This window comes from Acipenser ruthenus, chromosome 32, assembly GCF_902713425.1.
Source record: "Acipenser ruthenus chromosome 32, fAciRut3.2 maternal haplotype, whole genome shotgun sequence".
In the NCBI taxonomy this organism is placed as follows: Eukaryota; Metazoa; Chordata; class Actinopteri; order Acipenseriformes; family Acipenseridae; genus Acipenser; species Acipenser ruthenus.
The window spans coordinates 4,547,273-4,616,649 of record NC_081220.1 but is presented as its reverse complement, the minus strand read 5'-3'; the positions used below and the strand labels follow the sequence as shown (position 1 = coordinate 4,616,649).

Here is a 69,377-nt window from a genome sequence, read left to right as displayed (position 1 = left end):
GGTTAATGGTTACTATGGAACACATATAGGAAACCATATGTGACCTATCCTAAAATGACCTCTCCTTAAGTTTAAATGTAAATCTAGCTTATAACTCCTTATATAGTGTATATAGGTTAATGGTTACTGTAAGAAAGTGAGGTCACGTGGCTGATGTTATGCAGGAAGCAGACAGAAGTAATAAAATGTAAATATTTATTGCTGAACTTCAATCAGAAAGTAAAAAAAACTTAAGCAAGAAATAAACAATACAAACAAAACAATATATTAAACTCAATCCAACTATTTATAAATATTTTTTTTGGTATTTAATCAATTTTTCAGAGCACACAGCTACTCTCCAGACCTCCCCAGTGTTACTTGCTCAGTATGACCCCATGTGTGTCAACTCCCCCTTGCATACAGGAGATGACCAGAGCCTTTTGGCATTGAGGAAGGGAAGTAATGCCAGTAGGCCATTTCCATTCTGCAGTATGCGCCACCTGGTGTCATTATTATTATTTATTTTCTTAGCAGACGCCTTTATCCAGAGAGACTTACAATTGTTACAAGATATCACATTATTTTTACATACAATTACCCATTTATACAGTTGGGTTTTTACTGGAGCAATCTAGGTAAAGTACCTTGCTCAAGAGTACAGCAGCAGTGTCTCCCACCTGGGATTGAACCCACGCCCCTCTGGTCAGGAGTCCTGAGCCCTAACCAATACTCCACACTGCTGCTCCTGATGCTAATCCTGTTCAGTGTGTGTGGCTGTCTCATAACTGTTCTACTGTTGCTTTGTTTATAGAATCAGAATAGTTTTAAACAGAACCCTCCGTAATACAGAAAACAAGTTCTGAAAATTCCTCCCATCAGTGTGCATCCGGTCCCCCAGCAGCTGTAGTGGTAATACAGCCCCCTGGTTCCATAGTGGTAATACAGCCCCTGGGGCCCCGTAGTGGTAATACAGCCCCCGGGACCCCGTAGTGGTAATAGAGTCCCCGTAGTGGTAATAGAGCCCCCGGGGCCTCGTAGTGGTAATAGAGCCCCTGGAGCCTCGTACTTTTCAAAGAGACTCTGGGCCTTCATTACTGACTATTGTGCTACATGTTAAATAAAGCTTTCAAAGCCTTGCAATTTATACACCCTGTGTAAGGGGTGGGACTTACAGCTAGAGAGGCTGGGCCAGCGGCCCCAGGGATGATCTTAGAAGGTATTTTAGTATGCTGCACTGGCACTAGCAGATCATGTGATCTGAGCAGGGGTTAAAATTGGAGAAACCCAGACAGCTTTTTTCATCAGAGCCTCGTTATAAACTCCTATCTCTATAACCACAGTAGGCTACTACCACTGATCTATAAACACTGGATCGCGCATGCCACTGGCAGGCTATGGCAAGAGTTGAAATCACTGGAAGTTTGCCGTGGCCATATTACCACACCCAACAAAACCTTTCCTGCTATAGTTTGTGTATTAAATTCTCTATTCATTTAAACAGTATGCCTCGCTGTTCAGCCTTTGCCTGCAGCAGGTTATCGACCAAGGGACCTTCCACCTGTAAATATTCATTTTAGGTTCATAAGGTATCAGTTAAAATAATTTTATTGATTTTAAAATTAGCCAAGTCACACCCTGGTCACTCATGCCTACCCGCTTATAATATTAGTATCACGAGTATAATTGACAAAAATATATATTTTTAAATGAGTAATCTGTTGAAATTAAAGCAAGAAACATCACAATGTGTTTTTTCAAGCAAGCAGATAAGAAAGACATCATTAATAATTAATTTATGTATTTTTTACTGTATGTAATATATCTATGTTGATACATTACTTTTAAAGTAATGTTTGTTATCATGTAGTTTTTGAAATGTTGATTAAGATATGTATATATTTAATATATTGCTTTCAAAGTAATGTTCCTGTTATTTCATGTAGTTTTTGAAATGTTGATTAAGATATGTATAGTATGTATTTGATATATTTTAAAGTAATGTGTGTTATTTATTTCATTTAGTTTTTGAAATGTTTACTTTTAAATGCAATATTTGTTTTCTAATTTTGTTATTGAATTTATTTTCTAAATCCTATTAATAAATTAATTGTTATTGAAAACTTTTCCTTTCAGTCATTTTTTATTTTACATAGTATTAGGTCTGTTTAAAAACTATGACGTAAATGCACACTTACCATGTTACTAGCGTAGTGTTTTAGAATCTGAGAAACTTGAAATTTTGACTGAGAGGGTAAATAAAAAGTGAGAAACTTGTAGTGTCATAAAATGACCCCCCCCCATACACACACACACACACTGACACACACACTGAGACACACACATACACACACACACTGACACACACACACTGACACACGCACACAGACACACACACACACTGATACACACACACACTGACACACACACATACACACATACACACACACAAACACACTGACACACGCACACACACTGAGACACACTGAGACACACACACACACACTGACACACACGCACGCACACACACACACACACACAGACACACACACACACACACTGACACACACACACGCATGCACACACTGACACACACACTGACACACACGCACACACACACTGACACACACACACACACGAACTCACGCACACACACACTGACACACACACACACACTGACACACACACACACACACGCACGCACACACACACACACTGAGACACACACACACACTGACACACACACACTCGCACACACACACACACAATTACACACACACACACAAACACACACACACTGACACAGACACACAGACACACACACACACACACACAGACACACACACACTGACACACACACGCACGCACACACACACACACTGACACACACACACACTGAGACACGCACACACACTGACACACACACACTGACTCACACACACTGACACACACACACACTGAGACACACACACACTGACACACACACACACACACACGCACACACTGACACACACACACACGCACACACACACACACATTGACACACATGCACACACACACACACACTGACACACAGACACACACACACTCATACACACACACACACACACTGACACACACACACACGCGCGCACACACACTGACACACACACTGACACACACGCACACACACACTGACACACACACACACACACACACGCACGCACACACACACACACTGAGACACACACACACACTCGCACACACACACACACACACACACTGACACAGACACACAGACACACACACACTCATACACACACACACTGACACACACACACGCACGCACACACACACACACATTGACACACACGCACACACACACACACACAGACACTCACACACACACACAAACACACACACACACACACACACTGACACAGACACACAGACACACACACACACTGACACACACACACACACACTGAGACACACACACACACACACTGACACACGCACACACACACTGAGACACACACACACACACTGACACACACATACACACGCACACGCACTCACACACACGCACACACACTCACACACACACACACGCGCACACACTGACACACACACACACACACCCTCACAGACACACACACATACACACACTCACACATACACACACACTCGACTTCCCAACATATTCTTTAATCAAAAAATATATAGAAAAAAGCTCAACATTGATAATATTTGTTTAAATTAGAAAAAATACATTTAAAAAATAAACAACCAAGTGGGGACTTAAACCACGTTTACGCTACAAAGTGGGGTCCTGCACAGCCTGCAGTAGGACTGTGTCTGAGCCGCAGCCACTCCGAGTCCTGCTGTTCACAACCATTACACAGACATGTTGCAGATTCATCTTCCTCTTTCTTACCATTCAGCATTTAATAGTTTAAGTTCTAATTCTTTACTCTTTACAGAATCTTTGCAAATGATTATGAGAATGTTTTAAAAAGGCAATATTTAGCTAAACTAATTATAACCATAAGATTATTTCAACTTAATTTTAATTAACTATTTTTTATCATACCTATCAATAAATATATCATTTTAATATCTAAATCATAATATTCACATGACAATTTTAAAATACATTAATTTATTTATATGTCACTATATACAAAAAAATCTAAATGGAGAAAGTAATTTCTATTTCAGTGTGTGAGCATCATTCTGTTCTATGTAAGTGGGGACTTGTGTCACTCAATACTATCTAAGTGGGGACTATAATGTGCAGTGTGGTGCGGGGTGGGGGGGAACCTGGTAAAGTTTTATATTGATAGAAAATTGAAAGCACAGTTAGCAGCCTAATTACTATTAACTATTTTATACCAGTTACCTACAATGTACTTGCATAGTGTACTTATATTGCACAAACACACACAGCCCTGTGTGAGCGTCGTTTCACACTATCCAAGTGGGGACTCCAAACTCTGTCAGTATTAATAATTATGAATCTATTATCCATTTTCATTCATATCTGTTATTGACAACGCTAAATTCTAATTATTTGCTCTAGATTACAGTATGCTTGTAAATGATTATGAGATTTAAATACTTTTAAGATAATTTGTGAATGGACATGGACAACATGCCCCACATGTTGACCTGTTCCTATCCAGTTTTAAATAACTTTAGCATAACAGAGGCAGAAGTGTTAAAGGGACTAGGCGCTCTTAAAATAAACAAATCCCCTAGGCCAGATGAGATCCTCCCAATAGTACTCAAAGAAATGAAAAAAGTTATTTACAAACCGCTAACCGAGATCATGAACAGTCTCTTGACACAGGGGTTGTACCGACAGACTGTAAAATTGCAAACGTAATACCAATCCACAAAAAGGAAGATAAAACCGAACCAGGTAACTACAGACCAATAAGCCTGACTTCTATTGTATGTAAAATTACCTATATGGTAACAATATCCTGGGAGACAGTCAGCATGGTTTTAGGAAAGGGAGATCGTATCTAACTAACCTGCTTGACTTTTTTGAGGATGCAACATCGACAGTGGATAATTGCAAAGCATACAACATGGTTTATTTAGATTTCCAGAAAGCTTTTAACAAAGTCCCACATAAAAGATTAATTCTCAAACTGAACGCAGTAGGGATTCAAGGAAATGCATGCACATGGATTAGGGAGTGGTTAACATGTAGAAAACAGAAAGTACTGATTAGAAGAGAAACCTCAAAATGGAGCGAGGTAACCAGTGGTGTACCACAGGGATCAGTATTAGGTCCTCTGCTATTCCTAATCTACATTAATGATTTAGATTCTGGTATAGTAAGCAAACTCATTAAATTTGCAGACGACACAAAAAGAGGAGGAGTGGCAAACACTGTTGCAGCAGCAAAGGTCATTCAAAATGATCTAGACAGCATTCAGAACTGGGCAGACACATGGCAAATGACATTTAATAGACACAAGTGTAAAGTATTGCATGCAAGCAATACAAATGTACATTATAAATATCATATGGGAGATATTGAAATTGAAGATGGGAACTATGAAAAAGACCTAGGAGTTTATGTTGACTCAGAAATGTCTTCATCTAGACAATGTGGGGAAGCTATAAAAAAGGCCAACAAGGTGCTTGGATATATTGTGAGAAGTGTTGACTTTAAATCAAGGGAAGTAATGTTAAAACTTTACAATGCATTAGTAAGACCTAGAATATTGTGTTCAGTTCTGGTCACCTCGTTACAAAAAGTATATTGCTGCTCTAGAAAGAGTGCAAGGAAGAGCAACCAGAATTATCCCGGGTTTAAAAGGCATGTCGTATGCAGACAGGATAAAAGAATTGAATCTATTTAGACTTGAACAAAGAAGACTACGTGGCGATCTGATTCAAACATTCAAAATCCTGAAAGGAATAGACAATGTCGACCCAGGGGACTTCTTTGACCTGAAAAAAGAAACAAGGACCAGGGGTCACAAATGGAGATTAGATAAAGGAGCATTCAGAACAGAAAATAGGAGGCACTGTTTTACACAGAGAATTGTGAGGGTCTGGAACCAACTCCCCAGAAATGTTGAAGCTGACACCCTGGGATCCTTCAAGAAGCTACTTGATAAGATTCTGGGATCAATAAGCTACTAACAACCAAACGAGCAAGATCGGCTGAATGGCCTCCTCTCGTTTGTAAACTTTCTTATGTTCTTATGTTCTCATGACTGCAGATTCCTCGGCTGAGACCTGGAGAGCTGAAAACCCAAGGTAAACCCTTCCATTGATTCATTAGTAGCCTATGCATACATACACAGCCATTTACTCTGCACAATTTCCTTCTGAAACGAGAACAAAACACCCACTGAAGTTAGTCAAATTTCCTAGTTTTATAACGTTAAATGATGTCTTTACTTTCTTTTTTTCATCATTTTACTTTTTTATGATATTGATATCTCTAATAATGTTGTATTTATTACGTGACGGGGGTTAAGTCTGTTACTGACCCGCTTGCTTATGCTATATATTTCAGTGTTAACACACATAGTGCTGTATTCTTTACTCGAATTTTTCATTCGCGCAGAAAAAAAAACACTTCTAATGAAGTCAGCAACCCAGAAATCAACACGGAAGTTTAATGTTCGTGTTTAAGTAGTTGTGGAAGGGTGTTGGGCAATTCACTGACACAAGGAGACAGTACTTTATTTGTAACGCCGCTCAGGCACACTGATTTATTTGGTACAGTAGATGGCGCTGTTGTCCGTGGACTGGATACTGACAACAGTAGCCAGAACCACGGTGTTTACCAATTCAGGTACAGGCACAAGTGCTCGTAAATAATAATGAAAACCAGACGAAAGAAAAAGGGAAAATAAAACACAGTAATAAAACTACAAACAAAAAGTGCTGCTTACGCAGTGCCCCCACTGCCGCTAAGCCGGTCAGAACGAGCCTCTGTCCTACGCTCCGTTACCCTCTATACACTGGGATGGCCGGAGTTCCCCGTACAACTAAGCACGTCCCCTCGGGTACGTGGTGATTTCTGTTATTTTGTTCCTCTTTAAATTCTTTTAAGGCCGGCTGTTTTTCTCAGCCAGTTTTGCCTCATTTTATTTTAAAACTGACGTATTTCGTCAGTGTCACTGGGTATTCCCCAAACACGGCCCCCCGAGCGCCCAACCAAACCAGATCTTATGGGCCGAGCAGTCTCCCAAGGCCCGCCCCTCAGCCACTCAGAGAGAGGGAAAGCACACACACCCTCTTCTCTCCGTGTCATCACCAAGACCCACGAGACTGCTGCCCTCTACCTGCAGTAATACAAATGTGCCAGACAGTCAGTCCAGATCTCCCCTGTTACAGTAGTATAACTTTGTTTCTTTATTCATTTTGTGATAAGTAATTCTCATAAATATTTTCCACTGAGGAAAAAAATGCTAATGACGATTTGGAGTAAATAGCTTTGAGAATTTTAACCAGGTTTGATGATTAATGACACTTAACTCCACGTGCTCACCACATCAATATATGATATTGTAATGTCTTTATATCAGAGCAGCAGAAAGCAGAGGAAACTGTGAGCCAGTACTGCAAGATCAATGAGCCTGCTTGTCGGCCTTGATTAACACATATATACATGTATTAAAGTGTTAACGTTGATATCTGTTAAGACACTGGACTGCCCAGTGTGTCTTTCAGCTGGGGATACGACGTAGCCTGTAGCTACTCTGTCCAATATTTAACCGTTAATAAACCGAACGAGTACTGATCATACTCCGATTCGTAAAAAACTTTAAATACATGAGTCTGTCAATTTCTTGAGTTCTATATTAGTCATCTGGATATACTGCGGGTCCAGAGCACGAACTATATCCCACTAGGAGTAATAACATCTCTTTCCTCCTAACGTCTCCCCAGAGATAAGAGTGTATGCTGAGCAGTTCATAAGAGTACGTAAAGAAATCTGACCACGCGGATTTCGTGACAAAGCAACTAATCTAGTGAAGTTCAAACCTATGTGTGTCATTAACTTGTAGTTTGATAAAAAAAAAAAAAAAAAGATTTTTACAAAACATGTAAAACTTTTGCATCAGCCCAATGAATTCAACATGTTAAAAACTTTTGCATCAGCCCAATGAATTCAACATGTTAAAAACTTTCATTGAAGAAAATAAACCAGGTTTACAACAGCCAGGTTAGTTGAGTGTTTGGTTTCCTAAAATCTTGGACTTTTTTGCACACAATTAAATTACTCGAAGGAGGAGCGCCATCTACTGGTACTGGAAATACATTTAAATCTGGATTATTAGTTTTGCTGCGAGCTAGTGGTATAGACGGTTACCACAGTTAGACAGTAATTATATACTCTAAAATTACAGTCAAATATTGCTATGCATTACAGTTGGTCTTCATAGAAATCCTGTTATGGGATGTGGTCACTATAGACAAGTCTTTCTTTACAACTGGTTTGACAATATTAAACTATTCACGGGGCGTGAGCTGGGGGGTGTAAGGATAGGGCAGAAGAAGCAGAAAGGAGCAGTTAGTAGGATAGACAGTGGTAACTGACTGAGGGCGATGATGCCGACACATCCCAGGGGCAAAGGACCCAGCGACCAAAAACACATATGAGGGTTATGACTCGGGAAGCCGCCCCTTGAGACGAAGTCGGTCCCAGAAGGCCAGGACACGAGAGGAGATGAGGGAGAGAGGTACCCAGCATCTGAGACTTCTGTAAAGGGGCGCTCGTTAAACCCCCAATTGGCCGAGACGTCATGCTGCCTGGGACCTGAAATAAGGACAAAGCATAGAGGTTAGTATGGGACTCGAGTACGAGGGCCACGTCCTGAAAGAAAGGCAGAATAGAACAGAGCCTCAAGTGAGGTAAGATAAGTGCAAGAGCTGCAACAGGACAGTGTGGCCGGGGGTCCGCTCTGACTCACATGAACTCCCCTGAAGGTAAGGGAGGTGGATGCCTAGCCCTGAGGTTGGGGAAGTGAGACTCACTTGCCCCCCAAAGGATGGACCCCCGGCACCTCACGAAAACTCCCACACCGTGAGACAAACAAAAGACAGCACATGCCAACGCATAACATAAACAAAAGACCAGAAGGACAAACGAGACAAACAGAGGGATGGTTAGTGATTATATTAGTAGGATGTGATTATGTGTATACCTGCCGCTCAGTGGATAGGAAAAAACCCCTTGAGGCCGATTAAGGGAAAACCTCTGGTGGCCCCGGCAGTCAGGTAACCCACACTCCAGGCATACTAGCAATTTTAAAATGGGCTGCAACTATATCGGAGGTAGATGAATGAACATAAGAATCCACTGCAGAAGAGGACCAGTGCACCATGGTCTAGATCAGGCTTTGACTGATGCTGGCCTTTGCGGTGGAGGTGGCTGCACCTATATGGAATGAATGGGGAGTATAAAGCTGAGGAGGGAGGCCTGCTCTGGAGAGAAGGGTGGAGAGGTGGGTTGAGCAAGAAGAATTGATGAATAGAGGGTCCGGGGGGGGGCAGGGTTTCCTGATGGAGAGATATCTTGACATTGCTGAGAAAGGGCAGATAGAAAATTCAATCCTTGAGAGCTGAATGAACTGACCACGCCAGAGTTGATCTGTCTTTGAGGTACACAGTCAAATTATAAAGTAGGAGTTGGAAATAGAAGTGTTGTTACATAAACGAATACCTGCTGTGGGGAAACTAGAAGCTGAAGGAACTGGAGGCAGATGGTCTCCATGAGTAGATTCTCGTAGGGGGAGAATCAACCTTTCCGAAGAGTAGAGATGAGTGAATGGAGAATGTCCGTTGATATAGGCAGGCGGGAAGGTGCAGCATGGTGGGAGCTTTTAAAGATTCCACGGAGAGGATGGCGGGAGAAGGCACGGACATGATGCGGTAGTGATATTGGATTCCTGAAATGTAAGATTTAATGGATGCTGGGGAGAGAGGGTGAGATTCCTTAGCATGGACAATGAAGGCCAGGATCCAGTCTTGATTGAAGGGAATAGGGTGGATATGATTATGAGTGCAGAAGGTTAAGAATGCTGACCAGGCTGTAGAATAAGAAGCACTTGAAGAAGGGGTGAGGGCTGCAGACATGTAGTGTGGAGAAGATTGAAGAAGGTTGCGGAGGGTAGGGTTCAGTCGAAAAGCAGCTGATGAAACTGTGGGGTCTGGAGGGGGTTTGGGGAAGCAGATGGGACCAGCTGACGGAACTTGGATACCATGATTGAGGCAGAAGGGGAGCTGGAACTGAAGGTTGAGGTGGCAGCTGGAACTGAACGAACATGTGTAAATTGACTGCTGGGGAAGCTCAGCACCCTTTGTGCTCCATTTTCTGGAAACGAGGGAAGAGATGAGATGTCAACCATTCTATGTGTTAGTTTATGGAATCGATCAGTGGTTTGCTACTGTCAAGTCTGCTTGGAATGGAAAAGTTGAACTCACATTCAGAGATTTGGGTTTCACAATTCCAATCATTCTCTTAGTTGGAACTCCTTAACTCATAATCAAGACAGATTTCCAGTCTCGTACTACATTTCTCACCATGAATGCTGTAAAATTTGAGAGGATGTGTGGACATATGAATAGATTGCTGAGAAAGTCAAGCACCCTGTATTTTGATTAGATGGGGATTATCGTTAGCCTTGATTGCAGAATGCTGCTACGATCTGCATATTGGAGGAAAGCTGGAGCATTGAAGCTCTGGACAAGTGCAATTACAGATTTAAACTGTAAACTAAAGCAACTTTTGCATGCTGTAATAGTGAGAGATCTGAAGAGGGAGCAGAGATATGCTGTAGTGAGGAGTAATTAACAGTAGAGGACGGGATCTGCTGAACAGTGCAGAGATCTAAGGAAGCAAACAAAGAAGTGCTGTCAATAGTGAGCAGTGGCCTGCTGTAGAGAACAGAGATCTGCTGCAGCAGTGATCTGTAATAGTGAATGATGGACTGCCATCGGTAGAGAGTGGTGGTCTGCTGCAGAGCAGAGATCTGCTGAAGCAGTGATCTGTAATAGTGAACGGTGGACTGCCATTTGTACATAAGAACATAAGAACATAAGAAAGATTACAAACAAGAGGAGGCCATTTGGCTCATCTTGCTCATTTGGTTGTTAGTAGCTTATTGATCCCAGAATCTCATGAAGCATCTTCTTGAAGGATCCCAGGGTGTCAGCTTCAACAACATTACTGGGGAGTTGGTTCCAGACCCTCACAATTCTCTGTGTAAAAAAGTGCCTCCTATTTTCTATTCTGAATGCTCCTTTATCTAATCTCCATTTGTGACCCCTGGTCCTTGTTTCTTTTTTCAGGTCAAAGAAGTCCCCTGGGTCGACATTGTCTATACCTTTCAGGATTTTGAATGTTTGAATTAGATCGCTGTGTAGTCTTCTTTGTTCAGGACTGAATAGATTAAATTATTTTAGCCTGTCTGCATACGACATGCCTTTTAAACCCGGGATAATTCTGGTTGCTCTTCTTTGCACTCTTTCTAGAGCAACAATATTATTTTTGTAACAAGGTGACCAGAACTGAACACAATATTCTAGGTGAGGTCTTACTAATGCATTGTAAAGTTTTAACATTACTTCCCTTGATTTAAATTCAACACTTCTCACAATATATCCGAGCATCTTGTTGGCCTTTTTTATACCTTCCCCACATTGTCTAGATAAAGACATTTCTGAGTCAACATAAACTCCTAGGTCTTTTTCATAGTTCCCTTCTTCAATTTCAGTATCTCCCATATGATATTTATAATGCACATTTTTATTTCCTGCATGCAATACTTTACACTTTTCTCTATTAAATGTCATTTGCCATGTGTCTGCCCAGTTCTGAATGCTGTCTAGATCATTTTGAATGACCTTTGCTGCTGTAATAGTGTTTGCCACTCCTCCTATTTTTGTGTTGTCTGCAAATTTAATGAGTTTGCTTACTATACCAGAATCTAAATCATTAATGTAGATTAGGAATAGTAGAGGACCTAATACTGATCCCTGTGGTACACCACTGGTTACCTCGCTCCATTTTGAGGTTTCTCCTCTAATCGGTACTTTCTGTTTTCTACATGTTAACCACTCCCTAATCCATGTGCATGCATTTCGTTGAATCCCTACTGCATTCAGTTTGAGAATTAATCTTTTATGGGGGACTTTGTCAAAAGCTTTCTGGAAATCTAAATAAACCATGTTGTATGCTTTGCAATTATCCATTTTCAATGTTGCATCCTCAAGAAAATCAAGCAGGTTAGTTAGACACGATCTCCCTTTCCTAAAACCATGCTTACTGTCTCCCAGGATATTGTTACCATATAGGTAATTTTCCATTTTTGAATCTTATTATAGTTTCCATAAGTTTACATATAATAGAAGTCAGGCTTATTGGTCTGTAGTTACCTGGTATGGTTTTGTCTCCCTTTTTGTGGATCGGTATTACGTTTGCTATTTTCCAGTCTGTCGGTACAACCCCTGTGTAAAGAGACACAGGGGTTGGAGTATGGTGGTCTGCTGTTGAGAACAGAGATCTGCTGAATGCTGTGGATATTGATCTTGAGTGTTAAGGTGGTTTAGATGAAGCTGGAGATGGGGCAGAAATGAAGAATGCATAGATCTGAGGCCACTGCAGAACCTGAGAGGATAAAGAATGCATTGTTCTGAGGCTGCTACAAATCTCTTGATTTGGTTGGGAGCAGTCTATGAATGTATTGTCTATTCCTAGATAGGAGGACACTTTGACTGAAATGTTGATAGTCGAAGGACATGGTTTCGGTATCTGACTGCCAGCTCATGTTGATGAAATGTTAACTTTGAAAGTTGAATAAAGTGAATAAAGTGTTTGGAGAAGCTGAGCCAGATGAGGAAGCACGAATCTGGGAACAGGAATATGTCACAGGAATGGATGCCTGATGCAGGGAAGCTGGAAGTTAATGTGACGGTAGATTCGGAGCATCTCAGAAAGCCGATAAGTGCGTGGCTTCATGACCAGGAACTCGAAGGGGCGGGGGTGTAGAGTTGAAATTGAAGAATGTCGGTTGATATGGGTAGATAAAGGTTGAGGCAGGAGGGGAACTCCCGAGAATCCATCAGAGCGACAACAAACTGCAGGAACGGATAGAAAAGCTGTAGTGTCCGAGCTTTGCAGCGAAAGCAAACCGGCTTAAAATATATATATATATATATATATATAGAACTTGTGGTATTATACTGTCATCTAGAGGTTATGATTGGAATTCAACCATGGCTTTAGTGAAGCAGGGTAGAATATATGAGGTTATTACGATTAAAATCCTTGTCTATGTAGAACAACATTTGTTTATTCCTTTAGATTTGAATAGTAAATATTCAAGATATATTTTAGGACAGTTAGTCATGTATATGAATAAGTTAAACACAGTATTGAGATGAAAGTGCAGCAACAGGAAGCCAAAACATTGCAGTACTGAGGCACAGAGCACGCAGTGCCTGATGAAGCTGCCTGGTCACCATGGCAACTTACCACTCCCCGCAGTCACTCAATTGAGGGCATTGCCGTGGTAACCATGGTCTGTGAGGCGCTGGTGGAAAAGTTGCAGTACAGCACTGTCGTTGGAGCATGTTGTGACCAGTCAAATCACGAGCCGCCACTGGTTGAAATGGAGTTTGCAATGGGCTGGATAAGTCTTTAAAATGTTGAACGTTGCTGATGGAGGTCCAGGGCAGGATCTTCTGATGGAATGGTAATTGTGCTGGCTCTGTGGAAGTGGGGGAGGGGCGTCTGATTGCAGGTGAGGAGTAAAGAGAGATTCAGCAGACAAAGCTTTGTGGTGGATTTAAAAGAGCTAAAGTAGGCAATCACTGACAATGGGGATGTCGATGTCTTGTCAAAGGAGCTTGAAAGCTTAGCGGAGGACCAGTCTTTCTGATAAAGTTTCAGACAAGTTGAGTAATGAAGCTGTGCTTTGGACGGCGCTGAAAAGAGAAGCTGAATGAAAAGAAGGATCACCTGAGCATGTAGGAAAAAATGATTGATAATATCTTGGCAGCGCTGTGCAGAGAAATGACCTGCAGTGAGCGAGGGAAACGAAGTTTAGAAATTAGCGGTGGAGCACAAAATGACAGCGTCTGAGCATTTGCTACAAACGAAACACTAGACAGCAAAGGTGCAAGTGATCAGTGCTTAAATAGAAAATAGATACTAATTAACAGGAAATTAGAAAATTAGATTCCCCCAGCTCCATGCCCCCTGAACCACACAAGCTAACATTAAAAAAAACATTGATATATATTACAAATAACAGTATTCTGCATTATAGAATACATATTTAAAAAAAAGAGATTCTTTTTTCTTCTGTATAGTACTGATTTTTGTTGTCACCTTCTATGAGTTGATGGGTTTTATGTATTTAGGTCTCACATTAAAAATGTTTGTTTTATGGCAACTTCTGTCATAATTATAAAAATAATGAATGACTAATTTTGAATGCATGTAATATCATTGCCTCTTATCCTTTCGTGTTTGATTTTCAGTCTTCCAAGTGGTGCATCCAGTAAATGTGCTCCGTGTGGAGTGCAGGATGCACCCTATAGCCTGGAGGCCACCGGTTTGAGGCCAGGCTATTCCACTGCCAACTATGCTTGGGAGCTCTCAGGGGGCAGCGCACAATTGGCTGCAGATAGCTGCGGATAATTGAAGTCACGGATGAATGGTTGCCGATAAATGAGGTTCTACAGGATGCACCCCAAGGCCCCATTATAAACTCCTATCTGCTATTAATCACAGTACTAGCAGTAGCAGATGACATGTTCTGAGCACAAGTTTTAATTGGAGGAGTCCAGAGAGTTTTTCTCATCAGAGGAGACAAGCCTCTGTTACAAACTCCTATCTGCTATAGACAATGGTCATGTTGTTATAGTGCAAATTTCCGCAGATCTGCACAGTTCTACGCAGATGTGTGTTCTTTGAGGGCTGTTGCTTGATGTCACTCGTTCCACCTGCTGAAATCTGTGCCGATCCTGCACAGCCCAGTGCAGCTCTGAAAAAGTTGCTGCAGGAGGCTGGCAGAGGCAGGCTGGCTGTGGCTGTGAACTAAAGAGATGATGCAGACCTGCCAATCCTAGCCCTACTGTCTTTATCGGGAAACGTACCCCTGCTTTACCTTACCCCACTATTCTTTATGCTTACCTGTTCGTCACCATGCTTTCACTGTGCTTTATTACCCTTTGCTATGTTATACTTTGGTCAACTTTTACATCGTACAAATGGCCCAGAGTGCTCCAGGAGTTTACAAACTTTTAGAGTGCCGTCTGACCTGAGAGCGCGTTTATGGACACAGCCTTTGTTGTCAAAGTGACCTCCTGTACATAATAAGTAGAGTGTTTCAAATTGTTTCCAATTGTCAGTAAAGAAGAAAAAACAACAGCACAGTTTGTGGAAACAATGTACTTTGTATTACGTTTTTTTTTTTTTCTAGTGGTACCAGGAAAAAATGTATGACTTTCTTGTGCTTCTGTTTAACCCAAACTGAATTATTATTATTATTATTATTATTATTATTTATTTCTTAGCACACGCCCTTATCCAGGGCGACTTACAATCGTAAGCAAAAACATTTCAAGCGTTACAATACAAGTAATACAATAAGAGCAAGAAATACAATAACTTTTGTTCAAGTAAAGTACAATGGTCACAGACTGTTTGTTTTTCTGCATAGATAGAAAAAGCAAAAAAAAACACACTTCACCTCCCAGTACATGCAGGCTGATAGTTTCTCTTGTGCTTTGGCCTGTACTCGCATGTATGTTTCTGCGTTTTGTAAAGTGAAATGGAAAATGTTGTTTGTTATGTCCGGAAGTTTACTGCCAGTAAAGACCTAGGCCTCGCGCTTCTAAATGCCACAACAGTATTTGTTGCAACAACTTCAAAAGGTCTCCCTTTGCTAGACCAGTCAATGTATTAGCACTCACGATTCTAGGAAACAGCATAAACCAACATCTAAAGTGCAGAGCAGCTAGTTATGCAACACAGCACAAACCTCAACACGACCCAATTAATAAGAATTTCAGGCAACATGTCTATTGAAGGGGAGGGATGCTCACCATGACGTCACAGCCAAAAAGTACCCAGCTATTCCTCCCCTTCCATATGTTTTATATTATTTTTTATTTCTTAGCAGACGCCCTTATCCAGGGTGACTTACAATTGTTAAAATATATCACATTCTTTTTTTGCAGTTACCTATTTATACAGTTGGGTTTTTACTGGAGCAATCGAGGTAAAGTACCTTGCTCAAGGGTATAGCAGCAGTGTCCCCCACCTGGGATTGAACCCACAACCCTCCAGTCACTACTCCCCCATATATAAAGTACAGTTCATAGCAGTCTCTGTCACAGCACCTGCAATTAGTCAATTCAGTATTTGGTAAGATAATTGTTTCATATGTTGTCTATACAGTTATCTAACCTTTATATATATTATTATTATTATTTATTAGCAGACGCCCTTATCCAGGGTGACTTACAATTGTTAAAAGATATCACATTATTTCACATTATACATTATTTCACATTACACAGATATCACATTATTTTTTACATATAATTACCCATTGATACAGTTGGGTTTTTACTGGAGCAATCTAGGTAAAGTACCTTGCTCAAGGGTGCAGCAGCAGTGTCCCCCACCTGAGATTGAACCCACTGGCCAAGAGTCCAGAGCCCTAACCACTACTCCACACTGCTATATATATATATTTTTTTTTTGGCAGGACCAATTTAACCTTTAAAAGGTACCGCGATCATTCTGTAATGTGCACCTGTAGGCTGTACACCGTCAATAAATACTGGCAATGTGTATCGATGTATTGTTTGTTTTGCATTTGCTTAATGGAAACAACATGTTAAAATATGTATCAATGTATTGATTGAATTAAATTGAATGTGTTTCTTCATAGAATGTTACATCTGAGCCCATCCTCGTTTACAACTTACCCTGGCCATGGGGTCAATTATAACATCAGACACCGTGCATATATACACACAGCAGCGTGCACATTTATTAGAACACCTCAATGTTGTAATTGATATCCTTTATATACCTACCTGGGTGTGAGAATTTCAATTCCAGCTCAGTAATCAGTTATACAATAAGAATAGGCACTCTGTGTGTGAAAATGTCCGACCGCTTTTTGCTTTAATTAGGCATCTTAAACATCTTCTAAAAAGTATGTGTTCCTTTTCCCTTACTATGTTAAATAGCATGTGGGGCTATTGAAGTCATCAATGGAATTAGAGAATCACTCATTTGCCTATTTTGACAATTTTCCAAGATTTTCAGTTACAGTGGTTTGATTTCATATGCACAACAAATCAAAACTACAGAAGCAATGGGGTGTTCTAATACATTTGCACACGACTATATATATATATATATATATATATATATATATATATATATATATATATATATATATATATATATATATATATATATACACACACATATACAATGGCTCTCAAAAGTATTCATCCCCCTTGGAGTTTTCCACATTTTTATATTTTTATTGTGTTACAACATGGAATCAAAATTGATTTAATTAGGAGTTTTTGCCACTGATCAACACAAAAAAGTCCATAATGTCAAAGTGAAAAATAAAATCTACAAAGTGTTCTAAATTAATTACAAACACAAAACAGAAAATAATTGACTGCATAAGTATTCACCTCCTTTGCTATGAGACACCTAAGGTGCAACCAATTGTCTTTAGAAGTCACATAATGTGCAAAGCTGGTAGAGACTCATGGTTGTAATTACTGCCAAAGGTGCCTGTTCCAAATATTGTCTCAAAAAGGAAAGATGCTGTGTACCAAAAGGAACAAATAAAAATGAAAAAGGTAAGTGCACAAAAAAAGTGATTAATTAATTCAAAACAAATAAGACTACAAGTAATTTTTCAGTTGGATGGAAAAAGCAGCGTGGTAAGCAAACTGTTACAAACAAATTGTCTTTCAAAAGCAAAGTTCCGGAGGATGATGGCTACAGGGTGGTTATTTGTGCTGAAATGTCTGACAGCAGGAGATGTAGCGGTGTGTTCATTCTTACAATCCGTAGATGTTACACGAAGCACGACACAGCCCTTCTTTATAATACGCGTTTGTTTACACTATAAAAACAGACTTCTAAAAAAAGAAATGTAAGCCAATTTGTATTTCATTTTACAAAAAAGAAACGGCTTTGACACCAAGGTGAATCAGGCGGAGTTTTAGAATAGAGACTGGAATTAATAAGCATTTTGTTTGAATATTAATATTGGTGTATGAATAGAGATTTGTGTTGCATGTATTTGTACACAAATAACTAGACTACGTATAAAAATGTAATCTTGTGGTAGTGAAGGACCTTGCAGCGGGAACTGTATACAATGTCTGCACTTCCTGGCTTGTCTGTTGCAGCCCCTCTTCTTGCCCTGTTCACTGATAGTGTCTGCAGTGCGGATCACACACACAACATCCTCGCCAGCCTTGCTGTGAACTTCCACCATGCTGCTCCGGCTCATTCTGCTATTCTACACGCTCCAAGGTAAGCGTGGCTTTACTGTTTATATTCTAACATCGCACAACAAATGTGTGTTTCACTTTTATATTACTCTTTTGTATATTATTATTACTTATAGTTTTTTTTTAGTTTCATTTAACCTACATGATTTATTTTTTTACGGCGCGGTACAATTTATACAGAATACGATTTCAATGTATTATTTAATCAAAAAGATTAAATACCTCTCTACAGTTTGAGGTATTATTATTATTATTATTATTATTATTATTATTATTATTATTATTATTATTATTATTATTACATTTAGATACTATATATATATATATATATATATATATATATATATATATATATATATATATATATATATATATATATATATATATATATATAATTATGACCGATTTACACTTTTTTGTATTTATTCATTAAAAAAAATGAAATTACAAAGTTTTAGGTCAAATTATTTTTTTCCTTTTACCAAGTAGATTCCTAAAATGTTTTGGTTGGCCATGTTATTGCTCTTTGGAAAACCAAAAGAAACTCCTTCAATAATAATAATAATAATAATAATAATAATAATAATAATAATAATAATAATAATAATAATAATAATAATAATTATTATTATTATTATTATTATTATTATTGGGGTGTTTAGAAATATAAACAGTAGGCTCTTCGTTTTTCTTTTTTTCTCGTTTCAGTTGCAGATGCAGGACTGTTCCAATACCCGCCCTTAGTCAGAGCCGAGGTCGGGAGCAGCATAAACTTGACCTGCGATATCGAGGACATGATTGGAAAGTGTTTCACTGTCATCTGGTTCAAACTGCGGTCCAAGAGCATCCCGACCCTGGAAACGTATCAAAGTATTAAACCCGGTGGCAGCTTTGCAGGCGACGAAATCGAGAAAACCTGTTCCCTGAACCTAAACAACGCGCAGGTGAACGATTCCGGGACTTACTATTGCGGTTTGATTAGCAGCTCAGCTATATACTTGGGCAATGGATCCACGTTAGTAGTACGAAGTAAGTAAAAAAGGTATTGAATAATTATGGTTTTTGAAATAATGTTTTATTGTGATGAAATGTTTTTGCTTTAAGGGCAGTGAGGTGATGTTGCAGCGGGTCGGAGGCTAACATGGAGAGTAAATATATCGTGAGTCTCCACTGTGTCAATATTGAACATTGGGCTGGTTTTGAGCTTGAAGTCGGTGTTTGGCTGTACAGCCTTCTTCAAGAACAGCATACATCTCTGTAGAATTCTCTGATAAAGTCCAGCTATGACTTCAACGTGTTATAGGTTATAACGTAATTGTATATAACGTAATTGTCCGGCATGTTGTTCTTAACGTTTTATATATTTAAGTCGCTCTTATTGTTTCCATTACAGAACGCTCCGATGACCGCGCTTATATTGAAATCCTCACCCCTTCAGAGTCAGACGGAGAAGTCAAGTCCAGCGGCGCCGCTACTTTAGTGTGTCTGGTGTTCGGGGTATCCGAGCAGGCTCGTGTCTACTGGCTCATCAAAGGAGATGTCAAACACGTACTGACTGACTCCGGGTCCGGAGATTCCACTGAGTACACTCCGGAATTTATCAAGAATCAGATCACCATCCCGGAGGAGATCTGGAGCAGCGGGGCCGTGTGCACGTGTGTAGTGGAAACAGAGAGCGGGCGCAATATGAGCAAAAGCGTGAGCAAGACCGGTAAGAGTTATAAACCTGAACATTTTTTTGTGATCAATTCTTTTATTCATCCTTGAAGTACAAGATTTAAATTGCAGTCAAATATGTCTTTTGCAGGCAATACATGTGTTTGTTTAAGATCAATTTACCTTTTAAAAAGTAATCTAATGTCCAGCAAACATCGCATCCACACTTCCGGGTTCTCAACGAGTCGAATAGCCAGTGTAACATGAGAATTATATCAACTCCCGAAGACGTGGAACTGTTTCCATCGTATCATGAAGATGGAATCTAATCATCTTTCTTTCTCTTGCTTTAAGAGCGGATTTGTGAATTGCTTAGACTCTGCTGCCAATGCTTCTCCTTCGTACATTCACAAACAGATCTAAGTCTTATTGACTCTGTGCTTGATCTCTGTATGCAGCTCACTAAGTTTGAACCGCACATGTTTGTATGGTGTTGTTTGTACTTTGCAATTGTCCTTTTGTTGTTTTCCGGGACCCTCTTGTAAATGAAGCCTCAGTCTCAATGGGTACATCTCCCGGTTAAATACATACATACTGTACATACGTAAATAAATACATTGAAATTAGATTAAGTCTTTTTAAAGGCACTTTTAAATATGCTTTGAAATGTCTACAGTGCAGGTTACTCAATATAATTAACACGCAGGACCATTTCTGATGTGTAACCAGCGCTGCTACTGGGTAATAAACTAAAACAAGTGCCCGTTCAAATAAAGCGCGACCAAAGAATCTTCTCTGAAAGAGGATCTTGAAAATGATCAGAATCCTGAAGGCGCCGCATCTTCTTGCGCCTCTTAATGCATCCCTCGTGTCAGCAGCACTATTGTACTGAAGCGGTATACAGTACCGGTGCGCGGTTCTCTTTTCACCTGTTTAACTGTGTTACAGGGAGCGGTGCGTGTCCACTCTTCCTCTATGGGTCGCTGGCGGGAGCTTCATTTCTTCTAATTACTTTGTTAGTTACACTGGTAATATGCTATCGAAGACAGAATAAACCAGGTAACCTTTTATTATTATTATTATTATTATTATTATTATTATTATTATTATTATTATTATTATTATTATTATTATTTAATTCTTAGCAGGCACCCTTACCCAGGGCGACTTACACTTGTATACAAAAAAAAAACATATGAAGAATTACAGTACAATTAATAGGTATTATTAACAAGCTATTCTAAATAGAACAACACTACAAAAGATTTTTAAATAAATTCATGTGTTTTTTTGTGCCATACAGATGCGTATTTGGCAAATGAACGGTAAGTATTTATTAAAATATTGCTTTATTAGTTATAAGTAGCCTACACCGAATAGTGTGAAGTAGCTCATTTATTTATTTATTGTAATCTTATATCATTAGAATTATAACCCATTTACCACGAAACAAAACGAAGTATTTGGTGTATATATATATATATATATATATATATATATATATATATATATATATATATATATATATATATATATATATATAATCGGACTGAATGCCAATCGATTGATAAATCTATATTTTACGCATGTATGTGTTTTATTTATCACAGGTTCCATGAATATTGAAGCCAGGGTTCATATTGTTCACATTCACTTTTCTGATAGACATTTAGGATAGTATTTATAATACATTACCATGTTGATTCTTGTTTTGAACCCACAGATCGATGTGTTCCGATTGTATGAATATCATGGAGAGGTGTTTGCTTGTTTACTCTAGTGTTTAACATAGATTTACGTTACAGGGAGGACGTCAAACAAACACCTGTCAGGTCTAAGAAACAAACCACAGGTACGTGATACGAGGTTTTACATACCCTGCTAATGAGCTTTTTTTCAAAATTGAAATGATGTTTAAAATGATATTTTTTCACAGGGCAATGTGAAAACACAGGTTCTGGTGGAAGGCATGCTAGACCGAAGATAAGATCAGCGGTACAGTATTATTATTATTATTATTATTATTATTATTATTATTATTATTATTATTATTATTATTGTTGTTGTTGTTGTTGCGTCATTTTCTCATTAGGTCTAAATACATATACACGTATACAAACACATGCATACATACATACACTTATAGGTATTAAAATGTAATTACATCTTAGCTAAGGGCCTTCTCACTTGGTTTACTTGTAAGCCCTTCTTCCAGCGCGTAATCAGCGCGTAAACCAAGTGAGAATAGGGCCCTAAAATACTTTTTTCCCCCTGTCAAATTCCAGTGAATTAATATGAATTAATGACAATATCACACGGCTTCTTTTGAACAGACCTATATTCCTTTCATTTGTCAATACTATATGAAAGTACAGCAACAAGTCGAAAAAAAAACAAAACTTTTTTTGGCAGGTGCAGGATGACGTGCAGTACGCCAGTTTGCAGTTCGAGGCGCGTGGGCGACGGAAATGAAGACCGGGGCTGGACAGATTATTAGAAACACCTGTGCCATGTAGCACACACTTCTGTGTAACTGCACTGTCCCTCGTAGCGCTGAATAATTCGACATGCAAATAGCAGCACCGCCTTGCATTATATACTTGAATATATCCAATAAATATTTTTAATAGCATAAAAATAATTAAATATACTGTGTGCAATCAGTCATTTAAAAATAATTGAAACACCCCATACAAATCATTATATCCTGATTAATTTCATTTAAAAATATTGTACAAATATTTACAATTATTTATTTGATAGAAGCTGCACGTTTGCTGTATCGCAGGGGTGACCAGCCCTGGTCCTGGAGAGCCACAATCCTGCAGGTTTTCTTGGTGTCTGTAAATCGTCAATGGCTAAAGACCAGGGGCTCGATGATATATATCAGTATGATTTCGTATCAGGCTAGTACACGCCGGGAGCAGTGGCGGAGGAATAGTTGGTACAGCCGGTCAAACTGCTCAGAAGACAGGAGTATGCAACTTTGGAAAAAAAAATAACAGTGATGACATCCTTCACATTAAGATTTGCAGATGTTACAACCTTCATTTTTGTGTCATTGTAGTTACCGGTGCCGGTCATTCACTTTGTATCCTCCCTCGTTCCAACAAAGCAATTCTCTTTTTTAAAAAATAGAAAATGGATGGGAAATTTCCTTTAACATGATTGGCCAATACGAGGGCTTAAATCTCTGGTAAACGAGTTGTTGAAGCTGACACCCTGGGATCCTTCAAGAAGCTGCTTGATGAGATTTTGGGATCAATAAGCTTCTAACAACCAAACGAGCAAGATGGGCTGAATGGCCTCCTCTCACTTGTAAACGTTCTTATGTTCTTCTTATGTTCTTATGAATGTCCTCTTTCAAACCATGTTTAATCACTGTTCTAAATCAATCCGCCCGAAAATACGTAAATACAGTATTCTGAATGTTGTCTGTCAATGTAGAATGCATCTTTTAATTATGGATGATAGGAAACCCATATTTTGCCTTGCTGTAATACTAATAATAGTCACTGTATTTGAATAATTGTACATTTAATAATAATAATAATAATAATAATAATAATAATAATAATAATAATAATAATAATAATAATAATAATAAATGTGTCTGTGAAAAAGAATTTGAACAGGTGCAGTCTTCTTCGGTGTGTTGTTGAGAATCATGAGATGTGATCCTTATTAAAAGGTGATGTTGTTGTTTGAAGATAGCGCTCCCATTAATACAAGTACAGGAACACTAAGAATCTTAACATGAGTGCGATTGCACACGTAGGGCTACCTGGGATTCGATTTCCATTGAAGTTCAAGTTTATTTCTGCCACCCCGCGATAGTTCCATTAAAGGTGCAACAACTCCCATAGTAATTATTACATTGTTTGTGTCGTCATTGGAAGGCAGGGGAGTCCAATGTTTGCTCTGAACGCGAATGCCCTGATTTTGAAAGCCAACTTTTTTTCTAAACAAGACAAACCGTTAATAAAGTGAGAAACTCAAGTTGTATATATAGCAGAATTCGTCCTGAAACAATGACTATTGTTTAAACTATCAACTTATAGCAGCGCGCAAACTCCACCGCCCCTGCAAAAACGCATCGATTCTAACCCTGCATGCACGCACGCTCGAGATATGAAGCATGCATATGCTGACGTGACATATTCATATCTGATAAAAGAGCCGCCTTCGTGCAGAAATACCCTTCTGTCGATTGCAGTTTAGTGGAAAATCATCTCGCGCTGAGAGAGCTCGTTGCGGGTTTTTACTTACAACACGCGTCTGAACTGAATACCCATGTGAAAGCGGCGTACATTAAACCACTCGACAGCCTCTATCTAGATATAGTACACACCCGCGGACAGAATAACTGAATACACTTGCTGTACCGCAACAGGACCACGAGTTAAAAATACACGTTTGCCCACATGGAAACACTAGACTAGCGTTTGTTTGCTTTTATGAATTTATGAAATGGCCACAACTTTTTTTTTTTTTTTTTTTTTTTTTTAGAGAATATGAATATTTAAAAAAAAAACACGAGGTTATTTTGAGGGACAAAAAATATGAGCAATGAATTGATCAGTCTTTTAATACGAGAAACAACTTTTTTTGCCAAAAGAAATTGCGCATTGCAAAATTTGCAAATATAAGTATTTTTTATTTTACTAAGGGAGCTATTCGGTTAATTTTATATATGATATGCAAACTGTTTTGAAAACGCTTATGGTATGTTTAAAATCATACAGTTCCATATAATTTTTGCAGTTTTAGATGCACACAAGACTCGAGGTGTCCGGCTGCAGCAGCGACTTAGCGAGCCTTTAGAACCTTGTGTTCGATTTGTGTGCTTCAAAACAAGAGGGGATGTCATCGTTATAAAACTAGAAGCAAATTTGACAACACCGACGCGCTGAAGTGACAATTAAACACGAACCAGACTATTAGTATTAGTATTGTATTTTGAAATAAAACAGAACCGGAGCAGTCTGTAATGAACGCGCCCCTTTCACTGCTGAACGCTTTGTTTAAAGGAGCTGTTTCAGACTGAAAATGAAATGCAAACTCTGCTTCGAGATTCCACAATGAAATACATGAGTGTCTGCAGATTTATTATTATTATTATTATTATTATTATTATTATTATTATTATTATTATTATTATTATTATTATTATTATATTTGGTCTACGGTGCTATTTCCAAATGTGTGCGTAAAGTCGCTTTAACGTTTCAGATACATTAATTCTTTAATTTTCCGTTGTTTGTTAGATATTTGTTTTATTATTTTAATTGCATTATAAGTGAGGGTGGGTGGGTTGGTGGGTGGGTGGGTTGGTTGGGTGGGGGTGTAACGGTATCGACGCGCACAGTATCAGTTAGTTCGGGTTTCAGTGCTTGTGGTTTATTATTTTCCACTGAAGATAAACACCAACGCGTGGTGGTTGCAGATGGACATTCGATCGAAGGTGCAAAAACCAGCCATGCAATATTTGTTTTCTTGTTATTTCCTGTCTCAAAACAATAGTTAGAGAGAGAGAGAGAGAGAGAGAGAGAGAGAGAGAGACTTTTGACTTTTAAATTTTACTTTATTTTCATATAATTAAACAAAACACACAATAAATCAAATAACACAAACCCCTCCTTATACAAAAAAAAAACCTTTGACCATACACACAAATCAATTTCAGATTTTAATTTTTTTAGAAATTAAAACTTAGTCGCTCTCCATGTAATTCACGCAAAACATTAAAACACCACACCTCCTCAAAACTCTCCAGGTCATGCATCAATTTATAGTAATTATAATCCAACTGAACTCTGCATTTTACCAGCATGTTAAACACAGTCCTGACACTTTCATCCCCCTCCCCCTGCACTTCATTTTTCCTGCTTTTGTTCATAGCCAGTTTAGCCTGGCCTAGCAGGAAATTAGCTAGTTGTCAATGTTTTTTGTTTTTCTCCTATACCTTGTACCATAAATAAAAACTGTGGTGTTAAAAATCAGGTTAAGATCAGTGAACAGATGAGCTAAAAAACTAAAAAACAGGTAATAAACGGGAGCATGTACTAAAACAATGAAACAAGTTTTCTCTCTGAGCGCAGAACGGACAGGAATCAGCTACGGCAGGGTTAAGAACACTAATAAAATAATTAACAGCAATGCTAGTGTGTAAAACCCTCCACTGCAGATCGCCAGCTCTTATTGAAGGGGGGGGGGGGGGGGGGTTATACAGGCTGTTCCAGGCAGGTGCTACATCCTCCCCTTCCCCAAGTCTAGCTCTCCAGGGCGTGTCAGGAAGTGCTGCAAGCTGGGTCTGATGCTATACCTGCACACAAACTTTGTACAGAGCTTTGCCCTCCATATTGGCTAGAAGCTTCCAACTCAGTTCATCAGATTTCAGTAGAGGCCCTGGGGGGGCATCAGCTTCTTTGAAAGTGGGGGACACATGCAGGCTTGGGAAGGGGGTCGTTATGTCAGGGAGGGGGTGTTCCTGGAAACACTCCTTTAGGAGCAGCAGCGCCCCATGAGCCAATGCAGCTTTAAGCTGGCACAGATACCTCTCCACACAGCGCAGGGAATGAATCCCTATCACTCGCAGGCACAGATACCTCTCCACACAGCGCAGGGAATGAATGAATGCCCCTTTATCTAATCTCCATTTGTGACCCCTGGTCCTTGTTTCTTTTTTCAGGTCAAAAAAGTCCCCTGGGTCGACATTCCCTTTTAGGATTTTGAATGTTTGAATCAGATCGCCGCATAGTCTTCTTTGTTCAAGACTGAATAGATTAAATTCCTTTTAAACCCGGGATAATTCTGGTTGCTCTTCTCTGTGACGAGGTGACCAGAACTGAACACAGTATTCTAGGTGAGGTCTTACTAATGCATTGTAAAGTTTTAACATTACTTCCCTTGATTTAAATTCAACACTTCTCACAATATATCCGAGCACCTTGTTGGCCTTTTTTATAGCTTCCCCACATTGTCTAGATGAAGACATTTCTGAGTCAACATAAACTCCTAGGTCTTTTTCATAGTTCCCTTCTTCAATTTCAGTATATCCCATTTGATATTTATAATGCACATTTTTATTGCCTGCATGCAGTACTTTACACTTTTCTCTATTAAATGTCATTTGCCATGTGTCTGCCCAGTTCTGAATGCTGTCTAGATCATTTTGAATGACCTTTGCTGTTGCAACAGTGTTTGCCACTCCTCCTATTTTTGTGTCGTCTGCAAATTTAACAAGTTTGCTTACTATACTAGAATCTAAATCATTAATGTAGATTAGGAATAGCAGAGGACCTAATACTGATCCCTGTGGTACACCACTGGTTACCTCGCTCCATTTTAAGGTTTCTCCTCTAATCAGTACTTTCATTTTTCTACATGTTAACCACTCCCTAATCCATGTGCATGCATTTCGTTGAATCCCTACTGCGTTCAGTTTGAGAATTAATCTTTTATGTGGGACTTTGTCAAAAGCTTTCTAGAAATCTAAATAAACCATGTCGTGTGCTTTGCAATTATCCACTGTCGATGTTGCATCCTCAAAAAAGTCAAGCAGGTTAGTTAGACACGATCTCCCTTTCCTAAAACCATGCTGACTGTCTCCCAGGATATTGTTACCATATAGGTAATTTTACATATTATAGAAGTCAGGCTTATTGGTCTGTAGTTACCTGGTTCGGTTTTGTCTCCCTTTTTGTGGATCGGTATTACGTTTGCTATTTTCCAGTCTGTCGGTACAACCCCTGTGTCAAGAGACTGTTCATGATCTTGGTTAGCGGTTTGTAAATAACTTCTTTCATTTCTTTGAGTACTATTGGGAGGATCTCATCCGGCCCAGGGGATTTGTTTATTTTAAGAGCTCCTAGTCCCTTTAACACTTCTGCCACCAAACGATACCTTTCACCTTCCCACCACATGCACGAACCCAAGCGACCCCGTGCAGGTTCCCAGCAGCTCGCCAAGCCATACCTGCCACTTTCCCACCATGTGCACGGGCCCCAGAGACCCCATGTAGGGTCCCAGCAGCTCGGCAAAGGATACCTGCCACCTTCCCACCACATGCATGGGCCACAGTGACACTGTCCGGGTGCCAACAGTTCGCCAAAACATTTTTTCCACCTTCCCACCATGAGCATGGGCCCCTGCGACCCCATGCGGGGTTCCAGCAGTTTGACAAATGATACCTGCCACCTTCTGACTGTTCACACGGGCCCCAGCGACCCCGAGTGGGGTCCCAGTAGCTCGCCAAACGATACCTACCACCTTGCAACCATGCGCACATGCCCCATCGACCCCGTGCAGGGACCCAGCAGCTTGCCAAACGATGCCTACCACTTTCCCACCACATGCACGGGCCCCAGTGACCCCGTAGGGGGTCCCAGCAGCTCGTCAAATGATACCTGCCACCTTCTGACCACTCGAGCGGGCCCCAGCGACCCCGTGTGGGTCTCCAGCAGCTCGCCAAATGGTCCCTGACACCTCCCCAGCGGACGCACGGGCCCCAGCGACACCACGCAGGGTCCCAACGGCTCGACACACCGTCTCTGGCGCCTCCCCAGTGCGTGCATGGGCCCCAGCAACCCCGAAAGTGGTCCCAGCTGCTCGCCAAATGCTCCCTGGCACCTCCCCAGCACGCACACGGGCCCCAGCGACCCTGTGCGGGTTCCCTAGCACCTCCCCAGCACACTTGCGGACACTAGCAACCACACACAGGGTCCCAGCGGCTTGCAAACTGTCCCTGGCACATCCCCAGCGCGCGCACTGGACCCAGCGACCTCGCGCAGGGTCCTAACGGTTCGCCAAATGGTCACTGGAACCTCCCCAGCGGGCCCCAGTGACCACGCGCGGGGTCCAAGTGGCTCGCAAATTGTCCCTGGCACAGCCACAGTGTGCACACGGGCTCCAGAGACTTCGGGCACGGTCCAAGCGGCTTTCCAAACTGTCCCTGGCACCTCCCCAGCGCACATACGTGGCCCAGGGACCCAGTGCAGGGTTCCCAGCAGCTTGCCAAATGATCTCTGGCACCTCCCCAGCATGTGCACAGGCCTGAGTGACCATGCGCAGGGTCCAAGCAGCTCGCCAATCTGTCCCTGGCACCTCCCCAGTGCGCACTGGACCTAGCGACCCAAAGCGGGATCCCATCTGCTCGCCAAATGGTCCCTGGCACCTCCGCAGCACGCGCATGGGCACCAGCGACCCTGCGCGGAGTCCCAGCGGCTCACCAAATGGTCCCTGGCACCTCCCCAGCATTCACTCGAGCACCAGCGACCCTGCGCGGAGTCCCATCTGCTCGCCAAATGGTCCCTGGCACCTCCCCAGCACGCTCACGGGCACCAGCGATCCTGTGTGGGGTCATAGCAGCTCGCCAAAAGGTCTCTTGCACCTACCCAGCGCATGCACTGGACCCAGCGACCTTGTGCGGGATCCCAGCTGCTCGCCAAATGGTCCCGAAGACCTACCCAGTGCGAACACAGGGCCCAGTATTTATATTGATGATAAAGTTATAGAAAAGGCAGCAAAGAAAAGTTCACTATCCACGCATCTCTACAGCTGACCTCAATACGAAAACATATTACTGGCATTTTTAAATTATTGGTGACTAAAACGTACAGTACTGATGCTAATTAAAAACAATAATAAAACGCTTACCTAGTATCAGTGTGATGGATGTCCCTGCTTGTTACCACACAAATCATTGATGATGGCAGGGAAATTGGAGAGAGCTTCAGTCGCAAGACATTTTTGGCGTTTTTAATCTTTGATGATATTTCGTCTTGATCGCCCTTTGCTAGTAATGTACTAGTATTGAGCAAACAATCCACATTTTTTCACTGAATTGAAAGCTAAAAACTCACACCAGACGTAAAAACTACTCTCACACCAGACGTAACGGCATGTCAAACTAGACCGCATGGCAATACTGCGGTTTCTGACTGGCCATACATTCTGTATTTTGAAATGAACCAATAGTACTTCAGTTACAATAAACTTTAATCGGGTCATTGAAACAAATAAATATGGACTTGCCGGCATGAACGCACACAGGAAATAAAATGAGTTAAAGACTAGGCGTTTTTTTTAAATGTCTTTTTTTGTATCCCAAACAGACTGCAGTAACCGCCCAACTGTTTATATTACATTTTAACAACAGGGCTTATTTAAAATGTACATATTTAATATGTAAATTAGCCGTGTGTGCACTGAACGCTCTGTCACAGCGCGTCAGTCTGGTGTTAGAGATTAAACGTTGATTACATGACAAAAGTTTGCAAAAGATTGGCACGTACTAAATAAAATGCGTTGTCTGCCATTTCAGAATTTTTCTCTAGTACCCCCAGGGGTACGTGTACCCCAGTTTGAAAACTGCTAGAAGAAACATATTACCAACAGATACAGTTTAATAGTGGTAGTATTTAAGTGCCGTTGTCTTGCAACTTCCCCTTTTATTTGGACAATTTCCATATAAAAAATTGCATTTCATTCTTAGCCACCAAGTAAATATTTTGGACAGTTTTCAAAACAGTTGTTGCTTTATTTTTACAACACACGTTGGTGTTGTTGATAATATGATATATCTCTTCAGGTTAAACGATGGCCCGTGTTACACAGAACACTACAAACAAAATGTCAAATATACACTATGTATTTCTTTGGTTTTGTGGATTTGTTAGGTTTTTAACTTATTTTAATACTGCACATAATGATATGGTTTTGAAAATGCTACTTACCAAAACCATCCTGCACGTGAACTGTATTACATAATAATTTCCTTTATTCCGATTCCAGTGGTTTTCTCAATGCAAGATGTATTGTAGGCATATATACAGTGCCGTATAAAACCACATACACTGTATATACAGACGTGCTCATCCCCAGCGCGCGCACAGTCCCCATTAATTTCGTGCGGGGTCCCAGCAGCTCTCCAAACGTTCCCTGGCACATCCCCAGTGCATGCACGGGCCCCAGCAACTTTGCGCGGTGTCCTAGCGGTTTGCCAAATGGTCCCTGGCACCTCCCCCGCATGCACACGGTCCCCAGCTACTAGGCGTGGAGTCCCAGCGGCTCACCAAATGGCCCCTGGCACCTCCACAGCGTGCACACTGGCCCCATCTACCAGGCGTGGAGTCCCAGAGGCTCCCCAAATGGCCCCTGGCACCTCCCCAGCGCCTACACGGGGCCCAGTGACCTCGCGCAGGGTCCCAGAGGCTCGCCAAATAGTCCCTCGTGCCTCCACAGTGCCCGCTCAGGCCCCACCGACCACGTGCAGGGTCCCAGTAGCTCGCAAATGGTCTCTGGCCCCTCCCCAGCGCGCGCACGGATCCCAGCGACTTAGCATGGTGTTCCAGCGGCTCGGCAAATGGCCCGTGGCACATCCCCAGCGCGCGCATGGGGCCCATCGACCCCGCGCGGGGTCCCAGCGGCTCCCCAAATGGTCCCTGGCTCCTACCCAGCGTGCGCACGGGTCCCATTGATCCCACGTGGGGTCCCAGCGGCTCGCAAATGGTCCCTGACCACTCCCCAGCGTGCGTACAGGTCCCATTGACCCCACGTGGGGTCCCAGCGACTAGCCAAATGGTCCCTGTCACCTCTCAAGCACGCACATGGGGCTCAGCGACCCATGGAGGGGTCCTAGCGTCTCGCTAAAATAATCCTTGGCACGGGCCCCAGCGACATCGTGTGGGGTCCCAGCGGCTCGCCAAATGGTACCTAGTTCCTCCCCAGGACGTGCACGGGTCCCAGTGATCACGCGCAGGGTCCCAGAGGCTCGACAATTGGTCCTCGGCACATCCCCAGAGTGCGCACAGGCCCAAGCGACTTCGCACGGGGTCCCAGCAGCTCGCCAAATGGTCCCTGACACCTCCCCAGCACGCGCACGGTCCCCAGTGACCTCGCGCGAGGTCCGGGCAACTCGCCAAATAGTCCCTGGCGCCTCAGCAGCACGCGCACTTACCCCAGCGACCTCGCTCAGGGTCCCAGCAACTCGCAAATGTTCCCTGTCACATCCCCAGCGCGCGCACGGGCCCAGAGACCCTGAGCGGGGTCTCAGAGGCTCGCCAAACCATCCCTGTCACCTCCCCAGCATGCACACCGGCCCCAGTGACGCTGCGCGGGGTCCCAGCAGCTCGCCAAATGGTCCCTGGCACCTCCCCAGGATGCGGACAGACCCCAGCGTCTGTGCGTAGGGTCGTAGCGGCTCGCAAATGGTCCCTGGCACCTCCCCAGCATGCACGCTGTGCCTAGCAACCCCACGCAGGGTAACAGCAGCACACCAAAGGTCCCTGGCACCTCCCCAGCATGCGCACGGGGCCCAGAGACCCTGCGCAATGTCCGAGCAGCTCCCCAAATGCCCCCTGGCACCTCCCCAGCGCATGCACGGTGCCCAGTGATCTCGCGCGAGGACCGGGCAACTCGCCAAATAGTCCCTGGCGCCTCAGCAGCACGCGCACTTTCCCCAGCGATCTCGCTCAGGATCCCAGCAACTTGCAAATAAGAACATAAGAACATAAGAAAGTTTACAAACGAGAGGAGGCCATTCAGCCCATCTTGCTCGTTTGGTTGTTAGTAGCTTATTGATCCCAGAATCTCATCAAGCAGCTTCTTGAATGATCCCAGGGTGTCAGCTTCAACAACATTACTGGGGAGTTGGTTCAAGACCCTCACAATTTTCTGTGTAAAAAAGTGCCTCCTATTTTCTGTTCTGAATGCCCCTTTATCTAATCTCCATTTGTGACCCCTGGTCCTTGTTTCTTTTTTCAAGTCAAAGAAGTCCCCCGGGTTGACATTGTCTATACCTTTTAGGATTTTGAATGTTTGAATCAGATCGTCGTGTAGTCTTCTTTGTTCAAGACTGAATAGATTCAATTATTTTAGCCTGTCTGCATACGACATGCCTTTTAAACCCGGGATAATTCTGGTTGCTCTTCTCTTCTTTGCACTCTTTCTAGAGCAGCAATATCCTTTTTGTAACGAGGTGATCAGAACTGAACACAATATTCTAGGTGAGGTCTTACTAATGCATTGTAAAGTTTTAACATTACTTCCCTTGATTTAAATGGTCCCTGTCACATCCCCAGCGCGCGCAGGGGCCCCAGAGACCCTGAGCGGGGTCCGAGCGGCACGCCAAATGGTCCATAGCACCTCCCCAGCGCACGCACGGGCCCCAGAGACCCTGCGCAGGGTCTCAGAGGCTCGCCAAACCATCCCTGTCACCTCTCCAGCATGCACATCGGCCCCAGTGAAGCTGCGCGGGGTCCCAGCAGCTCGCCAAATGGTCCCTGGCACCTCCCCAGCGCGCACACAGACCCCAGTGACTTCGCCTGGGGTTCCAGTGGCTCGGAAATACTCCTTGGCACATCCCCAGAGCGCGCACGGGCACTAGCGACTTTGCGCGGGGTCCCAGAGGATCGCCAAATGGTCCCTGGCCCCTCCCCAACGCGTGCACGTGCCCCATCGACCGCGCGCAGGGTCCCAGAGTCTCGCCAAATGGTCCCTGGCACATCCCAAGCACGCGCACAGGCCCAAGCGACTTCACGCTGGGTCCCAACGACTCGCCAAATGGTCCCTGGCCCCTAAACAGCGAGCGCACGTGGCCCAGCGACCCCCACTTGGGGTCCCAGCGATTACCAAAATGGTCCCTGGCCCCTCCCCAGCGCACGCACAGGGCCCAGCGACTTCGCACGGTGTCCCAGCAGCTCGTCAAAGGGTCCCTGGCCCATCCCCAGCGCATGCTCTGTGCCCAGCGACCCCACGTGGGGTCCCAGCGACTACCAAAATGGTCCCTGGCCCCTCCCCAGCGCACGCACAGGGCCCAGCGACTTCGCACGGTGTCCCAGCAGCTCGTCAAAGGGTCCCTGGCCCATCCCCAGCGCACGCTCACGTGGGGTCCCAGCGACTACCAAAATGGTCCCTGGCACCTCCCCAGCGCAAGCACGGGGCCCAGTGACCCAGCACGGGGTCTCAGCTGCTCGCCAAATGGTCCCTGGCACTTCACCAGTGCGCGCACGAGCCCCAGCAACGTCAGACGGGGTCTCAGCGGCTCGCCAAATGGTCCCTGGCACCTCCCCAGCGTGCGCACGAGGCCCAGCGACCCCGTGCGGGTTCCCAGCGGCTCGCCAAATAATCCCTGGTACCTCATCAGTGCGCATTCGGGCCCCAACGACCCCTCACGGGGTCCCAGTTGCTCGTCAAATAGTCCCTGGCGCCTCACCAGCACGCGCACACGGGCCCCAGATACCAGGCGTGGAGTCCCAGTGGCTCGCAATTGGTCCCTGGTCCCTCCCCAGCGCTCGCACGGGGCCCAGCGACTTCGCGCTGGGTCCCAGCGGCTTGCCAAATGATCCCTGGCACCTCCCTAGCGCGCACGGAGCCCAGTGACTTCATGCGGGGTCAAAGCAGCTCGCCAAATGGACCCTGGCACATCCCCAGTGCACGCACAGGGCCCAGCAACGATGCACGGGGTCCCAGAGGATCACAAATGGTCATTCGCATATCCCCAGTGCGCGCACGGGTCCCAGCGACTTCTTGCGGGGTCCCAGCTGCTTGCAAAATGGTCCCTGGCTCCTGTCTAGAGCGCACAAGGGGCCCAGTGACCATGTGCGGGATGTGCCAAATGGTCCCTGGCACCTCCTCAGCGCACGCACTGAGCACCGCGACCACACAAGTGTTCCCAGTGGCGTGAAAAATGGTCAGCGCGTACTCCCAGAGGCTCACAAATGGTCCCTGGCACGTCCCCAGCGCAAGCACGTACCGCATAGACCCTGTGTGGGGTCCCAGCGGCTTACCTAATGGTCCCTGGCACGTCCCCAGCGCGAGCACGGGCCTCAATGAGCCTGCGCGGCGCCCCAGCATTTCGCCAAATGATCCCTGACACCTCCCCAGCACGCGCACTGGGCCCACCGACCCCACTTGGTGTCCCAGCGGCACACCAAACGGTCCCTGTCACCTCCCCAGCACAATTACGGGGCTCACCGACCCCACTTGGGGTCCCAGGGGCTCACCAAATGGTCCCTGGCCCCTCCCCAGCGGGCGCACAGGGCCCACCGACCCCGACGAGTGTCCTAGCGGCCCGCCAAATGGTCCCTGGCCCCTCCCCAGAGCGCACAAAGGGCCAACGATTTCCGTGCGGGGTCTCACTGGCTCTGCAAACGGTCACTGTCACCTACCCAGCACGTGCACGGGCCCCAGCAACCCCGGGCTCGGTCCCAGCGGCTCGCCAAACTCTCCCTGGCACCACCCCAGCACGCGCACGGTGCCCAGCGAGTCCACGCGGGGTCCCAGCTGCTGGCAAAATGGTCCCTGGCACCTCCCCAGCACACGTACGTTCCCCAGCGACCCCAAGCGGTGTCCCAACGGCTCGCAAAACTGACCCTGACGCCTCCCCAGCAAGCGTACGGGCCCCAGCGACCTACACGGGTTCCCAGCTGCTCGCCAAATGGTCCCTGGCGACTCCCCAGCGCGAGCACGGGCCCCAGAGACCCCGAGCAGGGTCCAGGCGGCTTGCCAAATGGCCCGTGGCGGATCCGCAGCATGCGCACGTGCCGCAGCGAATTCACGTGCGGTCCCAACGACTCGGCAAACCGACCCTGGCACCTCCCCAGCAAGCGCACTGGCCCCACCGACCGGCACGGGTTCCCAGCTGCTCGCCAAATGGTCCCTGGCGCCTCACCAGCGCGCGAACGGGCCCCAGCGACCCCGCGCAGGCTCCCAGCGGCTCGCCAAACGATCCCTGGCACTTTCCCAGCACGCCCTCAGCGACCACGCACTGGATCAGGGCGGCACACTGAATGGTCACTGGCATCTACGCAGCACGCGCATGGGGCCCAGCGACTTCGCCCGGGGTACGTCCACTCGCGGGATCCCAGCGGCTAGCCAAATGGACCCTGGCAACCTCCCCAGCGCGCGCATGGGCCCCACAGACCCCGCGCAGGGTCTGAGCGGCTCGCCAAATGATCCCTGGCCCCTCCCCAGCGCACGCATTGGGCCCAGCAACAACACGCAGGGTCCCAGCAGCTCGTAAATAGTCTGGGGCACATCCCCAGCACGCACTCAAGACCAGCGACCCCGCGCGGGGTCCCAGCAGATCGCCAAATGGTCCCTGGCTACTACCCAGTGTGTGCACGGGGCCCAGCGACCCTGCGCGGGCTCCCAGCAGCTCACCAAATGGTCCCTGGCCCCTTCCCTGTGCGAGCACGGGGCCCAACGACCCCGAGCGGGGTCCCAGCGGCACGCCAAACGGTTCCTGGCACCTCCCAGCACGCACACAGTGCCCAGCGACCCCACATGGAGTCACAGCGGCTCTCCAAACGGTCCCAGGCACCTCTGCAGTGCACGCACAGGGCCCAGCAACCCTGCGGCTCGACAAATGGTCCCTGGCACCTCCCCAGCGTGCGCACGGGCACCAGTGACCAGGTGTGGAGTCCCAGCGGGTCGTCAAATGGTCCCTGGCACGTCCCCAGCACACACACCAGGCCCAGCGACCCCGCGCGGGGTCTTAGCAAATAGCCAAATGGTCCCTGGCACCTCCCTAGTGCGCACACATTCCACAGCGGCTCGTAAAACGGTCCCTGGCGTCTCCGTAGCACGCACACGAGCTGCAGTGACTTCGTGTGGGGTCCCAGCGACTCGCCAAACAATCCCTGGCACTTCCCCAGCACACGCTGGATCAGGGCAGCACACTGAATGGTCACTGGCATCTACGCAGCACGCGCATGGGGCCCAGCGACTTCGCCTAGGGTACTGGCAGCTCCCCAAATGGTCCCTGGCCCCTCCCCCAGCGCACGCATGGGCCCCAGAGACCCAGCGCTGGATCCGAGCGGCACACCAAACGGTCCCTGGCACCTATGCAGAACACGCAAGGGGCCCTGCAACCCCGCGCGGGGTCCCAGCGGCTCGCCAAATGGTCACTGGCACCTCCCAGCGAGAACACGGGCCCCAGAGACCCCGCACGGGGTCCGGACGGCTCGCCAAATGGTCCCTGGCACCTCCCCAGCACGTGCACGGGCCCCAGCAACCGCACGCAGGGTCCCAGCAGCTTGTAAATAGTCTGGGGCACATCCCCAGTGCGCACTCAAGACCAGCGACCAGGCGTGGAGTCCCAGCGGATCCCAAAAAGGTCCCTGGCACCTCCCCAGCCCGTGCATGGGGCCGCGACCTCGCGCAGGGTCCCAGCTGCTCGCCAAATGGTCTCTGGCCCCAACACCAGTGAGCGCACATGGCCCAGCGATCCCGCGCGGGTCCAAGCGGTTTGGCAAATGGTCCCTGGTACCTCCCCAGCGCACGCACTAAGCCCAAAGACCCCATGCGGGGTCCAAGCGGCACGCGACATTGTCCCTGGCAAGTCTCCAGCACGCACACAGGGCCCAGCGACCTAGCGTAGGGTCCCAGCGGCTCGCCAAATGGTCCCTGGTACCTCCCCAGCGCACACACTGGGCCCAGCGACCTCGCGCAGGGTCCCAGCCGCTTGCAAAATGGTCCCTGGCACATCCCCAGCACGCACACAGGCCCCAGCTACTTCACTCAGGGTCCCAGCGGCTCACCAAACTGTCCCTGGCACCTCCTGAGCACACGCACGGGCCCCAGCGACCTCGTGCAGGGTCCGAGCGGCACTCCAAACGGTCCCCAGCGGCTCGCCAAAATGTCCCTGGCACCTCCCAAGCGCTCGCACGGGGCCCAGCAACCAGGCACCAGCCACCTTCCCAACGTGCATACGATCCCCAGCGACTTCGAGCGTGGTCCAAGCGGCTTACCAAACTGTCCCTGGTACCTCACCAGTACGCGCAGGGACCCCAGCGACATCGCGTGGAGTCCCAGTGGCTTGCAGAATGGTCTCTTGCACCTCCCCAGCAGGCGTAGGGGCTCCAGCGATCTCACGCAGGGTTCCAGCGGCTCGGCAAACAGTCCCTGGCATCTCCGCAGCTCGCGAACGGGGCCCAGCGACCCGGTGCAGGGTCCCAGCGGCACACCAAATGGTTCCTGGCACCTCCCCAGCGAACGTACAAACCCCAGCGACTTAGAGCGTGGTCCGAGCCGCTAGCTAAATGGTCCCTGGCCCTTCCCCAGCACACGCACCAGGCCCAACGACCCCGCGCGTTGTCCCAGCGGCTCACCAAATGGAACCTGGCACCTCCCCAGCACCATCGACCTCGTGCAGGGTCCAAGCAGCTCGCCAGATTGGTCCTTGGCACCTTCCCAGCGCGCGCATGGAGCCCAGTGACCCCGCACGTGGTACCAGCAGCTCGCCAAATGGTCCCTTGCACCTTCCCAGTGTGCGCGTGGGCACCAGCGACCAGGAATGGAGTCCCAGCAGCTCGCCAAATGGTCCCTGGCACCTCCCATCACGCGCACGGGGCCGATGACCCTCCATGGAGTCACTGCGGCTCACCAAAAGGTCCCTGGAACCTCCCCACCACACGCACGGGGCCCAGCGACCCTGCGCGGGGTCCAAGCAACTCGCAAATGATCCCTGGCACATCTCTAGCGCACACACTGGCCCCAGGTAATTCTCGCGGGGTCCCAGCGGCTCGCCAAACGGTCCCTGGCACCTCCCCAGCACTCACACTAGCCCCAAATACCCCGTGCAGGGTCCCAGCGACTTTCCAAATGGTCCCTGGCACCTCCCCAGTGCGCGCACAGGCCCCAGAAACCCTGCGCGAGGTCTTAGCAGCCCGCCAAACGGTCCTTGGCACCTCCCCAGCGAACGCACGGTCTCCAGCGACCTCATGCAGAGTCCAAGCGGCTTGCCAATTGCTAACTAGCACCTACCCAGCACGTGCACGGACCCTAGACTCCCCGCGCGGGGTCCAAGCGGCTCGCCAAATGGTCCCTAGCACCTCCCTAGCGCATAGACGGGGCCCAGGGACCCCGTGTGGGGTCCCAGCAGCCCGCCAAATGTTCACTGGCACCACTCTAGTGCGCGCACGGGCACCAGCGACAGCGCGCGGGGTCAGAGCGGCTCGCCAAATGGTCCCTGGCACCTCCCTAGTGGGGGGGTCCCATCAGCTCATCAAATGATCCCTGGTACCTCCCCAGCTTGCGCACTAGGCCAGTCAACCCCGTGTGGGGTCCCAGCGACTCACAAATGGTCCCTGGCACATCCCCAGCGCACACACGGGCCCCAGGTAATTCTCGCAGGGTCCCAGCGACTCACCAAACGGTCCCTGGCACCTCCCCAGCACGGACACGAGGCCAAGCGACCCAGTGTGGGATCCCAGCGGCTCCCAGGCGTGGAGTCCCAGCGGCTCCACAAATGTTCCCTGGCGCCTCACCAGCAAACACACTTTGCCCAGCGACCCATGCGGGGTCCCAGCAGCTCGCCAAACGGTCCCTTACACATCCCCAGCGAGTGCACTGGGCCAAGCCACCCAGCGCAGGGTCCCAGTGGCTCGCCAAACGGTCCTTGGCACCTCCCCAGCACACGCATGGGCCCAAGCAACCCCGCGCTGGGTCCCAGCGGCTCATCAAATTGTCCCTGGCACCTCTCTAGCATGCGCTCTGGCACCAGTGGCTGCTTGCGGGGTCCGATTCTCTAGCCAAATGGTCCCTGGCATCTCCCCAGCACGCACACTGGGCCCAGCAACACGTCAAAGTGTCCCTGACACCTCCCAGGCGCACCTATGGGTCCCAGCAACTTTGCCCGTGGCTAGCCAAATGTTCCCTGGCCCCTCCACAGCACGCAGTGGGCCCAGCGACCCCGTGCGAGGTCCCAGCAGCTCGCCAAATGTTCCCTGGCACCTCCCCAGCGCGAGCACGGACCCCATAGACCCCGCGCAGGGTCCCAGCAGCTCGCCAACAGTCCCTGGCCCCTCCCCAGCGCGCGCAAAGGGCGAACGACCCAGCGCGGGGTCCCAGCGACTCGCCAAATGGTCCCTGGCACATCCCTAGCATGTAGCATGGGCCCTAGCGACCCTGTGCAGGGTGCCAGCGGGTCACCAAACGATCCCTGGTACCTCCCCAGCATGCGCACTGGGCCCAGCGACCCCGCGCAGGGTCCCATCTGCTCGCAAATGGTCCCTGGCACGTCCCCAGCGCGAGCACGGGCCCCAGAGACCCCCCGCGGGGTCCCAGCGGCATGCCAAACGGTCCCTGGCACATCCCCAGCACGCACACAAGCCCCAGCTACCAGGCGTGGAGTCCCAGCGGCTCCACAAATGGTCCCTGGCGCCTCACCCGCACACACACTTTGCCCAGCGATCCCGTGCGGGGTCCCAGCGGCTCGCCAAATGGTCCTTAGCTCCTACCCAGCGCACGCACAGGGCTCAGCAACCACGCGCGGGGTCCCAGCAGCTCGTAAATGGTCCCTGACACCTCCACTGTGCGTGCACTGGGCACAGCGACTTTGCGCCGGGTCCCAGTGGCTCATCAAATGGTCCCTGGCTCCTCCCCAGCACGCGCACGGGCTCCAGCGACTTCGTGTGGGGTCCCAGCGGCTTGCCAAACGGTCCCTTGCACATCCCCAGCGAGCGCACTGGGCCAAGCCACCCAGCGCAGGGTCCCAGTGGCTCGCCAAACGGTCCTTGGCACCTCCCCAGCACATGCATGGGCCCCAGCGGCTCATCAAATTGTCCCTGGCACCTCTCTTGCATGCACGCTGGCACCAGTGGCCGCTTGCGGGGTCCGATTCTCTATTCAAATGGTCCCTGGCATCTCCCCAGCACGCACACTGGGCCCAGCGACTCCGTGCAGGGTCCCATCTGTTCGCAAATGGTCCCTGGCACATCCCCAGCGTGCGCACGAGGCCCAACAACCCCAGACGGGGTGTAAGCGGGTTGCCTAATGGTCCCTGGCACGTCCCCAGCGCGAGCACGGACCCCAGAGACCCCGCGCAGGGTCCCAGCGGCTCGCCAACAGTCCCTGGCACCTCCGCAGCCTGCGCATGGGCCCCTTTGCCCCCGCGCGGGGTCCCAGCTCAACAAATTGCCCCTGGAACCTCCCCAGCGACACACAATCCCCAGCATGGACAAAAATGTCCCTGGCACCACCCCAGCAGGATCACAGGGACCATCAACCGCACGCGGGGTACGAGCGGCTCGCCAAATACTCCCTGGCACCTCCCCAGCATGCGCACTGGCCTCAGTGAGAATGCGCGGGACCCCACCAGTGGCTCGCCAAACAGTCCTTGGCACCTCCCTAGCACGTGCATGGGCCCAAGCAACACCGCGTTGGGGGTCCCAGCGGCACGCCAAACGGTTCCTGCACCTCCCAGCACGCACACAGTGCCCAGCGACCCCACATGGAGTCACAGCGGCTCTCCAAACGGTCCCAGGCACCTCTGCAGTGCACGCACAGGGCCCAGCAACCCTGCGGCTCGACAAATGGTCCCTGGCACCTCCCCAGCGTGCGCACGGGCACCAGCGACCAGGTGTGGAGTCCCAGCGGGTCGTCAAATGGTCCCTGGCACCTCCCCAGTGCGCGCACAGGCCCCAGAGACCCTGCGCGAGGTCTTAGCAGCCCGCCAAACGGTCCCTGGCACCTCCCCAGCGAATGCACGGTCTCCAGCGACCTCATGCAGAGTCCAAGCGGCTTGCCAATTGCTAACTAGCACCTACCCAGCGCGTGCACGGACCCTATAATCCCCGCGCGGGGTCCGAGCGGATCGCCAAATGGTCCCTAGCAACTCCATAGCGCATACACGGGGCCCAGGGACCCTGTGTGGGGTCCCAGCGGCCCGCCAAATATTCACTGGCACCACTCTAGTGCGCGCACGGGCACCAGCGACAGCGAGCGGGGTCCGAGCGGCTCGCCAAATGGTCCCTGGCACCTCCCTAGTGGGGGGTCCCATCAGCTCATCAAATGATCCCTGGTACCTCCCCAGCTTGCGCACGGCCAGTCAACCCCGTGTGGGGTCCCAGCGACTCACAAATGGTCCCTGGCACCTCCCCAGCACGGACACGAGGCCTAGCGACCCAGTGTGGGATCCCAGCGGCTCCCAGGCGTGGAGTCCCAACGGCTCCACAAATGGTCCCTGGCGCCACACCAGCACACACACTTTGCCCAGCGACCCATGCGGGGTCCCAGCAGCTCGCCAAACGGTCCCTTACACATCCCCAGCGAGTGCAGTGGGCCAAGCCAGCCAGCGCAGGGTCCCAGTGGCTCGCCAAACAGTTCTTGGCATCTCCCCAGCACACGCATGGGCCCAAGCAACCCCGCGTTGGGTCCCAGCGGCTCATCAAATTATCCCTGGCACCTCTCTAGCATGCGCTCTGGCACCAGTGGCTGCTTGCGGGGTCCGATTCTCTAGCCAAATGGTCCCTGGCATCTCCCCAGCACGCACACTGGGCCCAGCAACACTTCGAAGTGTCCCAGACACTTCCCAGGCGCACCTATGTGTCCCAGCAACTTTGCCCGTGGCTAGCCAAATGTTCCCTGGCCCCTCCACAGCACGCAGTGTGCCCAGCGACCCCGCGCGAGGTCCCAGCAGCTCGCCAAATGTTCCCTGGCACCTCCCCAGCGCGAGCACGGACCCCAGAGACACCGCGCAGGGTCCCAGCAGCTCGCCAACAGTCCCTGGCACCTCCCCAGCGCGCGCAAAGGGCCAACGACCCAGCGCGGGGTCCCAGCGACTCGCCAAATGGTCCCTGGCACATCCCTAGCATGTAGCATGGGCCCTAGCGACCCTGCGCAGGGTCCCAGCGGGTCACCAAACGATCCCTGGTACCTCCCCAGCACGCGCACTGGGCCCAGCGACCCCGCGCAGGGTCCCATCTGCTCGCAAATGGTCCCTGGCACGTCCCCAGCGCGAGCACGGGCCACAGAGACCCCCCGCGGGGTCCCAGCGGCATGCCAAACGGTCCCTGGCACATCCCCAGCATGCACACAAGCCCCAGCTACCAGGCGTGGAGTCCCAGCGGCTCCACAAATGGTCCCTGGCGCCTCACCAGCACACACACTTTGCCCAGCGATCCCGTGCGGGGTCCCAGCGGCTCGCCAAATGGTCCCTAGCTCCTACCCAGCGCACGCACAGGGTTCAGCAACCACGTGCGGGGTCCCAGCAGCTCGTAAATGGTCCCTGACACCTCCACTGTGCACGCACTGGGCACAGCGACTTCGCGCCGGGTCCCAGTGGCTCATCAAATGGTCCCTGGCTCCTCCCCAGCACGCGCACGGGCTCCAGTGACTTCGTGTGGGGTCCCAGCGGCTTGCCAAACGGTCCCTTGCACATCCCCAGCGAGCGCACTGGGCCAAGCCACCCAGCGCAGGGTCCCAGTGGCTCGCCAAACGGTCCTTGGCACCTCCCCAGCACATGCATGGGCCACAGCGGCTCATCAAATTGTCCCTGGCTCCTCTCTTGCATGCGCGCTGGCACCAGTGGCCGCTTGCGGGGTCCGATTCTCTATTCAAATGGTCCCTGGCATCTCCCCAGCACGCACACTGGGCCCAGCGACTCCGCGCAGGGTCCCATCTGCTCGCAAATGGTGCCTGGCACATCCCCAGTGCGAGCACGAGGCCCAACAACCCCAGACGTGGTCCCAGTGGGTTGCCTAATGGTCCCTGGCACGTCCCCAGCACGAGCACGGACCCCAGAGACCCCGCGCAGGGTCCCAGTGGCTCGCCAACAGTCCCTGGCACCTCCGCAGCCTGCGCACGGGCCCCTTCGCCCCCGCGCGGGGTCCCAGCTCAACAAATTTTCCCTGGAACCACCCCAGCGAACACACAATCCCCAGCAGGGACAAAAATGTCCCTGGCACCACCCCAGCAGGAGCAAAGGGACCATCGACCGCACGCGGGGTACTAGCGGCTCGCCAAATACTCCCTGGCACCTCCCCAGCATGCGCACTGGCCTCAGTGAGAATGCGCGGGACCCCACCAGTTCGCCAAACGATCCCTGGCTCCTCCCAGCACAAGAACGGGGCTCACCGACCCCACTTTGGGTCCCAGGGGCTCACCAAATGGTCCCTGGCCCCTCCACAGCCCCCGCTCTGGGTCCAGCGACCCCAACGGGTGTCCCAGCAGCTCGTCAAATGGTCCCTGGCACCTCCCCAGCACGCGCACGAGCCCCAGAGGCCCAGCGCGGGGTTCGAGCGGCCCGCCAAATGGTCCCTGGCCCTTCCCCAGCGCGCGCAAAGGGCCAACGTCCCAGCGCGGGGTCCAAGCGACTCGCCAAATGGTCCCTGGCACATCCTCAGCATGCGCACTAGGCCCAGCGACCGCATGTGGGGTACGAGCGGCCCGCCAAATAGTCCCTGGCAGCTCCCCAGCACGCGCACGGGCCCCAGAGACCCAGCGCGGGGTTCGAGCGGCCCGCCAAATGGACCCTGGCCCCTCCACAGCCCGCGCACTGGGCCCAGCGATCCCGCGCAGGGTCCCAGTGGCTTGCCAAATGGTCGCTCGCTCCTCCCTAGCGAGCACGGGCCCCAGAGACCCAGCGCACGAACCAAGCGGTTCACCAAATGGTCCCTGGCTCCTCCCCAGCACGCGCACGGGCTCCAGCGACTTCGTGTGGGGTCCCAGTGGCTCGCCAAACGGTCCCTGGCACCTCCCCAGCACGTGCATGGGCCCTAGCAACCCCGCTTTGGGTCCCAGCGGCTCATCAAATTGTCCCTGGCACCTCTCTAGCATGCGCACTGTCACCAGTGGACGCTTGCGGGGTCCGATTCTCTAGCCAAATGGTCCCTGGCATCTCCCCAGCATGCACACTGGGCCCAGCGACCCCGCGCGAGGTCCCAGCAGCTCGTCAAATGTCCCTGGCACCACCCCAGCAGGAGCACAGGGACCATCGACCGCACGCGGGGTACGAGCGGCTCGCCAAAAACTCCCTGGCACCTCCCCAGCATGCGCACTGGCCTCAGTGAGAATGCACGGGACCCGACCAGTTCGCCAAATAGTCCCTGGTCCCTCCCTAGCGTGCGCAAAGGGCCAACGACCCAGCGCGGGGTCCCAGCGACTCGACAAATGGTCCCTGGCACATCCCTAGCATATAGCATGGGCCCCAGCGACCCCGTGCAGGGTCCCAGCGGGTCGCAAAACGATCCCTGATACCTCCCCAGCACGCGCACTGGGCCCAGCTACCCCACGCAGGGTCCCATCTGCTCGCAAATGGTCCCTGGCAAATCCCCAGCGCACGCTCGAGGCCCAACGACCCCAGATGGGGTCCCAGCGGGTTGCCTAATGGTCCCTGGCACGTCCCCAGCGCGAGCAGGGGCCACAGAGACCCTGCGCGCTTTCCGGGTGCTGGCCAAATGGTCCCTGGCACCTCCACAGCCCGCGCACTGGGCCCAGCGACCCCCCGCGGGGTCCCAGCGGCATGCCAAACAGTCCCTGGCACATCCCCAGCACGCACACAGGCCCCAGCTACCAGGCGTGGAGTCCCAGCGGCTCCACAAATGGCCCCTGGCGCCTCACCAGCACACACACATTGCCCAGCGATCCCGTGCGGGGTCCCAGCGGCTCGTCAAATGGTCCCTAGCTCCTACCCAGCGCGCGAACAGGGCTCAGCAACCACGCGCGTGGTCCCAGAGGCTCGTAAATGGTCCCTGATACCTCCACTGCGCGCGCATGGGGCCCAGAGACACTGCGCAGGGTCCCAGCGGCTTGCCAAATGGTCGCTCGCCCCTCCCTAGTGCTCACTGGGCCCAGCGACCCCCCGCGGAGTCCCAGCGGCAAGCCAAATGGTCCCTGGCACATCCCCAGCACGCACACAGGCCCCAGCTACCAGGCGTGGAGTCCCAGCAGCTCGTCAAATGTTCCCTGGCACCTCCCCAGAGCGAGCACGGACCCCAGAGACCCCGTGCAGGATCCCAGTGGCTCGCCAACAGTCCCTGGCAACTCTGCAGCCTGCCCACGGGCCCCTTCGCCCCCGCGCGGGGTCTCAGCTCAACAAATTGCCCCTGTAACCTCCCCAGCGAACACACAATCCCCAGCAGGGACAAAAATGTCCCTGGCACCACCACAGCAGGAGCACAGGGACCATCGACCGCACGCGGGGTACGAGCGGCTCGCCAAATACTCCCTGGCACCTCCCCAGCACACGCACTGGCCTCAGTGAGAATGCACGGGACCCCACCAGTTCGCCAAACGATCCCTGGCTCCTCCCAGCACAAGCACAGGGCTCACCGACCCACTTTGGGTCCCAGGGGCTCACCAAATGGTCCCTGGCCCCTCCCTAGCACGCGCAAAGCGCCAACGACCCAGCGCGGGGTCCCAGCGACTCGCCAAATGGTCCCTGGCACATCCCTAGCATACAGCATGGGCCCCAGCGGGTCGCAAAACGATCCCTGATACCTCCCCAGCACGCGCACTGGGCCCAGCGACCCCACGCAGGGTCCCATCTGCTCGCAAATGGTCCCTGGCACATCCCCAGCGCGGACACGGGCCCAAGCAACTTCGCACGGAGTCCCAGCGGCTCGCCATATGGTCTATGGACACTCTCCAGCAAGCGCACGAGGCCCAACGACCCCAGACGGGGTCCCAGCGGGTTGCCTAATGGTCCCTGGCACGTCCCCAGCGCGAGCAGGGGCCACAGAGACCCCGCGCGCTTTCCGGGTGCTGGCCAAACGGTCCCTGGCACCTCCACAGCACGCACACAGGCCCCAGCTACCGGGCGTGGAGTCCCAGCAGCTCCACAAATGGCCCCTGGCGCCTCACCAGCACACACACTTTGCCCAGTGATCCCGTGCGGGGTCCCAGCGGCAAGCCAAACGGTCCCTTGCACATCCCCAGCACGCACACAGGCCCCAGCTACCAGACGTGGAGTCCCAGCGGCTCCACAAATGGTCCCTGGCGCCTCACCAGCACGTGCATGGGCCCAAGCAACCCCGCATTGGGTCCCAGCGGCTCATCAAATTGTCCCTGGCACCTCTCTAGCATGCGCACTGGCCACTTTGGGTCCCAGGGGCTCACCAAATGGTCCCTGGCCCCTCCACAGCCCCCGCACGGGGCCCAGCGACCCCAACGGGTGTCCCAGCAGCTCGCCAAATGGTCCCTGGCACCTCCCCAGCACACGCACGGGCCCAAGAGACCCAGCGCGGGGTTCGAGCGGCCCGCCAAATGGTCCCTGGCACATCCCTAGCATGTAGCATGGGCCCCAGCAACCCCGCGCAGGTTCCCAGCGGGTCGCCAAACGATCCCTGATACCTCCCCAGCACGCGCACTGGGCCCAGCGACCCCGCGCAGGGTCCCATCAGCTCGCAAATGGTCTCTGGCACATCCGCAGCACGCACACGAGACCCAACGACCCCCGCGGGGTCCCAGCGGCATGCCAAACGGTCACTGGCACATCCCCAGCACGCACATGCAGAGTGCGCACGAGGCCCAACGACCCCAGACGGGGTCCCAGCGGGTTGCCTAATGGTCCCTGGCACCTCCACAGCCCGCGCACTGGGCACAGCGACCCCCCGCGGGGTCCCAGCGGCATGCCAAACGGTCACTGGCACATCCCCAGCACGCACATGCAGAGTGCGCACGAGGCCCAACGACCCCAGACGGGGTCCCAGCGGGTTGCCTAATGGTCCCTGGCACCTCCACAGCCCGCGCACTGGGCACAGCGACCCCCCGTGGGGTCCCAGCGGCATGCCAAACGGTCCCTGGCACATCCCCAGCACGCACACAGGCCCCAGCTACCAGGCGTGGAGTCCCAGCGGCTCCACAAATGGTCCCTGGGCGCCTCACCAGCACACACACTTTGCCCAGCGATCCCGAGCGGGGTCCCAGCGGCTCGCCAAATGGTCCCTAGCTCCTACCCAGCGCGCCCACAGGGCTCAGCAAACACACGCGAGGTCCCAGCAGCTCGTAAATGGTCCCTGACACCTCCACTGCGCGCGCACGGGGCCCAGAGACCCCGCGCAGGGTCCCAGCGGCTTGCCAAATGGTCGCTCGCCCCTCCCCAGCGCAAGCACAGGCCCCAGAGACCCAGCGCACGAACCAAGTGGTTATCCTGGCTCCTCCCCAGCACGCGCACGGGCTCCAGCGACTTCGTGTGGGGTCCCAGCAGCTTGCCAAACGGTCCCTTGCACATCCCCAGTGAGCGCACTGGGCCGCCACCCAGCGCAGGGTCACAGTGGCTCGCCAAACGGTCCTTGGCACCTCCCCAGCACGTGCATGGGCCCAAGCAACCCCGTGTTGGGTCCCAGCGGCTCATCAAATTGTCTCTGGCACCTCTCTAGCATGTGCACAGGCACCAGTGGCCACTTGCGGGGTCAGATTCTCTAGCCAAATGGTCCCTGGCATCTCCCCAGCACACACACTGGGCCCAGCGCCTCCGCGCGGGGTCACAGCAACAAGTCAAAGTGTCCCTGACACCTCCCAGGCGCAACTATGGGTCCCAGCAACTTTGACCGTGGCTAGCAAAATGTTCTCTGGCCCCTCCACAGCGCGCAGTGGGCCCAGCGACCCCGCGCGAGGTCCCAGCAGCTCGCCAAATGTTCCCTGGCACCTCCCAGCGCGAGCACGGACCCCAGAGACCCCACGCAGGGTCCCAGCGGCTCGCCAACAGTCCCTGGCACCTCCACAGCCTGCGCACGGGCCCCTTCCCCCCGCGTGGGGTCCCAGCTCAACAATTTGCCCCTGGAACCTCCCCAGCGAACACACAATCCCCAGCAGGGACAAAAATGTCCCTGGCACCACCACAGCAGGAGCACAGGGACCATCAACCGCACGCGGGGTACGAGCGGCTCGCCAAATACTCCCTGGCACTTCCCCAGCACGCGCACTGGCCTCAGTGAGAATGCACGGGACCCCACCAGTTCGCCAAACGATACCTGGCTCCTCCCAGCACAAGCACGGGGCTCACCGACCCACTTTGGGTCCCAGGGGCTCACCAAATGGTCCCTGGCCCCTCCACAGCCCCCGCACGGGGCCCAGCGACCCCAACGGGTGTCCCAGCGGCCCGCCAAATGGTTCCTGGCCCCTCCCTAGCGCGCGCAAAGGGCCAGCGACCCAGCGCGGGGTCCCAGCAACTCGCCAAATGGTCCCTGTCTCATCCGTAGCATGTAGCATGGGCCCCAGCGACCCCGCGCACTGTCCAAGCGGGTCGCCAAACGATCCCTGATACCTCCCCAGCATGCGCACTGGGCCCAGCGACCCCGCGCAGGGTCCCATCTGCTCGCAAATGGTCCCTGGCACATCCCCAGTGCGGACATGAGGTCCAACGACCCCAACGGGTGTCCCAGCAGCTCGCCAAATGGTCCATGGCCCCTCCACAGCCCGCGCACGGTCCCCAGAGACCCAGCGCGGGGATCGAGCGGCCCGACAAATGGTCCCTGGCCCCTCCCCAGCGCGCGCAAAGTGCCAACGACCCAGCGCGGGGTCCCAGCGACTCGCCAAACAGTCCCTGGCAGCTCCCCAGCATGCGCACAGGCCACAGCGATGCAGTGCCGGGTCCCTGCGGCTCGCCAAATGGTCCCTGGCTCCTACCCAGCGCGCGCACAGGGCCCAGAGTCCCCGCGCAGGGTCCCAGCGGCATGCCAAATGGTAGCTCGCCCCTCCCTAGCGCGCATGGGGCCCAGCGACTTCTCGCCGGGTCCCAGCGACTCGCCAAATGATCCCTAGCTCCTAACCAGCGTGCGCACGGGGCCCAGAGACCAGGCGCAGGGTCGCAGCGGCTTGCCAAATGGTCGCTCGCCCCTCCCTAGCGCGATCACGGGCCCCAGAGACCCAGCGCACGAACAAAGCGGTTCGCCAAATGGTCACTGGCATCTCCCCAGCACGCACACTGGGCCCAGCGACTCCTCGCGGGGTCACAGCAACACACCAAAGTGTCCCTGACACCTCCCAGGCGCACCTATGGGTCCCAGCAACTTTGCCCGTGGCTAGCCAAATGTTCCCTGGCCCCTCCACAGCGCGCAGTGGTCCCAGCGACCCCGCGCGAGGTCCCAGCAGCTCGCCAAATGTTCCCTGGCACCTCCCCAGCGCGAGCACGGACCCCAGAGACCCCGCGCAGGGTCCCAGCGGCTCGCCAACAGTCCCTGGCACTTCCGCAGCCTGCGCACGGGCCCCTTCGCCCCCGCGCGGGGTCCCAGCTCAACAAATTGCCCCTGGAACCTCCCCAGCGACACACAATCCCCAGCAGGGACAAAAAGCAGGCAAATGGTCTTTGGCACATCCCCAGCGCGCGCACAAGGCCCAACGACCCCCGCGGGGTCCCAGCGGCATGCCAAATGGTCCCTGGCACATCCCCAGCACGCGCACTGGGCCCAGCGACCCCGCGCAGGGTCCCATCTGATCGCAAATGTTCCCTGGCACATCCCTAGAGCGCGCACGAGGCCCAACGACCCCAGCGGGTTGCTTAATGGTCCCTGGCACATCCCCAGCACGCACACAGGCCCCAGCTACCAGGCGTGGAGTCCCAGCGGCTCCACAAATGGTCCCTGGCACCTCACCAGCATACAAACTTTGCCCAGCGATCCCGTGCGGGGTCCCAGCGGCTCGCCAAATGGACCCTAGCTCCTATCCAGCGCGCCCACAGGGCTCAGCAACCACGTGTGGGGTCCCAGCGGCTTGTAAATGGTCCCTGACACCTCCACTGCGTGCGCACGGGGCCCAGAGACCCCGCGCAGGGTCCCAGCGGCTTGCCAAATGGTTGCTCGCCCCTCCCTAGAGGGCACTGGGGCCAGCGACTTCGCGCCAGGTCCCAGCGGCTCGCCAAATGGTCCCTGGCTCCTCCCCTGCACGCGCACGTGTTCCAGCGACTTTGTGTGGGGTCCCAGCGGCTTGCCAAACGGTCCTTGGCACCTCCCAGGCACGTGCATGGGCCCAAGCAACCCTGCGTTGGTTCCCAGCAGCTCATCAAATTGTCCCTGGCACCTCTCTAGCATGCGCACGGGCACCAGTGGCCGCTTGCAGGGACCGATTCTCTAGCCAAATGGTCCCCGCATCTCCCCAGCACGCACACTGGGCCCAGCGACACGTCAAAGTGTCCCTGACACCTCCCAGGCGCACCTATGGGTCCCAGCAACTTTGCCCGTGGCTAGCCAAATGTTCCCTGGCAACTCCACAGTGCGCACGGGCCCCAGAGACCCAGCGCGGGGTTCGAGCGGCCCGACAAATGCTCCCTGGCCCCTCACCAGCGCGCGCAAAGTGCCAACGACCCAGCGCGGGGTCCCAGCGACTCACCAAATTGTCCCTGGCACATCCTCAGCATGCGCACTAGGCCCAGCGACCGCATGTGGGGAACAAGCGGCCCGCCAAATAGTCCCTGGCAGCTCCCCAGCACGCGCACAGGCCCCAGCGATGCAGCGCCGGGTCCCAGCGGCTCACCAAATGGTCCCTTGCGCCTCCCCAGCACGCGCACGGGCTCCAGCGACTTCTCGCCGGGTCCCAGAGGCTCACCAAATGGTCCCTGGCTCCTCCACAGAGCGAGCACGGGCCCCAGAGACCCAGCGCACGAACCATGCGGTTCACCAAATGGTCCCTAGCTCCTCCCCAGCACATGTACGGGCTCCAGCGACTTCGTGTGGGGTCCCAGCGGCTTGCCAAACGGTCCTTTGCACATCCCCAGCGAGCGCACTGGGCCAAGCCACCCAGCGCAGGGTCCCAGTGGCTCACCAAATGGTCCTTGGCACCTCCCCAGCACGTGCATGGGCCCAAGCAACCCCGCGTTGGGTCCCAGCGGCTCATCAAATTGTCTCTGGCACCTCTCTAGCATGCGCACTGGCACCAGTGGCCGCTTGCGGGGTCCGATTCTCTAGCCAAATGGTCCCTGGCATCTCCCCAGCATGCACACTGGGCCCAGCGCCTCCGCGCGGGGTCACAGCAACACACCAAAGTGTCCCTGACACCTCCCAGGGCCACCTATGGGTCCCAGCAACTTTGCCCGTTGCTAGCCAAATGTTCCCTGGCCCCTCCACAGCTCGCAGTGGGCCCAGCGACCGCGTGCGAGGTCCCAGCAGCTCGCCAAATGTTCCCTGGCACCTCCCCAGCGCGAGCACGGACCCCAGAGACCCCGTGCAGGATCCTAGCGGCTCACCAACAGTCCCTGGCACCTCCGCAGTCTGCGCACAGGCCCCTTCGCAAGTTTGCTGCGTATGCGCAGTTGCGAAGTTTGCTGCGCATGCGCAGTTGCAAAGTTTGCTGAGTATGCGCAGTTGCGAAGTTTGCTGCGCATGCGCAGTTGCGAAGTTTGCTGCGTATGAGCAGTTGCGATGTTTGCTGCGTATGCGCAGTTGCGAAGTTTGCAGCGCATGCGCAGTTGCGAAGTTTGCTGCGTATGCGCAGTTGCGAAGTTTGCTGCGTATGAGCAGTTGCAAAGTTTGCTGCGCATGCGCAGTTGCGAAGTTTGCTGTGTATGCGCAGTTGCGATGTTTGCTGCGCATGCGCAGTTGCGAAGTTTGCTGCGTATGCGCAGTTGCGAAGTTTGCTGCGCATGCACAGTTTGCTGCGTATGCGCAGTTGCGAAGTTTGCTGCGCATGCGCAGTTGCGAAGTTTGCTGCGTATGAGCAGTTGCGAAGTTTGCTGCGTATGCGCAGTTGCGACGTTTGCTGCGCATGCGCAGTTGCGAAGTTTGCTGCGCATGCGCAGTTGCGAAGTTTGCTGCGCATGCGCAGTTGCAAAGTTTGCTGCGCATACGCAGTTGCGAAGTTTGCTGCGCATGCGCAGTTGCGCAGTTTGTTGCGTATGAGCAGTTGCGAAGTTTGCTGCGCATGCGCAGTTGCGACGTTTGCTGCGCATGCGCAGTTGCGAAGTTTGCTGCGCATGCGCAGTTGCGAAGTTTGCTGTGCATGCGCAGTTGCGAAGTTTGCTGCGCATGCGCAGTTGCAAACTTTGCTGCGCATACGCAGTTGCGAAGTTTGCTACATATGCGCAGTTGCGAATTTTGCTGCGCATGCGCAGTTGAAAAATTTGCTGTGCATGCGCAGTTGCGAAGTTTGCTGCGCATGCGCAGCTGCGAAGTTTGCTGCGCATGCACAGTTGAAAAGTTTGCTGTGCATGCGCAGTTGCGAAGTTTGCTGCGTATGCTCAGTTGCGAAGTTTGCTGCGTATGTGCAGTTGCGAAGTTTGCTGCGCAGTTGCGAAGTTTGCTGCGTATGCGCAGTTGCGAAGTTTGCTGCGCAGTTGCGAAGTTTGCTACGCAGTTGCGAAGTTTGCTGCGTATGCGCAGTTGCGAAGTTTGCTGCGCATGCGCAGTTGCAAAGTTTGCTGCGTATGCACAGTTGCGAAGTTTGCTGCGCATGCGCAGTTGAAAAGTTTGCTGTGCATGCGCAGTTGCGAAGTTTGCTGCGTATGCGCAGTTGCGAAGTTTGCTGCGTATGCGCAGTTGCAGAGTTTGCTGTGTATGCGCAGGTACAAAGTTTGCTGCGTATGCGCAGTTGCGAAGTTTGCTGCGTATGTGCAGTTCCGAAGTTTGCTGCGCATGCGCAGCTGCGACGTTTGCTGCGCATGCGCAGTTGCGAAGTTTGCTGCGCATGCGCAGTTGCGAAGTTTGCTGCGCATGCGCAGTTGCAAAGTTTGCTGCGCATACGCAGTTGCGAAGTTTGCTGCGCATGCGCAGTTGCGCAGTTTGTTGCGTATGAGCAGTTGCGAAGTTTGCTGCGCATGCGCAGTTGCGACGTTTGCTGCGCATGCGCAGTTGCGAAGTTTGCTGCGCATGCGCAGTTGCGAAGTTTGCTGCGCATGCGCAGTTGCGAAGTTTGCTGCGCATGCGCAGTTGCAAAGTTTGCTGCGCATACGCAGTTGCGAAGTTTGCTACATATGCGCAGTTGCGAATTTTGCTGTGCATGCGCAGTTGCGAAGTTTGCTGCGCATGCGCAGCTGCGAAGTTTGCTGCGAATGCACAGTTGAAAAGTTTGCTGTGCATGCGCAGTTGCGAAGTTTGCTGCGTATGCTCAGTTGCGAAGTTTGCTGCGTATGTGCAGTTGCGAAGTTTGCTGCGCAGTTGCGAAGTTTGCTGCGTATGCGCAGTTGCGAAGTTTGCTGCGCAGTTGCGAAGTTTGCTACGCAGTTGCGAAGTTTGCTGCGTATGCGCAGTTGCGAAGTTTGCTGCGCATGCGCAGTTGCAAAGTTTGCTGCGTATGCACAGTTGCGAAGTTTGCTGCGCATGCGCAGTTGAAAAGTTTGCTGTGCATGCGCAGTTGCGAAGTTTGCTGCGTATGCGCAGTTGCGAAGTTTGCTGCGTATGCGCAGTTGCAAAGTTTGCTGTGTATGCGCAGGTACAAAGTTTGCTGCGTATGCGCAGTTGCGAAGTTTGCTGCGTATGTGCAGTTCCGAAGTTTGCTGCGCATGCGCAGCTGCGAAGTTTGCTGCGTATGCGCAGTTGAGAAGTTTGCTGCGCATGCGCAGTTGCGAAGTTTGCTGCGCATGCACAGTTTGCTGTGTATGCGCAGTTGCGATGTTTGCTGCGCATGCGCAGTTGCGAAGTTTGCTGCGTATGCGCAGTTGCGAAGTTTGCTGCGCATGCACAGTTTGCTGCGTATGCGCAGTTGCGAAGTTTGCTGCGCATGCGCAGTTGCGAAGTTTGCTGTGTATGCGCAGTTGCGATGTTTGCTGCGCATGCGCAGTTGCAAAGTTTGCTGCGTATGCGCAGTTGCGAAGTTTGCTGCGCATGCGCAGTTGCGAAATTTGCTGCGCATGCACAGTTTGCTGCGTATGCGCAGTTGCGAAGTTTGCTGCGCATGCGCAGTTGCGAAGTTTGCTGTGTATGCGCAGTTGCGAATTTTGCTGCGCATGCGCAGTTGAAAAATTTGCTGTGCATGCGCAGTTGCGAAGTTTGCTGCGCATGCACAGTTTGCTGCGTATGCGCAGTTGCGAAGTTTGCTGCGCATGCGCAGTTGCGAAGTTTGCTGTGTATGCGCAGTTGCGATGTTTGCTGCGCATGCGCAGTTGCAAAGTTTGCTGCGTATGCGCAGTTGCGAAGTTTGCTGCGCATGCACAGTTTGCTGCGTATGCGCAGTTGCGAAGTTTGCTGCGCATGCGCAGTTGCGAAGTTTGCTGCGTATGAGCAGTTGCGAAGTTTGCTGCGTATGCGCAGTTGCGACGTTTGCTGCGCATGCGCAGTTGCGAAGTTTGCTGCGCATGCGCAGTTGCGAAGTTTGCTGCGCATGCGCAGTTGCAAAGTTTGCTGCGCATACGCAGTTGCGAAGTTTGCTGCGCATGCGCAGTTGCGCAGTTTGTTGCGTATGAGCAGTTGCGAAGTTTGCTGCGCATGCGCAGTTGCGACGTTTGCTGCGCATGCGCAGTTGCGAAGTTTGCTGCGCATGCGCAGTTGCGAAGTTTGCTGCGCATGCGCAGTTGCGAAGTTTGCTGCGCATGCGCAGTTGCAAACTTTGCTGCGCATACGCAGTTGCGAAGTTTGCTACATATGCGCAGTTGCGAATTTTGCTGCGCATGCGCAGTTGAAAAATTTGCTGTGCATGCGCAGTTGCGAAGTTTGCTGCGCATGCGCAGCTGCGAAGTTTGCTGCGCATGCACAGTTGAAAAGTTTGCTGTGCATGCGCAGTTGCGAAGTTTGCTGCGTATGCTCAGTTGCGAAGTTTGCTGCGTATGTGCAGTTGCGAAGTTTGCTGCGCAGTTGCGTAGTTTGCTGCGTATGCGCAGTTGCGAAGTTTGCTGCGCAGTTGCGAAGTTTGCTACGCAGTTGCGAAGTTTGCTGCGTATGCGCAGTTGCGAAGTTTGCTGCGCATGCGCAGTTGCAAAGTTTGCTGCGTATGCACAGTTGCGAAGTTTGCTGTGCATGCGCAGTTGCGAAGTTTGCTGCGTATGCGCAGTTGCGAAGTTTGCTGCGTATGCGCAGTTGCAGAGTTTGCTGCGTATGCGCAGGTACAAAGTTTGCTGCGTATGCGCAGTTGCGAAGTTTGCTGCGTATGTGCAGTTCCGAAGTTTGCTGCGCATGCGCAGCTGTGACGTTTGCTGCGCATGCGCAGTTGCGAAGTTTGCTGCGCATGCGCAGTTGCGAAGTTTGCTGCGCATGCGCAGTTGCAAAGTTTGCTGCGCATACGCAGTTGCGAAGTTTGCTGCGCATGCGCAGTTGCGCAGTTTGTTGCGTATGAGCAGTTGCGAAGTTTGCTGCGCATGCGCAGTTGCGACGTTTGCTGCGCATGCGCAGTTGCGAAGTTTGCTGCGCATGCGCAGTTGCGAAGTTTGCTGCGCATGCGCAGTTGCGAAGTTTGCTGCGCATGCGCAGTTGCAAAGTTTGCTGCGCATACGCAGTTGCGAAGTTTGCTACATATGCGCAGTTGCGAATTTTGCTGCGCATGCGCAGTTGAAAAATTTGCTGTGCATGCGCAGTTGCGAAGTTTGCTGCGCATGCGCAGCTGCGAAGTTTGCTGCGCATGCACAGTTGAAAAGTTTGCTGTGCATGCGCAGTTGCGAAGTTTGCTGCGTATGCTCAGTTGCGAAGTTTGCTGCGTATGTGCAGTTGCAAAGTTTGCTGCGCAGTTGCGAAGTTTGCTGCGTATGCGCAGTTGCGAAGTTTGCTGCGCAGTTGCGAAGTTTGCTACGCAGTTGCGAAGTTTGCTGCGTATGCGCAGTTGCGAAGTTTGCTGCGCATGCGCAGTTGCAAAGTTTGCTGCGTATGCACAGTTGCGAAGTTTGCTGCGCATGCGCAGTTGAAAAGTTTGCTGTGCATGCGCAGTTGCGAAGTTTGCTGCGTATGCGCAGCAGCGAAGTTTGCTGCGCATGCGCAGTTGCGAAGTTTGCTGCGCATGCGCAGTTGCAAAGTTTGCTGCGCATACGCAGTTGCGAAGTTTGCTGCGCATGCGCAGTTGCGCAGTTTGTTGCGTATGAGCAGTTGCGAAGTTTGCTGCGCATGCGCAGTTGCGACGTTTGCTGCGCATGCGCAGTTGCGAAGTTTGCTGCGCATGCGCAGTTGCGAAGTTTGCTGCGCATGCGCAGTTGCGAAGTTTGCTGCGCATGCGCAGTTGCAAAGTTTGCTGCGCATACGCAGTTGCGAAGTTTGCTACATATGCGCAGTTGCGAATTTTGCTGCGCATGCGCAGTTGAAAAATTTGCTGTGCATGCGCAGTTGCGAAGTTTGCTGCGCATGCGCAGCTGCGAAGTTTGCTGCGCATGCACAGTTGAAAAGTTTGCTGTGCATGCGCAGTTGCGAAGTTTGCTGCGTATGCTCAGTTGCGAAGTTTGCTGCGTATGTGCAGTTGCAAAGTTTGCTGCGCAGTTGCGAAGTTTGCTGCGTATGCGCAGTTGCGAAGTTTGCTGCGCAGTTGCGAAGTTTGCTACGCAGTTGCGAAGTTTGCTGCGTATGCGCAGTTGCGAAGTTTGCTGCGCATGCGCAGTTGCAAAGTTTGCTGCGTATGCACAGTTGCGAAGTTTGCTGCGCATGCGCAGTTGAAAAGTTTGCTGTGCATGCGCAGTTGCGAAGTTTGCTGCGTATGCGCAGTTGCGAAGTTTGCTGCGTATGCGCAGTTGCAAAGTTTGCTGTGTATGCGCAGGTACAAAGTTTGCTGCGTATGCGCAGTTGCGAAGTTTGCTGCGCATGCACAGTTTGCTGCGTATGCGCTGTTGCGAAGTTTGCTGCGCATGCGCAGTTGCGAAGTTTGCTGCGTATGAGCAGTTGCGAAGTTTGCTGCGTATGCGCAGTTGCGACGTTTGCTGCGCATGCGCAGTTGCGAAGTTTGCTGCGCATGCGCAGTTGCCAAGTTTGCTGCGCATGCGCAGTTGCAAAGTTTGCTGCGCATACGCAGTTGCGAAGTTTGCTGCGCATGCGCAGTTGCGCAGTTTGTTGCGTATGAGCAGTTGCGAAGTTTGCTGCGCATGCGCAGTTGCGACGTTTGCTGCGCATGCGCAGTTGCGAAGTTTGCTGCGCATGCGCAGTTGCGAAGTTTGCTGCGCATGCGCAGTTGCGAAGTTTGCTGCGCATGCGCAGTTGCAAAGTTTGCTGCGCATACGCAGTTGCGAAGTTTGCTACATATGCGCAGTTGCGAATTTTGCTGCGCATGCGCAGTTGAAAAATTTGCTGTGCATGCGCAGTTGCGAAGTTTGCTGCGCATGCGCAGCTGCGAAGTTTGCTGCGCATGCACAGTTGAAAAGTTTGCTGTGCATGCGCAGTTGCGAAGTTTGCTGCGTATGCTCAGTTGCGAAGTTTGCTGCGTATGTGCAGTTGCGAAGTTTGCTGCGTATACTCAGTTGCGAAGTTTGCTGCGCATGCGCAGCTGCGAATTTTGCTGCGCATGCGCAGTTGAAAAATTTGCTGTGCATGCGCAGTTGCGAAGTTTGCTGCGCATGCGCAGCTGCGAAGTTTGCTGCGCATGCGCAGTTGAAAAATTTGCTGTGCATGCGCAGTTGCGAAGTTTGCTGCGCAGTTGCGAAGTTTGCTACGCAGTTGCGAAGTTTGCTGCGTATGCGCAGTTGCGAAGTTTGCTGCGCATGCGCAGTTGCAAAGTTTGCTGCGTATGCACAGTTGTGAAGTTTGCTGCGCATGCGCAGTTGAAAAGTTTGCTGTGCATGCGCAGTTGCGAAGTTTGCTGCGTATGCGCAGTTGCGAAGTTTGCTGCGTATGCGCAGTTGCAAAGTTTGCTGCGCATGCACAGTTTGCTGCGTATGCGCTGTTGCGAAGTTTGCTGCGCATGCGCAGTTGCGAAGTTTGCTGCGTATGAGCAGTTGCGAAGTTTGCTGCGTATGCGCAGTTGCGACGTTTGCTGCGCATGCGCAGTTGCGAAGTTTGCTGCGCATGCGCAGTTGCGAAGTTTGCTGCGCATGCGCAGTTGCAAAGTTTGCTGCGCATACGCAGTTGCGAAGTTTGCTGCGCATGCGCAGTTGCGCAGTTTGTTGCGTATGAGCAGTTGCGAAGTTTGCTGCGCATGCGCAGTTGCGACGTTTGCTGCGCATGCGCAGTTGCGAAGTTTGCTGCGCATGCGCAGTTGCGAAGTTTGCTGCGCATGCGCAGTTTCGAAGTTTGCTGCGCATGCGCAGTTGCAAAGTTTGCTGCGCATACGCAGTTGCGAAGTTTGCTACATATGCGCAGTTGCGAATTTTGCTGCGCATGCGCAGTTGAAAAATTTGCTGTGCATGCGCAGTTGCGAAGTTTGCTGCGCATGCGCAGCTGCGAAGTTTGCTGCGCATGCACAGTTGAAAAGTTTGCTGTGCATGCGCAGTTGCGAAGTTTGCTGCGTATGCTCAGTTGCGAAGTTTGCTGCGTATGTGCAGTTGCGAAGTTTGCTGCGCAGTTGCGAAGTTTGCTGCGTATGCGCAGTTGCGAAGTTTGCTGCGCAGTTGCGAAGTTTGCTACGCAGTTGCGAAGTTTGCTGCGTATGCGCAGTTGCGAAGTTTGCTGCGCATGCGCAGTTGCAAAGTTTGCTGCGTATGCACAGTTGTGAAGTTTGCTGCGCATGCGCAGTTGAAAAGTTTGCTGTGCATGCGCAGTTGCGAAGTTTGCTGCGTATTCGCAGTTGCGAAGTTTGCTGCGTATGCGCAGTTGCAAAGTTTGCTGTGTATGCGCAGGTACAAAGTTTGCTGCGTATGCGCAGTTGCGAAGTTTGCTGCGTATGTGCAGTTGCGAAGTTTGCTGCGCATGCGCAGCTGCGAAGTTTGCTGCGTATGCGCAGTTGAGAAGTTTGCTGCGCATGCGCAGTTGCGAAGTTTGCTGCGCATGCACAGTTGCGCAGTTTGTTGCGTATGAGCACTTGTGAAGTTTGCTGCGTATGCGCATTTGCGACGTTTGCTGCGCATGCGCAGTTGCGAAGTTTGCTGCGCATGCGCAGTTGCAAAGTTTGCTGCGCATGCGCAGTTGCAAAGTTTGCTGCGTATGCGCAGTTGCGAAGTTTGCTGCGTATGAGCAGTTACAAAGTTTGCTGCGCATGCGCAGTTGCGAAGTTTGCTGTGTATGCGCAGTTGCGAAGTTTGCTGCGCATGCGCAGTTGCGAAGTTTGCTGCGCATGCACAGTTTGCTGCGTATGCGCAGTTGCGAAGTTTGCTGCGCATGCGCAGTTGCGAAGTTTGCTGCGTATGAGCAGTTGCGAAGTTTGCTGCGTATGCGCAGTTGCGAAGTTTGCTGCGCATGCGCAGTTTAAAAGTTTGCATCGCATGCGCAGTTGCGAAGTTTGCTGCGTATGCGCAGCTGCGAAGTTTGCTGCGCATGCGCATTTGCAAAGTTTGCTGTGCATGCGCAGCTGCGAAGTTTGCTGCGCATGCGCAGTTGCGAAGTTTGCTGCGCATGCTCAGTTGCAAAGTTTGCTGCGTATGCGCAGTTGCGACGTTTGCTGCGCATGCTCAGTTGCGAAGTTTGCTGCGTATGCGCAGCAGCAAAGTTTGCTGCGTATGCGCAGATGCAAAGTTTGCTACGTATGCGCAGTTGCGACGTTTGCTGCGCATGCGCAGTTGCGAAGTTTGCTGCGCATGCGCAGCTGCGAAGTTTGCTGCGCATGCGCAGTTGCGAAGTTTGCTGCGTATGCGCAGTTGCGAAGTTTGCTGCGTATGCGAAGTTGCGAAGTATGCGCAGTTGCGAAGTTTGCTGCGTATGTGCAGTTGCGAAGTTTGCTGCGCATGCGCAGTTGGAAAGTTTGCTGCGCATGTGCAGTTGCGAAGTTTGCTGCGCATTCGCAGTTGCGAAGTTTGCTGAGTATGCGCAGTTGCGAAGTTTGCTGCGTAAGCGCAGTTGCGAAGTTTGCTGCGTATGCGCAGTTGCGAAGTTTGCTGCGCATGCGCAGTTGCGAAGTTTGCTGTGTATGCGCAGTTGCGAAGTTTGCTGCACATGCGCAGTTGAGAAGTTTGCTGTGTATGCGCAGTTGCGAAGTTTGCTGCGTATGCGCAGTTGCAAAGTTTGCTGCGTATGTGCAGTTGCGAAGTTTGCTGCGCATGTGCAGCTGCGAAGTTTGCTGCGTATGCGCAGTTGCGAAGTTTGCTGCGCATGCGCAGTTGCGAAGTTTGCTGCCCATGCGCAGTTGCGAATTTTTCTGCGTATGCGCAGTTGCGAATTTTGCTGCATATGCGCAGTTGCGAAGTTTGCTGCGCATGCACAATTGCGAAGTTTGCTGCGGATACGCAGTTGCGAAGTTTGCTGCGCATGCGCAGTTGCGAAGTTTGCTGCGTATGCGCAGTTGCGAAGTTTGCTGCACATGCGCAGTTGCGAAGTTTGCTGCGCATGCGCAGTTGCGAAGTTTGCTGCGTTTGCGCAGTTGCGAAGTTTGCTGCGCATGCGCAGTTGAGAAGTTTGCTGTGTATGCGCAGTTGCGAAGTTTGCTGCGTATGCGCAGTTGCAAAGTTTGCTGCGTATGTGCAGTTGCGAAGTTTGCTGCGCATGTGCAGCTGCGAAGTTTGCTGCGTATGCGCAGTTGCGACGTTTGCTGCGCATGCGCAGTTGCGAAGTTTGCTGCCCATGCGCAGTTGCGAATTTTTCTGCGTATGCGCAGTTGCGAATTTTGCTGCATATGCGCAGTTGCGAAGTTTGATGCGCATGCACAATTGCGAAGTTTGCTGCGGATACGCAGTTGCGAAGTTTGCTGCGCATGCGCAGTTGCGAAGTTTGCTGCGTATGCGCAGTTGCGAAGTTTGCTGCACATGCGCAGTTGCGAAGTTTGCTGCGCATGCGCAGTTGCGAAGTTTGCTGCGTATGCGCAGTTGCGAAGTTTGCTGCGTATGCGCAGTTGCGAAGTATGTGCAGTTGCGAAGTTTGCTGCGTATGCGCAGTTGCAAAGTTTGCTGCGCATGCGCAGCTCTGAAGTTTGCCGCGTATGCGCAGTTGCGAAGTTTGCCGCTCATGCGCAGTTGCGAAGTTTGCTGCGCATGCGCAGTTGCGAAGTTTGCTGCGCATGCGCAGCTGCGAAGTTTGCTGCGCATGCGAAGTTTGCTGCGCATGCGCAGTTGCGAAGTTTGCTGCGTATGCGCAGTTGCGAAGTTTGCTGCGTATGCGAAGTTGCGAAGTATGCGCAGTTGCGAAGTTTGCTGCGTACGCGCAGTTGCGAAGTTTGCTGCGCATGCGCAGTTGCAAAGTTTGCTGTGCATGCGCAGTTGCAAAGTTTGCTGTGCATGCGAGGTTGCGAAGTTTGCTGCGTATGCGCAGTTGCGAAGTTTGCTGCGTATGCGCAGTTGCGAAGTTTGCTACGTATGCGCAGTTGAAAAGTTTGCTGTGAATGCGCAGTTGCGAAGTTTGCTACGTATGCGCAGTTGAAAAGTTTGCTGCGTATGCGCAGTTTGCTGCGCATGCTTAGTTGCGAAGTTTGCTGCGCATGCGCAGTTTGCGAAGTTTGCTGCATATGCGCAGTTGCGAAGTTTGCTGCGTATGCGCAGTTGCGAAGTTTGCTGCGCATGCGCAGTTTCGAAGTTTGCTGCCCTTGCGCAGTTGCGAATTTTTCTGCGTATGCGCAATTGCGAAGTTTGCTGCGTATGCGCAGTTGCGAAGTTTGCTGCCCTTGCGCAGGTGCGAATTTTTCTGCGTATGCGCAGTTGCGAAGTTTGCTGCGTATGCGCAGCTGCGAAGTTTTCTGCGTATGCGCAGTTGCGAAGTTTGCTGCACATGCGCAGTTGCGAAGTTTGCTGCGCATGCGCAGCTGCGAAGTTTGCTACGTATGCGCAGTTGCGAAGTTTGCTGCGTATGCGCAGTTGCGACGTTTGCTGCGCATGCTCAGTTGTGAAGTTTGCTGCGTATGCGCAGCAGCGAAGTTTTCTGCGTATGCGCAGCTGAGAAGTTTGCTACGTATGCGCAGTTGCGACGTTTGCTGCGCATGCGCAGTTGCGAAGTTTGCTGCGTATGCGCAGTTGCGAAGTTTGCTGCGCATGCGCAGTTTCGAAGTTTGCTGCCCATGCGCAGTTGCGAATTTTTCTGCGTATGCGCAGTTGCGAAGTTTGCTGCGTATGCGCAGTTGCGAAGTTTGCTGCGTATGCGCAGTTGCGAAGTTTGCTGCGTATGCGCAGTTGCGAAGTTTGCTGCGCATGCACAGTTGCGAAGTTTGCTGCGTATGCGCAGTTTGCTGCGCATGCGCAGTTGCGAAGTTTGCTGCGCATGCGCAGTATCGAAGTTTGTTGCCCATGCGCAGTTGCGAATTTTTCTGCGTATGCGCAATTGCGAAGTTTGCTGCGTATGCGCAGTTGCGAAGTTTGCTGCCCTTGCGCAGGTGCGAATTTTTCTGCGTATGCGCAGTTGCGAAGTTTGCTGCGTATGCGCAGTTGCGAAGTTTGCTGCGTATGCGCAGTTGCGAAGTTTGCTGTGCATGCGCAGTTGCGAAGTTTGCGGTGCATGCACAGTTGCGAAGTTTGCTGCGTATGCGCAGTTTGCTGCGCATGCTTAGTTGCGAAGTTTGCTGCGCATGCGCAGTTTGCGAAGTTTGCTGCATATGCGCAGTTGCGAAGTTTGCTGCGTATGCGCAGTTGCGAAGTTTGCTGCGCATGCGCAGCTGCGAAGTTTGCTACGTATGCGTAGTTGCGAAGTTTGCTGCGTATGCGCAGTTGCGACGTTTCCTGCGCATGCTCAGTTGTGAAGTTTGCTGCGTATGCGCAGCAGCGAAGTTTTCTGCGTATGCGCAGTTGCGAAGTTTGCTGCGCATGCGCAGTTGCGAAGTTTGCTGCGCATGCGCAGTTGCGAAGTTTGCTGCGCATGCGCAGTTGCAAAGTTTGCTGCGCATACGCAGTTGCGAAGTTTGCTACATATGCGCAGTTGCGAATTTTGCTGCGCATGCGCAGTTGAAAAATTTGCTGTGCATGCGCAGTTGCGAAGTTTGCTGCGCATGCGCAGCTGCGAAGTTTGCTGCGCATGCACAGTTGAAAAGTTTGCTGTGCATGCGCAGTTGCGAAGTTTGCTGCGTATGCTCAGTTGCGAAGTTTGCTGCGTATGTGCAGTTGCAAAGTTTGCTGCGCAGTTGCGAAGTTTGCTGCGTATGCGCAGTTGCGAAGTTTGCTGCGCAGTTGCGAAGTTTGCTACGCAGTTGCGAAGTTTGCTGCGTATGCGCAGTTGCGAAGTTTGCTGCGCATGCGCAGTTGCAAAGTTTGCTGCGTATGCACAGTTGCGAAGTTTGCTGCGCATGCGCAGTTGAAAAGTTTGCTGTGCATGCGCAGTTGCGAAGTTTGCTGCGTATGCGCAGTTGCGAAGTTTGCTGCGTATGCGCAGTTGCAAAGTTTGCTGTGTATGCGCAGGTACAAAGTTTGCTGCGTATGCGCAGTTGCGAAGTTTGCTGCGTATGTGCAGTTCCGAAGTTTGCTGCGCATGCGCAGCTGCGAAGTTTGCTGCGTATGCGCAGTTGAGAAGTTTGCTGCGCATGCGCAGTTGCGAAGTTTGCTGCGCATGCACAGTTGCGCAGTTTGTTGCGTATGAGCACTTGTGAAGTTTGCTGCGTATGCGCATTTGCGACGTTTGCTGCTCATGCGCAGTTGCGAAGTTTGCTGCGCATGCGCAGTTGCAAAGTTTGCTGCGCATGCGCAGTTGCGAAGTTTGCTGCGCATGCGCAGTTGCAAAGTTTGCTGCGTATGCGCAGTTGCGAAGTTTGCTGCGTATGAGCAGTTGCAAAGTTTGCTGCGCATGCGCAGTTGCGAAGTTTGCTGTGTATGCGCAGTTGCGATGTTTGCTGCGCATGCGCAGTTGCGAAGTTTGCTGCGTATGCGCAGTTGCGAAGTTTGCTGCGCATGCACAGTTTGCTGCGTATGCGCTGTTGCGAAGTTTGCTGCGCATGCGCAGTTGCGAAGTTTGCTGCGTATGAGCAGTTGCGAAGTTTGCTGCGTATGCGCAGTTGCGACGTTTGCTGCGCATGCGCAGTTGCGAAGTTTGCTGCGCATGCGCAGTTGCCAAGTTTGCTGCGCATGCGCAGTTGCAAAGTTTGCTGCGCATACGCAGTTGCGAAGTTTGCTGCGCATGCGCAGTTGCGCAGTTTGTTGCGTATGAGCAGTTGCGAAGTTTGCTGCGCATGCGCAGTTGCGACGTTTGCTGCGCATGCGCAGTTGCGAAGTTTGCTGCGCATGCGCAGTTGCGAAGTTTGCTGCGCATGCGCAGTTGCGAAGTTTGCTGCGCATGCGCAGTTGCAAAGTTTGCTGCGCATACGCAGTTGCGAAGTTTGCTACATATGCGCAGTTGCGAATTTTGCTGCGCATGCGCAGTTGAAAAATTTGCTGTGCATGCGCAGTTGCGAAGTTTGCTGCGCATGCGCAGCTGCGAAGTTTGCTGCGCATGCACAGTTGAAAAGTTTGCTGTGCATGCGCAGTTGCGAAGTTTGCTGCGTATGCTCAGTTGCGAAGTTTGCTGCGTATGTGCAGTTGCGAAGTTTGCTGCGTATACTCAGTTGCGAAGTTTGCTGCGCATGCGCAGCTGCGAATTTTGCTGCGCATGCGCAGTTGAAAAATTTGCTGTGCATGCGCAGTTGCGAAGTTTGCTGCGCATGCGCAGCTGCGAAGTTTGCTGCGCATGCGCAGTTGAAAAATTTGCTGTGCATGCGCAGTTGCGAAGTTTGCTGCGCAGTTGCGAAGTTTGCTACGCAGTTGCGAAGTTTGCTGCGTATGCGCAGTTGCGAAGTTTGCTGCGCATGCGCAGTTGCAAAGTTTGCTGCGTATGCACAGTTGTGAAGTTTGCTGCGCATGCGCAGTTGAAAAGTTTGCTGTGCATGCGCAGTTGCGAAGTTTGCTGCGTATGCGCAGTTGCGAAGTTTGCTGCGTATGCGCAGTTGCAAAGTTTGCTGCGCATGCACAGTTTGCTGCGTATGCGCTGTTGCGAAGTTTGCTGCGCATGCGCAGTTGCGAAGTTTGCTGCGTATGAGCAGTTGCGAAGTTTGCTGCGTATGCGCAGTTGCGACGTTTGCTGCGCATGCGCAGTTGCGAAGTTTGCTGCGCATGCGCAGTTGCGAAGTTTGCTGCGCATGCGCAGTTGCAAAGTTTGCTGCGCATACGCAGTTGCGAAGTTTGCTGCGCATGCGCAGTTGCGCAGTTTGTTGCGTATGAGCAGTTGCGAAGTTTGCTGCGCATGCGCAGTTGCGACGTTTGCTGCGCATGCGCAGTTGCGAAGTTTGCTGCGCATGCGCAGTTGCGAAGTTTGCTGCGCATGCGCAGTTTCGAAGTTTGCTGCGCATGCGCAGTTGCAAAGTTTGCTGCGCATACGCAGTTGCGAAGTTTGCTACATATGCGCAGTTGCGAATTTTGCTGCGCATGCGCAGTTGAAAAATTTGCTGTGCATGCGCAGTTGCGAAGTTTGCTGCGCATGCGCAGCTGCGAAGTTTGCTGCGCATGCACAGTTGAAAAGTTTGCTGTGCATGCGCAGTTGCGAAGTTTGCTGCGTATGCTCAGTTGCGAAGTTTGCTGCGTATGTGCAGTTGCGAAGTTTGCTGCGCAGTTGCGAAGTTTGCTGCGTATGCGCAGTTGCGAAGTTTGCTGCGCAGTTGCGAAGTTTGCTACGCAGTTGCGAAGTTTGCTGCGTATGCGCAGTTGCGAAGTTTGCTGCGCATGCGCAGTTGCAAAGTTTGCTGCGTATGCACAGTTGTGAAGTTTGCTGCGCATGCGCAGTTGAAAAGTTTGCTGTGCATGCGCAGTTGCGAAGTTTGCTGCGTATGCGCAGTTGCGAAGTTTGCTGCGTATGCGCAGTTGCAAAGTTTGCTGTGTATGCGCAGGTACAAAGTTTGCTGCGTATGCGCAGTTGCGAAGTTTGCTGCGTATGTGCAGTTGCGAAGTTTGCTGCGCATGCGCAGCTGCGAAGTTTGCTGCGTATGCGCAGTTGAGAAGTTTGCTGCGCATGCGCAGTTGCGAAGTTTGCTGCGCATGCACAGTTTGCTGCGTATGCGCAGTTGCGAAGTTTGCTGCGCATGCGCAGTTGCGAAGTTTGCTGCGTATGAGCAGTTGCGAAGTTTGCTGCGTATGCGCAGTTGCGAAGTTTGCTGCGCATGCGCAGTTTAAAAGTTTGCATCGCATGCGCAGTTGCGAAGTTTGCTGCGTATGCGCAGCTGCGAAGTTTGCTGCGCATGCGCATTTGCAAAGTTTGCTGTGCATGCGCAGCTGCGAAGTTTGCTGCGCATGCGCAGTTGCGAAGTTTGCTGCGCATGCTCAGTTGCAAAGTTTGCTGCGTATGCGCAGTTGCGACGTTTGCTGCGCATGCTCAGTTGCGAAGTTTGCTGCGTATGCGCAGCAGCAAAGTTTGCTGCGTATGCGCAGATGCAAAGTTTGCTACGTATGCGCAGTTGCGACGTTTGCTGCGCATGCGCAGTTGCGAAGTTTGCTGCGCATGCGCAGCTGCGAAGTTTGCTGCGCATGCGCAGTTGCGAAGTTTGCTGCGTATGCGCAGTTGCGAAGTTTGCTGCGTATGCGAAGTTGCGAAGTATGCGCAGTTGCGAAGTTTGCTGCGTATGTGCAGTTGCGAAGTTTGCTGCGCATGCGCAGTTGGAAAGTTTGCTGCGCATGTGCAGTTGCGAAGTTTGCTGCGCATTCGCAGTTGCGAAGTTTGCTGAGTATGCGCAGTTGCGAAGTTTGCTGCGTAAGCGCAGTTGCGAAGTTTGCTGCGTATGCGCAGTTGCGAAGTTTGCTGCGCATGCGCAGTTGCGAAGTTTGCTGTGTATGCGCAGTTGCGAAGTTTGCTGCACATGCGCAGTTGAGAAGTTTGCTGTGTATGCGCAGTTGCGAAGTTTGCTGCGTATGCGCAGTTGCAAAGTTTGCTGCGTATGTGCAGTTGCGAAGTTTGCTGCGCATGTGCAGCTGCGAAGTTTGCTGCGTATGCGCAGTTGCGAAGTTTGCTGCGCATGCGCAGTTGCGAAGTTTGCTGCCCATGCGCAGTTGCGAATTTTTCTGCGTATGCGCAGTTGCGAATTTTGCTGCATATGCGCAGTTGCGAAGTTTGCTGCGCATGCACAATTGCGAAGTTTGCTGCGGATACGCAGTTGCGAAGTTTGCTGCGCATGCGCAGTTGCGAAGTTTGCTGCGTATGCGCAGTTGCGAAGTTTGCTGCACATGCGCAGTTGCGAAGTTTGCTGCGCATGCGCAGTTGCGAAGTTTGCTGCGTTTGCGCAGTTGCGAAGTTTGCTGCGCATGCGCAGTTGAGAAGTTTGCTGTGTATGCGCAGTTGCGAAGTTTGCTGCGTATGCGCAGTTGCAAAGTTTGCTGCGTATGTGCAGTTGCGAAGTTTGCTGCGCATGTGCAGCTGCGAAGTTTGCTGCGTATGCGCAGTTGCGACGTTTGCTGCGCATGCGCAGTTGCGAAGTTTGCTGCCCATGCGCAGTTGCGAATTTTTCTGCGTATGCGCAGTTGCGAATTTTGCTGCATATGCGCAGTTGCGAAGTTTGATGCGCATGCACAATTGCGAAGTTTGCTGCGGATACGCAGTTGCGAAGTTTGCTGCGCATGCGCAGTTGCGAAGTTTGCTGCGTATGCGCAGTTGCGAAGTTTGCTGCACATGCGCAGTTGCGAAGTTTGCTGCGCATGCGCAGTTGCGAAGTTTGCTGCGTATGCGCAGTTGCGAAGTTTGCTGCGTATGCGCAGTTGCGAAGTATGTGCAGTTGCGAAGTTTGCTGCGTATGCGCAGTTGCAAAGTTTGCTGCGCATGCGCAGCTCTGAAGTTTGCCGCGTATGCGCAGTTGCGAAGTTTGCCGCTCATGCGCAGTTGCGAAGTTTGCTGCGCATGCGCAGTTGCGAAGTTTGCTGCGCATGCGCAGCTGCGAAGTTTGCTGCGCATGCGAAGTTTGCTGCGCATGCGCAGTTGCGAAGTTTGCTGCGTATGCGCAGTTGCGAAGTTTGCTGCGTATGCGAAGTTGCGAAGTATGCGCAGTTGCGAAGTTTGCTGCGTACGCGCAGTTGCGAAGTTTGCTGCGCATGCGCAGTTGCAAAGTTTGCTGTGCATGCGCAGTTGCAAAGTTTGCTGTGCATGCGAGGTTGCGAAGTTTGCTGCGTATGCGCAGTTGCGAAGTTTGCTGCGTATGCGCAGTTGCGAAGTTTGCTACGTATGCGCAGTTGAAAAGTTTGCTGTGAATGCGCAGTTGCGAAGTTTGCTACGTATGCGCAGTTGAAAAGTTTGCTGCGTATGCGCAGTTTGCTGCGCATGCTTAGTTGCGAAATTTGCTGCGCATGCGCAGTTTGCGAAGTTTGCTGCATATGCGCAGTTGCGAAGTTTGCTGCGTATGCGCAGTTGCGAAGTTTGCTGCGCATGCGCAGTTTCGAAGTTTGCTGCCCTTGCGCAGTTGCGAATTTTTCTGCGTATGCGCAATTGCGAAGTTTGCTGCGTATGCGCAGTTGCGAAGTTTGCTGCCCTTGCGCAGGTGCGAATTTTTCTGCGTATGCGCAGTTGCGAAGTTTGCTGCGTATGCGCAGCTGCGAAGTTTTCTGCGTATGCGCAGTTGCGAAGTTTGCTGCACATGCGCAGTTGCGAAGTTTGCTGCGCATGCGCAGCTGCGAAGTTTGCTACGTATGCGCAGTTGCGAAGTTTGCTGCGTATGCGCAGTTG

The 69,377-nt window shown here is 51.4% G+C and overlaps 1 protein-coding gene across 1 annotated transcript; it reads left to right on the top strand.

Moving 5' to 3' along the window:
- The first annotated feature begins 18,449 nt into the window (after window positions 1–18,449).
- LOC117968731 (uncharacterized) lies at window positions 18,450–23,330 on the top strand. The gene is made up of 8 exons (XM_059006178.1): window positions 18,450–18,532; window positions 19,219–19,539; window positions 19,904–20,221; window positions 21,115–21,225; window positions 21,470–21,491; window positions 21,972–22,018; window positions 22,103–22,161; window positions 22,579–23,330. The coding sequence occupies exons 1-8, from the start codon at window positions 18,493–18,495 to the stop codon at window positions 22,636–22,638; spliced, it is 978 nt and encodes a 325-aa protein (XP_058862161.1). The 5' UTR covers window positions 18,450–18,492; the 3' UTR covers window positions 22,639–23,330.
- Window positions 23,331–69,377: the final 46,047 nt, after the last annotated feature.

Excerpts from the sequence above, each read along its gene's own strand:
- LOC117968731 (XM_059006178.1), top strand. The coding sequence starts at position 18,493 with ATGCTGCTCCGGCTCATTCTGCTATTCTACACGCTCCAAG. Across the intron at positions 19,540-19,903 it reads ATCCACGTTAGTAGTACGAA|AACGCTCCGATGACCGCGCT; the intron begins GTAAGTAAAAAA and ends TTTCCATTACAG. Across the intron at positions 22,019-22,102 it reads GTCTAAGAAACAAACCACAG|GGCAATGTGAAAACACAGGT; the intron begins GTACGTGATACG and ends ATTTTTTCACAG.